The sequence below is a fragment of the Rutidosis leptorrhynchoides genome, chromosome 2 (assembly GCF_046630445.1).
Source record: "Rutidosis leptorrhynchoides isolate AG116_Rl617_1_P2 chromosome 2, CSIRO_AGI_Rlap_v1, whole genome shotgun sequence".
Lineage (NCBI taxonomy): Eukaryota > Viridiplantae > Streptophyta > Magnoliopsida > Asterales > Asteraceae > Rutidosis > Rutidosis leptorrhynchoides.
The window spans coordinates 636230378-636302466 of NC_092334.1; the positions used below are offsets into that span (position 1 = coordinate 636230378).

At 33.0% G+C, this 72089-nt stretch overlaps 3 protein-coding genes across 3 annotated transcripts; 2 read left to right on the forward strand and 1 right to left on the reverse strand.

Annotated features, from left to right (window-relative positions):
* Positions 1 to 21469: 21469 nt before the first annotated feature.
* On the forward strand, positions 21470 to 22201 carry LOC139893673 (cell wall / vacuolar inhibitor of fructosidase 2-like). Its single transcript, XM_071876846.1, has one exon. The coding sequence runs from the start codon at positions 21517 to 21519 to the stop codon at positions 22072 to 22074; it is 558 nt and encodes a 185-aa protein (XP_071732947.1). The 5' UTR covers positions 21470 to 21516; the 3' UTR covers positions 22075 to 22201.
* Positions 22202 to 26401: 4200 nt separating this feature from the next.
* LOC139893674 (malate dehydrogenase [NADP], chloroplastic) lies at positions 26402 to 30583 on the forward strand. Its single transcript, XM_071876847.1, has 14 exons — positions 26402 to 26613; positions 26709 to 26793; positions 27805 to 27891; positions 28126 to 28210; positions 28284 to 28465; positions 28552 to 28622; positions 28722 to 28812; positions 28893 to 28967; positions 29056 to 29157; positions 29232 to 29354; positions 29519 to 29587; positions 29668 to 29736; positions 29826 to 29879; positions 30313 to 30583. The coding sequence occupies exons 1-14, from the start codon at positions 26441 to 26443 to the stop codon at positions 30364 to 30366; spliced, it is 1320 nt and encodes a 439-aa protein (XP_071732948.1). The 5' UTR covers positions 26402 to 26440; the 3' UTR covers positions 30367 to 30583.
* Positions 30584 to 30881: 298 nt separating this feature from the next.
* Positions 30882 to 34370, reverse strand: LOC139893675 (NAC domain-containing protein 78-like). Its single transcript, XM_071876848.1, has 6 exons — positions 34124 to 34370; positions 33458 to 33735; positions 33038 to 33229; positions 32355 to 32810; positions 31865 to 31973; positions 30882 to 31502 (listed from the first exon to the last, which is right to left on the reverse strand). The coding sequence occupies exons 1-6, from the start codon at positions 34302 to 34304 to the stop codon at positions 31111 to 31113; spliced, it is 1608 nt and encodes a 535-aa protein (XP_071732949.1). The 5' UTR covers positions 34305 to 34370; the 3' UTR covers positions 30882 to 31110.
* Between the last annotated feature and the right edge of the window lie 37719 nt (positions 34371 to 72089).

Below are 72089 nucleotides of genomic sequence, written 5' to 3' on the forward strand. Positions count from 1 at the left end.
GTGGGTTTTGAGGTGGTGAGGGTGTCGATTATGATGGTGTTCCGAAGGTTTAGAGGATGACGATCGAAGTGGTGGAAGGTGGTCGATTGATATGAAGATGATGATGGTTTTGGTTCGACGAAGATGGTGACTGATGAAAAATGATGATGGTTGTGGGTTATGGTTGAAACCAATTAAGAGTATGTAACTACTAGTAGTAGGAAATAAGAAAAGTTTATATGGTTGTTTGGTGTTCAGGAGATTGAGGAAACTATATCTATATATACACAAGTTTGACTAGTTGTAATGCAATAAACAAATTTAGAATAAAACTTAGCCATCAACTTTTGCTTTTTCCTTTTCTTTATATCTTCATAAATTCGTCAATCAACAATAGTGATTGATTATTAATAATAATATAAAAATAATTATAAATAAAAACGTGTGATTAGGTTAGCCGTCATTTACTATTTCATTTACGGGCTGAAATTCGTACTCCGTTCATAATCGGTGGCGGATGAAAGTATTCGGAAAAATTCCATATTTTTAAATTAACTATATTTATTTATTTTGGTCATTATGGTATAAAATTCGATCATTAATTTATTAATTAAAAATTACATCAACTGTCCCTCTCATTTCTGGGTAAAATATAAAAAGTGTTAAAATTTAATAAGTAGGTCTTAAATACATTTTTAGTGAGCCTAAAATTTATAGAGCTCACTTTCGTATCACCGTTTATTTTAAAATTACATAAGTTTGAATTTTACTTGCTTTATATCAATCGAAACATCAAACGAGTATTACAATCATTTAATATTTATTTTTAATATACTTTATTTATATATATAGATATATTTTAAATAATAATTATTATAATATTCTATTTTTATTTTTTAATTTTTAATAACAACAACATATAATACTTCAAATTATATTTTGAATTATTATTTATATATACATACACACATATCTATTTACAATTAATTGTTCGTGAATCGTCGAGAGCAGTCGAAGGTCAAATGAATATATGAATCAGTTCAAAAATTTTGAGACTCAACCTAACAGACTTTGCTTATCGTGTCGAAATCATATAAAGATTAAGTTTAAATTTGGTTGAAAATTTCCGGGTCACATTAATTGTTCATGAAATGAATAAATATAAGATTACTATCCGCTCATATTGGTAATGATGAACATGATGATTTCTTGAAAAATGTTGAAGAAAAATCCTTTGATCTTGCCTTGAATCCTTGAAGAATGATGAATGATGATGTTAGGGTTTGTGTTTTGTGCTCGAAAGTTGCAGAGATAAGTGATAAAATTCGTGGATTAGGGTTAGGTTTATATAGAAATCAAATAACTTCTTACCAAAGCAAAAATTTCACAAAATTCGGCCTTCCAAAAACCAACTTGCTAGACAACCGTAAATTACGGCCCACCGTATATAGCCACCGTATTATTACGCCCAAAATCCATCGTGGAGGTACAAAAAGTACAAGGTCGGAATTTACAGCTTATGCTGATTTCCTCATAATTTCTTCGTTTCAACTCTTTTTCGTGCATTTGTCTTCAAACTTTTGTTTGTCATAAAACCTCGTAATTACATTAATATAACCTCAAAACTCTTGTAATCTTCTTTAACCATAGACACGTATTAAATATGAACCGATCAGTCACCCTACTCTCGCCTGATTATGACTCAAATTGTTACTTGATGGATGTTGTTGTCTTATTAAAGACACTCATAAAATTCCACTCGGGTATCAAAAGATTCCAACGTTCCAACGTACATATTACCATCATACCACCAACAGTGTATTTCTATTTTTTTTAAGTTACAATAAGTTTAAGTATTATGCAGTACTTGAATTATATTCTGTGTAACCATTTGATAAAAGTGCAACCCCACCAAAGTAGATAATTATGATAGAGAAATGACGTTAAATGAGCGGTTAGCTGAGTTGTTATTTTCGTCATCTACCGAAGCTGGGAACCAGAGAGAAAGGTGAATGCGGTGAATTTGGATGATAAGATTTAGAAACAAATGGTGGATCATCGAGATCTTAAATATGCGTTCATCTAGATCAATTACCCTTAAAACTAAAGTTGTTGATTGAATGCGTTGTTTTAAGATCATGCAACATATACATGTATAGCATCAAGTCGAAGCTGCTGGTTGAGTTGTTTAATTTGTTACTTTAGCGGTGTTAAAATTATAATGTTTAATTATTAATTAGTTATGTTGTGTGGTTTAGTTTGTCACGCAAAAAAATGTTATATAACATTTCGAGTGAATGCATGAGTATAGTTAATTTAACTAATTTTATGATGTTATATCGCCATCCAAAAAAGTAACCCAAAACATGATATATATGTTGCAATTTTCATTTTTATGACATATTGTTAAAAACATTCGAAAATGGAGGCATTTATATTTATTTATATTTATAATTTGTAATTTCTATTTCTATTTCTATTTCTATTTCTATTTATATTTCTATTTATATTTATAATATATATTACAGCCAAGGGCTGTTATGTCCTTTTGTCTTGACTGTTATGTCCTTTTGTATGTTAATGTTATGCTGATCAATTGTCGTTTTAATTAATATGTTTTTGGTCAAAAAAGGTAGGCAGTAGCAGGCTAGCACCTTCATAAAATTGGGCCAAGGCCCATATTCCAAATTACTAGTTGTATATAAACAGAAAGAGGTCAATGTTGTGTTATTCACCAATTTGTCTAAAGAAATATCGCATTTGTTTTAACATGTTATAAAAATTGTGTACTGTGTCATATTATACAAACGACGTTCACAACCATGTTCTTAGAATATAAAGAAACAAAACACAATAATTATAGCAGAATAATTCATAGCTCATGGGTCCCTTTATTGTAAAATGCACATAAATTTGGTTCACCCGTGAACTCGTTTTGGCACATATCCACCCCTTCACTAGTCTACTCACACTTACCTATACCTATTTTTATTCAGTACTAATCTTGATTATGTTTTGACATCTATTATTGTTGTTAATTTTCGTAACATCCTGTCCTGTCTCAAATCAATTAAAAGAGATATTTAAGCATACAAAAAGTGGCGAGTTAATTAAAGCTATGAGAGATTTTAAGTTCGGATTCGCTTAGTAACATAAATCCTCTAATCGTTACGGAGGTTCACTTGTGATGATTCCAGAAATCTCGTAAAACGAGTTGTTATCCTGAAATTAATCAGCTCACAAAGCGAATCGAAAACATAGGTAAATAAAAAAAGTGGTGAGTTATTAATTTTACTTCCATTAAGATATATTCATAGCGATAGCATGAATTATCTCGACTTCAGGAGTTGGGGAGTATATCATAGCGATAGCATTTTAAGGTAGGGTTGAACTAGTCGACCCAAATCCGACATGATGTTCTAATTAGGATGAAATATTCAAACCAGCCCAAAATCATTTAATACGGACCCGATACATCATATAGCCCGTTTATCTAATCAGGTGAACTTTTTCCGGGTCAATTTCAATCAACAAATTAATTTCGGGTCAAATGGATGATACGTGCTATCTAATCAGTTTGAGTTGTCGGATAGACCCAAATACTCATTGATCGAGTGATCAAGACCCGACCCACAAATATCAGGTTGACAAGTTTACGGGTCAAAATCTCCTCGAGTATTGATTCTTGAGTGTAAAAGTTTGACAAAGACAATACTGTTATAAAATATCTAGATTGTGTTATAAAATATCTAGATTGGATGTTAATTTTATTATTATTATATTTCTTGCATAGTAATATTTTATACTATAAATAGACATGTATGGTAACCATTTAAGGTGCACCATTTCTCTTGAAATATCAATATCAATATTTCTTCTCTCTTTTTCTCTCTTTGTTCTTATAACAATTAAAGGTAGTTATAAGCCTACTGAATTATAACACGTTATCAGCACGAAAAGCTTAGTGTAATTAAAAGATATCTCAAACGATCACGAATCACTAATCAAGGTATGAAATTATTAATAATTTTCAGACTCGAATATATCAAATTTTGGACTACTAACATTTATATTTATGTTATTTAAGTTATATATGGTCGGTTATACCACCTGAATTATATTTCTGTAATCTAACTTTTACTAACTTCACTAACATTTATATTTATGTTATTTAAGTTATATATGGTCGGTTATACCACCTGAATTATATTTTCTGTAATCTAACTCTTATTAACTTCACTAACATTTATATTTATGTTAATAAGACCTCATGATTGTACGCAACACGTCATTTGACAACACGGTACTTTATGTACGCAACACGTCATTTGACAACACGGTACCATGGGTCGAGATTAATTCCGATCAATACGAATACGACGGGGTCTTTATATGTTATCTAACATTTATGATTACTTATGCAATTAATCATTATTTATTTCATGCATACTAATGTTTATTCTTAAATTTATAATTTTAAAAGTTAAAATAAAAAAAATAGTTTGTATTTTTATTAAAAGTAAATCTTAAAAGTTAAAATAAGAAAAAGTAGTTTGTACTTTTATTAAAAGTAAATCTTAAAAGTTAAAATACAAAAAGTAGTTTGTATTTTTATTAAAAGTATATCTTAAAAGTTAAAGTAAGAAAAAAAAAAGGGGATGGTAAAATGGAATAGTTTTTTGTCAAAAATGAAGTATTGAAAATGAAGTGGTCTCCTTCTATAACTAAAAAAAATATATATACTTTTATCAAATGAATTTTTTTGTGGCCGACAATTTCAAACACGAGTCCGTGTTTAGTTTATCAAGAATATCTCTTGCTTTGGTGAAAGGTCACGATCACGATATCAGGTGTTGTGAAAGAATTAAAAAATTGGTCAAGTGGCCTTTTAAAAACTAGAAAAAAAATTTAAACAAAAAGTTTTTTCTATATATTTATAATTTACGGGTAACGTAAAAAAAAAAGGAAGTTTTTTTTAAAAAAAAAAAACAAAGAAAGTGTTTAAATGAGTTTTACAGAAAGGGGGAAAGCAAAGTAAAAAAAAAACTTTTTTCCAAACAAAGGTAAATGAAAGTGGGACTTAATACAAGAAAAAAGTAAACATCTCCTAGACGTAATAAAATCTATCAATGATAAGTATTAGACTTGATGAGCTAAATGTGACAAAAATGTTTCAACATGTCTTATGTTAATTTTCTAAAATAAGTTATTATTATTCCGAGTTTAACACATACATATGTTAATTAAAAACAACCTTTTTGTTCTTATGTAGTGTTGGGTTGCAATTTTGGTTGTATGCCATAATTCCATCCAGTAGAGTGACAATAGAAAACTTTTGATGATAATCAATAAAAAACTTTTTTCCAAACTTGTCAAATGTTTTGTTAAAAACGTGACCGTTGAAAAAAGGAGGTTGAATAATAAAACTTAAAAAACAAATTATTTTTTTAAGAGTGTGCATCAAAATGGCCCGTTTAATAATGGGGAGTAAAAATATAGTCAAATTGTTTCAACGAACAAGGGTTCAATTGGATGTCTCTTAAAAAAAATCCGCGGGTACGGGTGATGGATCCAATGGATCCGCATCCACGACCCGCGGGTGCTATCCCTAATTGTGACAAGTACAAATCAACTAAAAGTCTAAAAAATAAATGCTCTTATAGGGACCAAATGTTCACAATAATTGCCTAAGCTAGATATGAAACAAATAGTTCATAAAAAAAAAAAAAAAGTCGTTGTGCGTTTTCGGGATGATAGCCGAAATACACTTACAAAAGTAGGTCAGCCGTCAATTCTTTATGGCCATATCAACGTAGATCAATAAAATCATTTATGGTTTTGATAAAAGATTAATTAAAAATTAATTGTTTTTTGGTCTTGGATTCTCGGTAACAAAAGCAAAGGTTGTTTTTGGTTGCCACAACAAACAAGACAGAGGTTGTTGACTTTTGTTGTTAAACATGGCACAAGTGAACAATAACAATAGATTATTGTTTTTGAAAAGAATAATGATGCGTTAATTTTATTGTATAAAATAAAATTAAAGAAAATAGTTTTCATTGATGACTATGAACAAACGCAAACAAAGTGTTTGTGGTATTTGGTGATTAAAAAAAAAAAGTGCATCTAAAGCTTCTACTGAAAATAATATGCATCTAAAGCTTCTACTGAAAATTAATGTGCAAGGTACAACATATAACTATATGGTCAAATTCATTTGAGCCTTCGGAGTCACAAGTATATGATGTATATATATATTACTCAATTAACAAAATAGTAAATCTAAATTAATTCATATGAATAGTAAAACGAAATTAATTAATTTACTATTCACATAAAAAAGCGCATATGATAAAAAGCGCATCGCATATGATAAGCGCATATGATAAAAAGCGAATATGATGAAAAGCACAACGCATATGATGAAAATCGCATATGATTAAAAGCGCATATGGTGAAAAACACAGCGCATATGATTAAAAGCGTATATGGTGAAAAGGATATATGATAAAAAAAAACACATATGGTGATTTATAAAAAAAAAAAAAAAAACACATATGGTGATTAATGGAAAGCACATATGGTGATTAATGAAAAGTATATTGTGAAAAAGAATCACAAATGTTTCTTGAAAGAATTCAAGGTAAGATATATGAACCAATTCATCCATCATGTGAACCATTTTGATATTTCATGGTTCTAATAGACGCATCTAGCGGATGGTCTCATATTTGTATGTTATCAAGCCGTAATATGGCATTTGCAAAGTTTCTTGCACAAATTATTAAATTGAGAACACATTATTCTGATTACACCATTAAAAGGATGAGACTTGATAATGCTGGTAAGTTAACATCTCAAGCATTTAATGATCATTATATATCTACAGGGATTGTTGTTGAACATCCAGTTGCTCATGTGCATACACAAAATTGGTTTAGCTGAATCAATAGATAAACGCTTACAGCTAATAACTAGACAATTGATAATGAGTACAAATCTCTCAATATTTATATGTGGACATGTAAATTTACATGCTGCGACATTAATTCGCATTATACCATGTGGAAGTCGTAAATATTTTCACTTAATACTTGATTTTGGCCAAGAGCCAAATATTTTCTACCTTAAAACATTGGTTGTGCAGTGTATGTTCCAATTGTATCACCACAACACAATAAAATGGTTCTTCAAAGAAAGATGATAATATATTTTGGATATAAAACATCTTCAATCATAAGATATATTGAACCCATGATGGGTGATGTTTTTACAGCACGTTTTGCTGATTGTCATTTTAATAAAACATTGTTCCCTAGATTAGGGGGAGAAATAAAAATAAAAAATAAAATGATGCTTCATGATGTGAACATCAATTAAGGTATATTGAACTCGCACAAAAGAATGTGAAACGAAAGTTCAAAAATAATGCATATGCAAGAACTTGCAAATTAATTACTTTATGCATTTACAGATATAAAAAAGTGACTAAATCATATATACCAGCGATAAATGCTCCAGCTCGAACTGAAATTCCAAAAGCTGGCAATAATGTCACTGTTGAGTCTTTGCCACGCATCAAACGTGAAAGATCAATTGGTTCCGAAGATAAAAATCCTCGAAAAAGAAAATCAGCTGATAATGAGGTAAGAGAAAGTGTTCAAGAAGAACCACAAATCAATATTCCTTCTGCAGAGGATATTGATAAATGTAAATACTAAAATTGCGATAAATTATGCAATATTATGGAACCGAAATGAAACTAAAATCTCTATGAGATATTTTCATATAATGTTACAATGACATCATGAATAAAGATGATGATCTGGAACTAAAATCTGTCATTGAATATACAAAATGGACATGATTGAGCTCAATGGAAAGGAGCAATAAGAGCTGAATTAGAATCGCTCGATAAAAGAAAAGTTTTCGGATCAATCGTTATCACTTTTAAAGATGTGAAACGTATGGGATACAAATGAATTTTTATCCGAAAAGAAATGTGCAAATGAAGTTACAAGGCAAAACTAGACTTGTAACTCAATATTTCCCACAAAGACCAGAAATGAATTAGGAGGAAAAATTATCCTCCTGTAATGGATACAATTACTTATTAGATACTTAATCAACCTGGTAGTTATTTAAATGCATCTCATGAATGTTGTTACTACTTATCTGTATGGATCACTTAATAGTGATATATATGAATATACCTAAAGGGTTAAGGTATCATAAGCATCTAATGTAAAACCCAAGGGAATATATTCCATTAAATCACAAAGATTTCTAAGTGGGTTTATACAAACGGGACGTATGTGGTATAACCGATTAAATGACTACTTGATAAAAAAAAAGGGTATAAATATAAACTTATTTTGCACGTATGTTTTATAAAAACAATGTTCGGATATGAGATCGTAGTTGTTTATGTCAATGTTCTTAACATCATATGAACAAATAAAGTATAACGACCCTCATTTTTTCCATTCTATATTTTTCCAATATTAAAAGCCCAAACAATATAATTAAAACTTAATGATTAAACTTTAATCAACAATTGTTAAGTGTTAAGAGTTAGAAAACATATTAATTAACTTTGTACAAAAATTGACAAGTTAATAAAAGATGAAAATAATAAACTGTTAGTCGACACTCACTGCTAATTAAAATTTATGCATTTATGTAATATTATAACTAATAACCTATAAGTAATAAATAAAAAGTGACATTTATATAAATAATAAAATAATTGGGAACTAAATATATACAAGTCATGAATTAGTAAAAAGAAAATAATACTTATCATGTAGTAAATGTAAAAATAATAATAATAATAATAGTAAAAATAATGAGACTAAAAAAATCTTACATCCTTATGTTGACTAAAAATAAAGTGTAAACTAGTACATCCTTATGTTGACTAATTATAAACTAGTACCACCTATTGTTGACTAAAAATTATAAAACAAAATAAAATCATTAATTAGAACATCCTTATGTTGACTAACACTCTAATACTTGCACTATATAAACACCTAGTTTCTCATTCACAAATCACACCAAAATCCTCTCTCAAAAACAATCTCTCCCTCTCCCTCTCTTGTGGTATTCGGATCTTCAAGCTTGTTCTTCGTGTTCTTCAAGAATCTTCAAGGAGTTCTTCAAGATTTTCAAGGCTTTGATCTTCCATCTTCATCGTGTTCATCTTTTCTTTGTTAATTATCTTGAATCTTCAAAGGTATAACATAAACCCTAAACTATTTACATAAACTTTGATCTTTGATAATTCATATTCATATTATAAACTTGTTATTCATAAGTATATACATAAACACACCTAGATTTATATATACATATATACATGTAAAAAAAAATATTTATATATATATATATATATATACATATATATACGAATTATATATACATATACATATTAAAACCTTAAACCCTAATTACACCTAAACTATAATTCTTAAACCCTAATTAATTAAACTCTAAACATTTATGAAACCCTAGGACATTAATTACTAAACCCTAGTTATTAATTACTACTTTAATTAACTAACCCTAATTAATGAAACCCTAATACTACTTATACTAGTACTTAACATGTATACACTATTACTATTACTAGCACCTATAACCTACTAATTATATTGTAGCACAAAAACATTTTGGGATATGTATTAGAGATGTATAGATCTTCAAACTTTCTTGACGAATGGTTTCTACGAGATTCTAGGCAGAGGGTTTGGATTTCCGATTTAAAGGGTCCTATGGCTCAAGCCCCTAGATCTAAATTAGCCATTCGAAGGGAAAGGGGTGATTGGAAGCTTATCTAATACGGCAAGTATCCTAAAATGGAAACACTCATAAAAGTAGAAACTCTCTAGTCATAGAAACTTAGTAAAATAAGAAACTTTCTAAAAATAGAAACTTTATAAAAATAGTAACTTACTAGGAATAGAAACTTAGTAAAACAAACTATACTTAAACACATACTTAAACTTAAAATGGGAAAACACTTAACTACTCTTAAATGTCAATAGGTTGACTTTCCTGCTCACTCGTTCAACTCTCTATTCCGAGGAATAACTCTCTCTACTTACTAAGGTGAATTTCATAGCCCCACTTTTTACTATTTCATTACTGTTTTGAAACTATGGGGTGAGACACATGCTTGCTTTTAAATTTTTAACATGCAATATTTTAATAACTGTTTTACAATATTTATATACGTGAATTCGTAGCCCCACTTTTTACTATTTCATTACTGTTTTGAAACTATGGGGTGAGACACATGCTTGCTTTTAAATTTTTAACATGCAATATTTTAATAACTGTTTTACAATATTTATATACGTGAATTTCATAGCCCCACTTTTTACTATTTCATTACTGTTTTGAAACTATGGGGTGAGACACATGCTTGCTTTTAAATTTTTAACATGCAATATTTTAATAACTGTTTTACAATATTTATATACGTGAATTCATAGCCCCACTTTTTACTATTTCATTACTGTTTTGAAACTATGGGGTGAGACACATGCTTGCTTTTAAATTTTTAACATGCAATATTTTAATAACTGTTTTACAATATTTATATACGTGAATTTCATAGCCCCACTTTTTACTATTTCATTACTGTTTTGAAACTATGGGGTGAGACACATGCTTGCTTTTAAATTTTTAACATGCATTATTTTAATAACAGTTTTACAATATTTATATACGTGAATTTCATAGCCCCACTTTTTACTATTTCATTACTGTTTTGAAACTATGGGGTGAGACACATGCTTGCTTTTAAATTTTTAACATGCAATATTTTAATAACTGTTTTACAATATTTATATACGTGAATTCATAGCCCCACTTTTTACTATTTCATTACTGTTTTGAAACTATGGGGTGAGACACATGCTTGCTTTTAAATTTTTAACATGCAATATTTTAATAACTGTTTTACAATATTTATATACGTGAATTCATAGCCCCACTTTTTACTGTTTCATAACTGTTTTATAACTTTTGGGGTGAGAATACATGCACAACTTTTATAACTATTTTACACGTATTAACTATTAAACTGTGATATGTTGGGCTATGACCAGCAAGCCCCCAACCGATAAGTATAAACAATAACTTGTTACGGGGTAAACTTGAAAGTCTAGTCTAAATATCAGTACTTACACGTATCAACTATTAAACTGTGATATGTTGGGCTATGACCAGCAAGCCCCCAACCGACAAGTATAAACGATAACTTGACACGGGGTAAACTTGAAAGTCTAGTCTAAATATCAGTACCAACTGTTAAAACTATGCTATACCCGGCTATGTCCGACTAAGTCCCTACAGTGATATTTTTAAGTGCTGCGGCATGCTTATTTATTGGGGGTAGGCCTATCGGGAGTAACGTCCCCGATACATTTGACTCAGTCTTTGTATTACTTGATAATGAAATTTAAACCGACAAGGACAGACACAACTTGTCATGGGGCAAACTTGAACGTTTAGTCTAAATATCACGCACTGGCATAACTTTTGGATCTGCGAGATCTACTTTTTGATCCTGCGGGAGATCAACTTTACAACTAAATCTTGTGGTCTAAAAACAACGATAACTACTTTTGTTAAACCTATGAACTTCACTCAACCTTTTTGGTTGACACTTTAGCATGTTTTGTCTCAGGTGCTGTTTGATTCAAGCTTTCTTATCTACTACTTATGTGATGCTACTTGGACTTAGGATCAAGAGATATCGCATTTATTACTTCTGCATATGAACAATTACTTTATCGTTATTTCCATTATTGTAACGACATTTCATTTTCCGCTGCGTACTCAATAAAGTTAAATTTTCTCATTTAGTATTGTTCTCGTATTATAATATGTTGGTTTATTTGATATTAGTAATGTTTCTTCCAGACCCTATTGGGAGGACGTTACAGATTGGTATCAGAGCATAACCAGGCTGTTATAGAGAACCAGGATTGCAATTTTATGTGTGCCTTACTTGCTAGCTAGGGTGCCTTAGCAATCTAGGAAACTATAACCTTTCCTGCCTTACACTTAAAGCACTTAGGATTGCCTTATAATCTTAACAATCATGCTTTACCAAACTTGACTTAAAGATTCTAATCAAAGTCTCTTTCCTAATGTAGGACTACAACTTTTCTTGACCATAGTGCCTTTAATTGTTGCCTTTAACTGTTAAATGCTACACTATACTTTATAAACTTTACTTATCTTAGAATGACGAGCTAATCTAAGAACTCTGCTCACTTTCCTGAGTACTATCCAATTACACCACCGCATCTAAATGCGACACAATGATTTCAGAAATTCTTGACATTCATAAGTCATCTATCATGGTTATGTGTATTACATATGTATTACATGAAATATTATCCATGATTTTGAAACTCTTATAATTGTTACTACTCACACACAAACGTATATAACTCCCTGTTATATCACGTACCTATATGCCTTATGCCTTTATGCATCGGTTTATGAATCGAAAAATGTCATTAGGTTATCACAGTATACGAATTGAAAGTCTTTAATCAAAAGATTATTAGATTACATACTTATCACTTTATGATCTCGACACGTCATACTGCCATTATTAAAGTATAGACACATCATATCTTATTATATCTTATCGTATCTATCCCAATAGATTTTGTCTAACACTTTTCCTAAATTCCCTCCGTAAATTACGGAAATCTTTTTGCTATATACACGTATTCGAGGAGACGAATATATCATCCAGTATTCAACACTAATCTCATATCAAAAACCCTAATTCCAAACACATAATATGGATTCCTCGAACTCTTCGAGCTCCAATGGCAGCGTAACCGGAATGAACCAACCAATCAGCCATCATCTATTTTGGATGAATTGGGGATGGGTTCATAGTAAACTTAATCAATGGAGACAAGAAGAAGGTGATCCCTTCCACCAACCGAATTCACCTCTTGGTGAAGAACCTGAAGCACTTACTGGCGAACCCGTTCGGAACACTATTTTCACCCTCATTTCCAGGATATCCAGTCACGAATATATAATATCTAAAATTTTAGATCTTATTCATCCACTTGTCCGAACCGCCAATCATCCCGGAATAATAGAAGAAGTCAACGAGCTTCGCGCTCGAGTAGTGGCTCTGGAGAATATGGTGCGAAACCTACGAACACCAGCAGCAGCACCAGCAGCATAACCAGTACCACCAGTACCATCAGCATCACCACCAACATCACCACCAACATCACCAGCTTCACCAACGACAACATCCGCATTCCACGCCTCAACATCGCACTCAGTACCTCAAACATCAACATCATACGCCCCATAGATACCAAGGAATATTATTAATAATGAGTTAAGATGTATTGACTCATTCTTCCTGAAGAATTACATATGTATACTTTATATATATGGATTGGAACAATAATAAATATTTTCGTACTAAGCTATTACGTGTGAATCTTAACTAGTATGTACTACATGGTTAATCCATATCACAATATGCTATGATGTACATCTTTTGTTAATAACTTAACAATCGTTAATCATTGCTTCAATACAATAAACTCCATTTCGTAATAAACCAAGTGTATTACTCAAATATATGATTGATTGTATACTTTAATTTTCGATGTACTCGAAACTTTCTAGAAAATATCATTAGTGCCTTATGAATTTCACAAGAATTCCAAGAGCACCAACATCATATACCGAAGTATATCAATAACAATGAACGATGAAGTATTAATTCATAACTTCATTAGCGAAATATTTCACGACAATTATGAAATCTCTAAGGTTTTGGAGATTATTTATTCTCGTTTCAACAGCAAATCAAATGAGTTTAATATTATATTAGCTCATTAAAACCATGATTACATCTGAAGAATACATATATGAACGTATATCTTCTCTTTTGTACAAACTGTTAATTGTAAAAAATATTTTAACGGGTAGGTAAAACCCGAGAGATATTCATATCTCATATAAATATGTTACATTGTACATTCTTCCATTCTGATTCAGCAGTTGTTAACTATACTACTTACATTCACATGATATATGTATATGTTCACCAAAGAAAAACCATTTTCATACAAATTCAGTTACATACTCTGATTTTGACATATCGAAACTTAAGTAAAGCTTTAGCAAGTGTTATCTTCCTAAAGATCACTACATTCATGAATTATATTCATTCGTATTCTATGATGAATTATCAAATCAAACCACCGAACTTACCATTCCTTACTTTTGAAAATCACAACATTTCTTCGTCAACCGTTAGATCCATTGATGGATGCATCTTACGCTTAAACACTTCAAATTTAAAATTCTTGAAAACATCCTTTGAATCTTGACGATCGCAATCAGCGTTTAATCATCTAAAAATGAAATTTCTTGAAACCATTTCGGATTGATAACCGATGATTCAAATATGGCTGCATTAAATGCAGAGGAAACAGAAAAATTGTAGATGGTCTTAAGGGCCAACAGTTTGATAATAAAGAATGGTACGTTGGAAAAGCTCAAAAGAAAATTTGGAACTGAAAAACGGATTGAGCTAACCATGGAGGAGACCAAGGACAAACACAAGGGTCAAACCCTATATTCAAAGAATCCAGGTAATTTTGGATCCGGTGAAATCTTTAGAGAATATCTTGCTCCGAAGTCATGTTAAAAGCTTGCGGAAAATTTTTCTTCATCAACTTTCGAACTTAGAAATTCCAAAATATCATCATAAATATCCTCTATATTTCGAAAGATATCTTCATAACGATTCATGTCCGCAATTAAGTATCTCTTTGCGATATCTTTATAAAGGAAACTGTTTTAGTTTCTATATTCTGTAAAATTCGAGTTTAAATTATAAATGCTTTGAAGAAGTGTTGGGAATTGAAGCATGAGTTAGTATAATATAATGACGTCAGGCCAACGTGATTATATTACAGTAAGTCATGCTAAGTTTTTAATGGAAGATGATGATTCATAGATTTTATAATCATCATTTTCCATGTTACACGACTCTTACATTCTATTTAACCTCTAAATATATCAAGAACATATTTTTCTTGATGATTCGGTCTTTTCCGGATATTCTGGTAATATGACAAATCAAATCGTGCTATTACATTTCCTTTCTACTTTATATATTATGATCATTCGAAACTTCATACCTATGAATTCTGGACCATTACTCGCTTGACTTGAAGTCGGGAAGAAGAAACAAAAGCATAAAGCTCCGACATATAAGGGAAAATATAAAGCCCGATAATGACTCCGAAATTACAAACCGTGTATATCAATGCGTATAGCAATATAAAGACACGGGATAATTAAAAACACTATAACCCCAAGAGCATAGTAGAAGTAAACAGATTCCTCTGGCGGTAAAAGAAAAAGAAGAATGACTGCATAGATGGTCAATATAATAACCAGGATCAGAACTGGATTAAGCATTTTCTTAATCTTTTGGAAGTTTGAATTGAGAAAGAAAGTATAGAAGTGGTGAAGATAATGAAACGAAAGAAGCTAATTTATAGCAAAATTCCAAACACATCAATCGAGGCAAATCACCGCATTTAATCAAACAAATCTCAAAATTTCGTAAATACCGGAGAATCAAATCTTATAGATTACGAAGATTTCCTTTAATTCCTTGAATTCCGGAAATCAATCGTGACTACGTCAAAAGTTAAGGCGAACATTTAATTTTCTCATTTCACTCTTTTATGATAGCTTCATTTATACTCTTCCTATAAACGAATCGTTTTATCCATATTATTCAATAGTGATAAAACTTTATTTTTCAACTTATATTCATCATTAAAATATTCTTGTTGTAAACAATGAAGATCTCTATCAAATTTCATGACTGTGATTTTCACGAACTCCTCTTTGTTTGTCTGCCCTAATATTGTGGCATAAAATGCTCAAGGTTTTAAATGAGCTCAATACTATTCATAACACATTTCATGTATCCAATTTACTGAAATGACTTGTATAACATCATCATTTTGAATGATATTCGCATTAATGATAAAATGCACTTCGTTGAATAACCTATAGAAATCATGGAAGGAGAGGTCAAACAAACGCGTAAAAGCAATATACCTATCGTTAAAGTCCGTTGGAATTCGCGTAGAGGCCCCGAATATACCTGGGAACGCAAAGACCATATGAAACGGAAATATCCCCATCTCTTCTCAACTGCTGATGCAAACGAGGAAACTACCTAAAAACTTCGGGACGAAGTTTTCAATAACGGGGAGGTACTATAACGACCCTCATTTTTTCCATTCTATATTTTTCCAATATTAAAAGCCCAAACAATATAATTAAAACTTAATGATTAAACTTTAATCAACAATTGTTAAGTGTTAAGAGTTAGAAAACATATTAATTAACTTTGTACAAAAATTGACAAGTTAATAAAAGATGAAAATAATAAACTGTTAGTCGACACTCACTGCTAATTAAAATTTATGCATTTATGTAATATTATAACTAATAACCTATAAGTAATAAATAAAAAGTGACATTTATATAAATAATAAAATAATTGGGAACTAAATATATACAAGTCATGAATTAGTAAAAAGAAAATAATACTTATCATGTAGTAAATGTAAAAATAATAATAATAATAATAGTAAAAATAATGAGACTAAAAAAATCTTACATCCTTATGTTGACTAAAAATAAAGTGTAAACTAGTACATCCTTATGTTGACTAATTATAAACTAGTACCACCTATTGTTGACTAAAAATTATAAAACAAAATAAAATCATTAATTAGAACATCCTTATGTTGACTAACACTCTAATACTTGCACTATATAAACACCTAGTTTCTCATTCACAAATCACACCAAAATCCTCTCTCAAAAACAATCTCTCCCTCTCCCTCTCTTGTGGTATTCGGATCTTCAAGCTTGTTCTTCGTGTTCTTCAAGAATCTTCAAGGAGTTCTTCAAGATTTTCAAGGCTTTGATCTTCCATCTTCATCGTGTTCATCTTTTCTTTGTTAATTATCTTGAATCTTCAAAGGTATAACATAAACCCTAAACTATTTACATAAACTTTGATCTTTGATAATTCATATTCATATTATAAACTTGTTATTCATAAGTATATACATAAACACACCTAGATTTATATATACATATATACATGTAAAAAAAAATATTTATATATATATATATATATACATATATATACGAATTATATATACATATACATATTAAAACCTTAAACCCTAATTACACCTAAACTATAATTCTTAAACCCTAATTAATTAAACTCTAAACATTTATGAAACCCTAGGACATTAATTACTAAACCCTAGTTATTAATTACTACTTTAATTAACTAACCCTAATTAATGAAACCCTAATACTACTTATACTAGTACTTAACATGTATACACTATTACTATTACTAGCACCTATAACCTACTAATTATATTGTAGCACAAAAACATTTTGGGATATGTATTAGAGATGTATAGATCTTCAAACTTTCTTGACGAATGGTTTCTACGAGATTCTAGGCAGAGGGTTTGGATTTCCGATTTAAAGGGTCCTATGGCTCAAGCCCCTAGATCTAAATTAGCCATTCGAAGGGAAAGGGGTGATTGGAAGCTTATCTAATACGGCAAGTATCCTAAAATGGAAACACTCATAAAAGTAGAAACTCTCTAGTCATAGAAACTTAGTAAAATAAGAAACTTTCTAAAAATAGAAACTTTATAAAAATAGTAACTTACTAGGAATAGAAACTTAGTAAAACAAACTATACTTAAACACATACTTAAACTTAAAATGGGAAAACACTTAACTACTCTTAAATGTCAATAGGTTGACTTTCCTGCTCACTCGTTCAACTCTCTATTCCGAGGAATAACTCTCTCTACTTACTAAGGTGAATTTCATAGCCCCACTTTTTACTATTTCATTACTGTTTTGAAACTATGGGGTGAGACACATGCTTGCTTTTAAATTTTTAACATGCAATATTTTAATAACTGTTTTACAATATTTATATACGTGAATTCGTAGCCCCACTTTTTACTATTTCATTACTGTTTTGAAACTATGGGGTGAGACACATGCTTGCTTTTAAATTTTTAACATGCAATATTTTAATAACTGTTTTACAATATTTATATACGTGAATTTCATAGCCCCACTTTTTACTATTTCATTACTGTTTTGAAACTATGGGGTGAGACACATGCTTGCTTTTAAATTTTTAACATGCAATATTTTAATAACTGTTTTACAATATTTATATACGTGAATTCATAGCCCCACTTTTTACTATTTCATTACTGTTTTGAAACTATGGGGTGAGACACATGCTTGCTTTTAAATTTTTAACATGCAATATTTTAATAACTGTTTTACAATATTTATATACGTGAATTTCATAGCCCCACTTTTTACTATTTCATTACTGTTTTGAAACTATGGGGTGAGACACATGCTTGCTTTTAAATTTTTAACATGCATTATTTTAATAACAGTTTTACAATATTTATATACGTGAATTTCATAGCCCCACTTTTTACTATTTCATTACTGTTTTGAAACTATGGGGTGAGACACATGCTTGCTTTTAAATTTTTAACATGCAATATTTTAATAACTGTTTTACAATATTTATATACGTGAATTCATAGCCCCACTTTTTACTATTTCATTACTGTTTTGAAACTATGGGGTGAGACACATGCTTGCTTTTAAATTTTTAACATGCAATATTTTAATAACTGTTTTACAATATTTATATACGTGAATTCATAGCCCCACTTTTTACTGTTTCATAACTGTTTTATAACTTTTGGGGTGAGAATACATGCACAACTTTTATAACTATTTTACACGTATTAACTATTAAACTGTGATATGTTGGGCTATGACCAGCAAGCCCCCAACCGATAAGTATAAACAATAACTTGTTACGGGGTAAACTTGAAAGTCTAGTCTAAATATCAGTACTTACACGTATCAACTATTAAACTGTGATATGTTGGGCTATGACCAGCAAGCCCCCAACCGACAAGTATAAACGATAACTTGACACGGGGTAAACTTGAAAGTCTAGTCTAAATATCAGTACCAACTGTTAAAACTATGCTATACCCGGCTATGTCCGACTAAGTCCCTACAGTGATATTTTTAAGTGCTGCGGCATGCTTATTTATTGGGGGTAGGCCTATCGGGAGTAACGTCCCCGATACATTTGACTCAGTCTTTGTATTACTTGATAATGAAATTTAAACCGACAAGGACAGACACAACTTGTCATGGGGCAAACTTGAACGTTTAGTCTAAATATCACGCACTGGCATAACTTTTGGATCTGCGAGATCTACTTTTTGATCCTGCGGGAGATCAACTTTACAACTAAATCTTGTGGTCTAAAAACAACGATAACTACTTTTGTTAAACCTATGAACTTCACTCAACCTTTTTGGTTGACACTTTAGCATGTTTTGTCTCAGGTGCTGTTTGATTCAAGCTTTCTTATCTACTACTTATGTGATGCTACTTGGACTTAGGATCAAGAGATATCGCATTTATTACTTCTGCATATGAACAATTACTTTATCGTTATTTCCATTATTGTAACGACATTTCATTTTCCGCTGCGTACTCAATAAAGTTAAATTTTCTCATTTAGTATTGTTCTCGTATTATAATATGTTGGTTTATTTGATATTAGTAATGTTTCTTCCAGACCCTATTGGGAGGACGTTACATAAAGAGATCTATGAAATCATTCAACTTCTTAAGAATTATTTTGAAATGAAAGATCTTGAAAAAACCAAGTATTACCTTGGATTGCAAATTGAGCATATGCCTAATGGTTTACTTGTACATCAAACAACTTATACCGAAAAGATTTTAAAACATTTTTTTTAAAGACAAACTCATTGTTGTTAGATCACTCAATATTGACACTGATCTATTTCATCCCTGCGAAGATCATGAAAATTTTAACAGATCGGAAGTTCTATATTTTAGTGCAATTGAGGTTCTTATGTATCTTATAGATTATACAAGATCTGACATTTCTTTTGCAGTTAATTTGTTGACAAGGTTCAGCTCAGCCCCTACCAAAAGACATTGGAATGGGATCAAACAAATAGTTTGATACCTTCGGGGAACTACTGATTTATAATTATTTTATTCTAACAACTCGAAACAAGATTTGTTTGGTTATACAGATGCAGATTATTTATCCGATCTACATAAAGCTAAATCTCAAACTGGATATGTATTCCTAAATGGAGGCACCGCAATATCATGACGTTCTCAAAACAAACACTTGTTGCAACATCATCAAATCATGCCGAAGTGATTGCATTACATGAAGCTACTCGGGAATGATTTTAGTTAAGATCAATGATACAAATCATTATTGATTCTTGTGGACTAGAACGCTATAAAAGCGTAACAACTATCTATGAAGATAATACAGCTTACATAATACAAATGAAAGAAGAGTATCAAAAATGACAGAACAAAACATAAATGCTGACGAGGCGCTAAAGCTATAAACGGTCTTAACGGTCATAAGTTTGATGGAAAAGAATGGTATATTGGTAAGGCTCAGAAAAAGACTGAAAGGGAATAGGAACTGAAACAACGGTTTGAACAAACCATGAAGGAGACTGTAGACAAATCACGAGGGCCAAACTTGTACATAAAAGATTTAGATGATACAGTTTCAGATGAAAACCTCAGATTTTTCTCATATACTCAAGATATCGTAAAAGACAACCAGATTAAAATGAGATACGTTCAATCAACAACTCTGCTGATCTTTATACCAAAGCACTGCTAACTGCTATTTTCAGAACACACGTTCATAATATTGGCATGAGGCATGTTCAGAAGATGTAACAACTCAGGCGTTGCCTACTTGAGGGGGAGTCAACTTTATGCTGCACTCTTTTTCCCTTAGCTAAAGTTTTATCCCAATGAGTTTTCTTTAACAAGGTTTTTAACGAGGCAGTACTAGTTATTCTCTAATAAAATTGCCATCCAAGGGGGAGTGTTATAAAATATCTAGATTGTGTTATAAAATATCTAGATTGGATGTTAATTTTATTATTATTATATTTCTTGCATAGTAATATTTTATACTATAAATAGACATGTATGGTAACCATTTAAGGTGCACCATTTCTCTTGAAATATCAATATCAATATTTCTTCTCTCTTTTTCTCTCTTTGTTCTTATAACCATTAAAGGTAGTTATAAGCCTACTGAATTATAACAAATACGAATTTTAGTGGCTTCAATATAACTACATAAATATTCTCAAGACAAGTACCTTACACTTTAAAACTTGTACATTGTCTAGATTCTTACATACAATCCGTCCTATAAAAGTAAATAAAGATTACATGAAAAACTCTCCCACTATTCCACCTTATCTACTTTTAAATCATTTACAAAAAACTAAAAAACCTCTTCTCAAAATGGTTTACTCCAAATTTTCTTATTTTCTATCACTTTTTATTCTCACCATTTCTTGCACTCAAAACCTTAATTTATTCGCCAATGGAGACATCAATTTAATCCAAAAAACATGCAAAACAACTAAATATTACGACCTTTGCATATCTTATCTTCAATCCGATTCAACAAGTACAGAAGCCAACACAAAAGGGCTCGCGATCATAATGGCAAAATTCGCAATAACAAATGCTAGTAACATCAACTCTTACTTATCATCTAACCTTATGGTAAAGAATACTAACGACACTTTAACAAAAAAAGTGTTAAAGCTATGCGCGGATAAGTATTTATCCGCGACTAGCTCATTGCAAAACTCGGTTCAAGATTTGTGTTCCGAGTTGTATGATTATGCTTATATGCATGTCATGGCCTCTTCTGATTACGCGAATGCGTGTCATAATGCATATAAAAGGAACCCGAGTTTGGTTTATCCACCGGAGATGGCGGCTAGAGAAGATGGTTTGAAGCATATTTGTGATGTGGCTATGGGAATTATTGATGGTCTAGTTAGTATATAACATGTTGAATTGATTAGTGGGTAATTTTGTACTGTAATGTACAATGTTCGTATTGGTTTTGATGTTGATGTTGTAATATTGTATGATCATGTGTTTATATGAGTAAGAATTATAAAGTGTTTGAACTTTCAAATAAATGGTGTTTGATTTATGAATTATTTAGTTAAGTGTTAACGAGTTGTTTAGAAGTGCACAAATCTACTACTATCTTTTTTATAAATTTATTAAATTATACTCGGTAACATTAAAATTAGATAAAATTTTATTCCTCGTCCCTGAACTTTACATCAAATTTGACTCCATGTTCTTTTTCTTTTTTTGTGCATTCCTCGTCCCTAATGTATCATGATTCTACATCCCTCGTCCTCCCGTCTAGATTCTGTCAATTTCAACCGTTTGTTTAGTCATGTGCAAAGTATGTGAGGGTAATTTGGTCTTTTTATTTTATTTCTTTTCTTTATTATTTAACTTATCTTTTCACCCTCACCCTCATCCTCATCATCTCATCTTCATCATTCAACTAATTTCACGTCAAATTAAGCACTATTTATTAATTACCATTCTATCACAAAAAATAAACGCATAGAACATGATAGAAAATTCATACCAACTGATTTTATTTGCATTAATTGCAAAAACAAATTTTCATTCAGCTACAGATCACGTCCTTATCAAATTTCAAATCAATTGTAAGCAAAGGGAACCCTAAAACATCTATTAACTAAAAGCTGTCATAATTGACGTATATTATGGAATGAATCACAGACAAAATTGCAAACCTGCTTGGGATCAGATTGTGTTGATTTAGAAGATGGAGTCGAATAAATTAATCATGAGGTATTTCATCAAATAAATTAAAGGTATTTCATCAAATAAATTAAAAATCAAATAAACCCATCTTAATTCTTTCAAACCACTCAAAGATGGTAAAGATCCAGTAAACTGATCACATAATGATTCATCTTCTTCTTTACCTTTTCTATTTGTATCTACATAAAATAAAATAATAGATAAAAATAAAAACTTCAAATTAAGTGACAAAAACTTGCAGAAATATGTGGTTTAATCATACCAACAAATCTCCATTTTCAGTTTTTCCAAAAACATCACCAAGGTCACAAACAAATTCGGTTTTTGTGTCATATTTTTCGGGCCAAAAAATTAAGAAAAACCCTATCAAATGGACAAATTAATCCCTGAAATTTTGAGGAAATGATCAGTAGATGATTGTGAACGTTTCTAGTTTTTCAGATTTGATTAAAACACTTCAGAATCAAAACCCACTAAAAAGTCAAAGAAAGTCAAACCGAATGAAGATGAACTATGGTGATGAACAAGCTACTAGATGAAGATGAATGAACGATGATGATGAGTATTAATTTGGAATTAGAGTTGATTTGGATGAACGATGATGAAGATATCAATGAATGGTGATGAAGATGAAATTAGGGTTGATATGAATTTGGAGAATAATGATAGGCGATGGTGTGGTGATATAGATAGATGTTAGGGATAAAATGACCTTTTTACCCTCACATGATATGGACGTGATAAGAGGTAACGGCTGGTTTTGACAGAAAGTAGACGGGAGGACGAGGGGTGTAGATTTTTGATACATTAGGGACGAGGAATGCACAAAAAAAAAAGGACATGGAGTCAAATTTGATGTAAAGTTCAGGGACGAGGAATGAAATTTTGTCTTAAAATTAATTAACTGGGTAATATAACTAGGTAGATTTATTCACTTTTTTTATAAATTTATAAAAAAAAGAGAGAGATATTACTAGTTCAATAGTCACATTACATATTCAAGATTACATTACTGAATTATATAATGATGTTCATAGAACTAGGGATTTTATATATGCATGAACAAGACGGGATGTGTAACATGTGTATTTATTTGTTTGTGTTAGTTACTCGTGATGCACTAACAAGACGGGATGTGTGAGTAGAATAGTTCAAAAAATGTTTTTTCAAATGTTTTTTTTTTCCTTTCTATTTTCTATATATCGGGTGTATTTGGCGCAACAGCTTATAGGAGCTTATGAGAGCTTATAGGAGCTTGAGCTCATGATATTAATAAGCTCCAAGTAATAAGCTTTGTTTGGTAGACATAAAAGTAGAGATTATGAAAATTATAAGCTCTAGAAAAATAAGCTACTTCTAGTAGCTTATGAAAAACAGTAGAGCTTATGTATTGAAAAATAAACTCCAGCTAGTTTATCAAACACTTATATAAAATAATAAGCTCCAATTACTAGCTTCAAAAATAAGTTCCAGCTCCAATTTTAGCTTTAGTCCATAAACTTCAACTCCAGCTATACGTTCCAGCTCCAGCTAGTTTCATCCAAACACAATGAAGGTGGTCTATAAATCATCTCTTAATAATTTGAGTCAGTTCAAGTTAATTAGTAAAACGTGTTTAATTCTTGGGAATCCGTGTCCCACGTGATACGGTCAAGAAAGTAATACGATCCCTTAAATCACGTGCTACCTAATCCATCAAAATTGTTTCAAGGCCAATGTTAATCTTAGATAAAGTCAATTTATTCGAAAAGTTTTGTTTGCTGATTAGTGCTTGGGAGAGACCAACAAATGGTTTGATCCTTTAACTTGGCCCATGTTTATTAAAGGCCCAAATCCTAATACATATGATCCAGAAGTTATTGTGATTTTAATCAAAAATAACACGGTTATATATAACCTTTATTACACATTTACACCGTAAACATAAGTTTTATTTTATTCCACCGTTACCCTCCTATAAACTCTAAACTATCGTTGTTAAACATATCCTAAAAAGTCTCTGTTTACTGAATATTACGTATATAAAATCTATCACATAAATCGAGTGTCGCAATTGAACTTGGCCGACACAGTGGCTTGTTTGGTGTATAATACAAAAAGTTGTGAGTTGTATTGGGTCAATAGTCCTTTTCTGTAAGCCAATCCATCAACTATTTAAAGTCCACAAACTATTTGTCCATTACCCAAAGAGCAACGTACTGAAATTCCTTTTACTGAAAACTACAGTTCTCATATAACGGACCTCATAAATTTGCATACGATTATTTAAAATGGTAAAAAAAAAAATGTCTGGTTGATGAAATGTTGTAATACCTCTAGTCAGTGTTGTAAAATACCCGATTACTCGTCGATTAATCCCCGATTAATCATTTTTAAGAGAAATCCGTTCCGATTTCAAAAAATCCGTTTAATTAAACAATCAATGTCAATTGATGGGTCAAAATCGAATTTGGTAATTAAAATCGGTCAAAGTAAAAATGGTTAACATTTTAACATGAATTTAATCTAGAAATTTATAGTTTTTGAGAAAAATGAATAATTTTTGACAATTATGTTAAATTTTACTATTTAAATGTATAAAGTACAATCCGATTAATCCCCGATTAATTTTCGAATTACCGATTAATCCTTCTAAAGTCCCGACCGATTAATCTCCGAATAGCGAATTTTGCAACCTTGCCTCTAGTCATGTTTTAACTATACGTTTAATTCTTTGAATCAAACTTAGAATTAACTGTATATAATAAACACCTAACTTGTATCCTTAGAGCACATGTTAAGCGCATTCAATAAAATAAAATTTTCAAAATTAATGTAAATCAAATCAAAATTAATAATTATGTATATATAGAAATGAATTAGTTTAATAAATTTATTTTTATGTCATAAAAAGGAAACTTCAAGTATTAATGATCGTTATCGTTTGTCCTTAAAGCACGAGTTACCCAAACCCATAATATTAATAAATATTTTAATTATCTTAAATTAAACGACTCATCACAATAATTTACTATAACCCATAATACATTTTATGATAACTTAGCTCACCAACGTAAACTTGCTATTCTTTTTATCGTAACTATTAAAAGCATACTACTACAAATTACCACATCTATTATACGAGACACTGCACTAGACACTGAGATAGTGTTTAAGACAATGCCTATAATACCGCTCATGGAGATGTCACCGCTCATGGTGACGCCGTGAAAGAGTTCGCCACGAGCTCTACAAGATGCTTGAATCCAAGTTTTTTAGCATCATAGTCCGTACAATTCTTTTTTAATAAAGAGTTATTAGTTTAACGGTATCTAAGTCCTTCTGGATAATCCCAAAATTATGTCAAAAAAATAAATATATGTTTTATTTAAATTTAATTTAAATAATAATTAATCGAAATGGTAAACTCCCAAAAAAAGGAAAAAGATTTAAGTGGATTGAGTGAAGGTGACAAGTGTCATATGTATAGACCTTAAATATAAATCTATAAATATATCCTTTACCCTTAACTCTAATAAACCCTGTTATACTTCCTCTGTTTCTCCCTCCAAAAATCATGACTAATTCAGCTTCAATGGCGGTTGCTGATTTAGCTATAACCAGACATAGCCACACTACTACTAATTACCTTTCATCTTCACCTAGTTTATCTTACCACCGCCGTCTCACTTTCCGACATCTTCCTCGTACTACCACGACCACCGCAATCCGCTGTTCTGTTACCTCCGAGTAATTAATCATTTTACCTCGAAATAAACTTTTATATCAAAAAAGTGTTATTATTTTTTTGATTATTTTGTGGTTTTTTTTTTTTAATTGTGCAGCAAAATTCAAGCACCAGTTGGAATTGATCCAAATCAAAAAGCAGAGTGTTATGGTGTCTTCTGTCTCACTTATGATCTCAAGGCTGTAAGTTTACTTTTATTTATTTATTTATTTAAACTTATTTGTATTTATACCTTATGCTTTTAGTTACTACTTGCTAAGTTTCCTGTTATGTAGTTTTTATTTTAGAATGAAAATTGCTGCATTTACTCGAAGAGTTTAATAGGTGTTTGGGTATATAGTATGATATTTTGGTGGTTAAAGAGAGGAAAATACGTAATTACAAAAAATTTGTACATCACTTTTTATTTCAGCATAATTTGGTCATGCTATATGGCTTTGTATGAAATAACTCTTAAACAATTGTTTGAATTTAATAATGAATTTAATAATGAGAAATTGATAGGCGATAGCTGATGCACACTGCACCATTATGCAAGCTTGAGTTATGTTTAGTGTAAGTGAGATAATTCGAAGGTTCTAGACGTAAACACTTTTAAACTTTTTGGTTTTTCAGTACCCAAGTTACCTAGTTTTAATATTTACTTCTAAAGGGACTATGGCATAGCAGTATATTAATATGAGTAGCCCATAAGCCTGGTAGAAGGCATGTATATTAATATATGTGTGATGTATAGTGTGTGGGGTATGTTAGATTTACTGATTTAGGAATGTCTTTTAAAAAAAAAAAAAAAATTGTTAAATTGTTAGTTTAAGTGATTGTTTTCGAAACTAAGAGCAAAAAAAAAAAAAAAAAAAAAATGATCTTTGAAACGGGCTTTCTGTGAAACAAATGAAATATTATAAAAGGATACACCTTTAATTTATATCTTCATGGATGTTCATAAAAGGATTTTGTTTGTGCCATGATGCTTCAGAAGGTAACAAATTTCTTGTTGATATTGCTATTAGGAGAACACATTGTAACTGTTTCTCATTCAATACCTCAACATCAGCCTTTATCGACCTTCTCACTTTTCTATACTAGTTATAGTTGTCAAAATTGGTAACTTCGATTAATTTTGAAATGTGAAATACAAAATTGCTTATAACTTGGTATTGGACAAGTTTTAATGTGTAGTTGTACAATAACAGGAAGAAGAAACAAAGTCATGGAAGAAAATGATCAATGTTGCAGTTTCTGGTGCTGCTGGGATGATATCGAACCATTTACTCTTTAAGGTATCAGAATCTTTATTTATTTATTTATTTTTGTAAACCGAATCCCATGCCTTTTGTGCATTAGGCAGACCAGATACTTGAAAAAAGTTTGCGTCTGGATTGAAGAATTTGGCCCATTCTATTTCTACTTTGCTAAGTGAATCATGAACTGTTTAACACTACCAAGAAAATTAAACTTAATATGGAATATGCCTTCTAAAGATTGGAAAATTTCAATCAAACTTGTATATACAGCTTGCATCTGGTGAGGTTTTTGGTCCGGATCAACCTATCGCTCTGAAACTTTTGGGATCTGAACGATCATTTGGAGCTCTCGAAGGTAACAACACATTATTCACTAACAACTATGTCCAAAACATACATAACAAAATTGGTTAATTGTAACAACGCAGGGGTGGCGATGGAACTCGAGGATTCTTTGTTCCCTTTATTGCGAGAAGTTAGCATCGGCATAGATCCATACGAAGTATTTCAAGATATTGAATGGGCTCTTTTGATTGGAGCAAAACCTAGAGGACCTGGAATGGAACGTGCCGACTTGTTAGATATTAACGGACAGATCTTCGCTGAACAGGTTCGTTGAACTCTTTTCGACTTTTGTAAACTTAAAAGATAACGATAGATTTTCGACAGCTATTTAATGTGATGGAGATATGACAGGGTAAAGCTCTTAACGCCGTTGCTTCACGTAACGTTAAAGTCATGGTGGTCGGTAACCCCTGCAATACCAAGTATGCAAAACTAGCTTTTTTACATCTTTCTATCTAAAGTACGAGATTTATATCTATTTTAAGTACGATTATGATAAATTTATTGTACGTTGTTTGCAGTGCCTTGATATGTATGAAAAACGCTCCGAACATACCTGCGAAGAATTTTCATGCTTTAACTAGACTAGACGAGAATAGAGCTAAATGCCAGGTATTAAACTGTTTCAAAAGTAGCTTCGAGTTAGTACTTCGTAACATTTGAATTTATTTATTTATTTTATTATATTGCAGTTGGCTCTCAAAGCAGGGGTGTTCTATGATAAAGTTTCCAATGTCACAATTTGGGGAAACCACTCAACAACTCAGGTTATTACTGAATAATTTAATGGTGTTTTTTTTAATCCGTTTTCGTATTTTTGTTTTCCATTAGTTAAACGTAGTTTGTTTGTATTAGGTTCCGGACTTTTTAAACGCCAAGATACATGGAATCCCTGTACCAGAGGTTATTAGAGATAGGAAATGGTTAGAAGAGGATTTTACACAAATAGTTCAGACGGTAAGTCTGATATAACAACTTTCTTGTAACATTTTTTTTTTTTTTAATTCTAAATTATAAAAAATTGTTTGCAGAGAGGTGGAGTTTTAATTAAAAAATGGGGAAGATCTTCAGCTGCATCAACTGCGGTTTCTATTGTGGATGCGATAAGGTCTCTTGTAACACCTACACCCGAAGGTGATTGGTTTTCAACTGGAGTAAGTTTCTTCTTGCATGATTTGTTCTTAAAAAAGTACATAAGTTGTCGAATCTTGTTATGGAACAAAGTAACCATCAGATTTCTTGTATTTTTCTGCTACGGTAGAGGTGGCAATTAAAACCCGTTTACTTATTTATTGGGTTACAACGGAAAAAAATGCAGGTTTATACAAATGGAAATCCTTATGGAATAGCAGAGGATATTGTTTTCAGCATGCCCTGCAGGTCCAAGGTAAAGAACAAAATCAGTTTGTTTAATCTTCGTCTGATATGTGTGTTCAAGTTTAGTTTAAAAAAGTAATTTTCTGTTAGGGGGACGGTGACTACGAACTTGTCAAAGATGTGATATTTGACGACTACCTTCGTAAGAAAATTAAAAAGGTACTCAAAATTTAGACTTCTATATCTTATTATTATTTTATACATTCTATTCTATGGTTCTAAAATTCGGGGGTGATTATTGTTTCCAGTCTGAGGATGAGTTGCTTGCTGAGAAGAAATGCGTAGCGCACCTGACGGGAGAGGTGAGTACCCCGATATTTGCTAGTATTTAATTAGGATTTAGATCTAGATGTGAAAAATCTGGGTAACTTTTACATTGTCTAAATGGATTGGGTCGGGTTATACTTTTTTTTAATAGACAACATCATATCATATCAAGGTAAATAGTAAAACGATTTAGTTGTTGTTTTGCATTACAATAGACACCTTAGGTAACATTTCATCCCTGTTCGTTTTACATAAAGTTTGAAATTTTAACCCGTTTAGGATGAAATAGAAGAAAAGTTGACCCATTTGAAAGTAGATGGGTCAAAAGCTTCACATCTACTGTAGTTGGTATTATAGAACCGATGAACTTGACCCGATAATTTGTTGTGAAAAAGTAGCAAGATCATGAAACTGTAAGAAATAGTTGTTCATGCTTCTAACGATAAAATAAATTCTTAATTTTATCAGGGGATTGCTGTCTGTGACCTACCAGAAGATACAATGCTTCCCGGAGAAATGTAGAACGCGATAAATTAAGTAACTGGTCGAATATTCGTCATCTATACCATCCCAATATTGAGATCTCCAGGAAACAAAATTAGAATTATGTTACTATTATTGACAAATAATAGTAGTTGCCAATAAATAATGGTCTCTGTGTGCCATTTTTACTAGATTGGGGAATGTATAATTTTGCAACTGTTTTTTCGATCATGTCATATTGGTTGAACACGAGAAACACACGTATGTTATTTTGTTCAGAAGTTGGTAAATGATACAAAGTCATTATTTAGAGCATAAAATAAGCAAATTATTATATAGAACACAAACCAAATCTTCAGAAATAATATTTTCCATATCTAACGCAAACAGGCGCAAACATTATGGCGCAACCAGGCGTTTATAATCCTAAATTAACCAAAGTTGTTGCTTACTTGAATCATGTTTAGTAGTTGTATACTGAAACTAAATACTAAATGTCGCACATAATGACAGTTATAACACAACCAATATAAATACGAACAAACATACATATGTTTGTCTATATACTTGATATATATCCTAAAAGCCAGTTTAATTGTTCTCAACACAATATCACAAGTTTAACATAACAAGTCATAAAGTACTTAGAACGTCACATTCCACCACAATTATTATTCCTTTTTCAAATACCTGCTGAAAAACTGAGTAAATAAACTTATATGGTCAAGAACACAATACTTCTTAGTTTTGTTGCTATATATAGATATAGATAGATTAAATCATTCAACTCATGAATGACCTAGAGCATACCAAAGACCCAATCTTGAAGCTCAAAGACAGCACAAGAATCCACATCAACGCGCAATAGAACCAACTTCGAGACGCTGTTGAAATGGTTTTCACAATTTGATCTGAGGTGGCAGAACTGACTTCCCTTTGACCCAACCCAAAGGAGAGAACGATATTGAGTTGAGTGTGCTTGCCCAACGATAAGTCCACTGCACCGCCATTGAAAGACACGTTCCCGAAATGGATCATACCAGAAGCCACATTGACCGAACTTGAAGGTCGAGAAGCAGAAGCCATGTATTTGGTTGGGAACTCGGATGCATACGCAGGTGGAGCTGGAATATTCCCCAACATGTAGCTCGCTTTTTTGAGAAAAGCGAACTTATCTGTACACCATCAAAGTTATAGGTTTAGTTTGACTTTCACGTTATCAGTTTTCTCGTTTTGGTTTTGAACCTGATCCATTTGACCCGTCTAAAAAATCTGACCCATTTGACCCATTACTCGTTCCCAACCCAAACCATTTAGACCCTTCTGCAAGTCTGACCCTTGACCCATTTAAACCCAAAACCATTTTGACCCGCTACCGAAACCGACCCAACCTAATCTGTTTGACCCATTTGACCCTCAACCCATTAAAACCCAAAACCGTTTTGACCCATTATCCAAACCGACCCAACCTGACCCGTTTCCCAGGTATAAATTTAATATACTCGAGCAAAACTGAAGACATAAAATGACATTTTACCTGTTTCCCGGTCTTGATTTCCTTCCTTTGGAAGGGCAAAAGCGTAATTCTTTCCATCAAATGGCTGTAGGGTTGTGTCGGTCACTTGACGGGTTCCACCGTTCACATTCTATCAGTAACAGAAAGCATATCGTCAGCGCATTGTTGATATCAATTAGAAGTGGCAAAAAGGGTGTTTGGACAACAGTTCATAACCAGGCAAGGTCAGGTTGGGTTGACCATAAATTGTCTCCCATCTTTTTTTATAAACCTTTTTATATTACAAAAATAGTAGTATTACAACATTAATCCAAGTCTTTCTGTAAAAGAAAAAGTTAGGAGGTTGTTTAAGCAGTTGCCCTACTAGTTAAAACATATTCAGCTTAACCTGTTTGCCTTAGAACAAAACCCAAATAGACCCGCTAATAAGCATCTGGGTCAAATTGCCACTTCTGTCATAAAAGCAAGATATGGAAAAAAGATTTAAGAGATTTATAATCTCAATAGTTACAGATGATTCAAGAAGAGTGTTCTTGTTTTCAGTTGGTTGAAAATAGAAGTTGTCAACATCTGGATTTAAGATATATTCGTTGAGCATATCAAGACCAGAATCCGTATGCACATCGTTTTTGAGGTCATCAGCTTGAAAGAATAAGCTTTCATCGTGAAAGAAGTCACTAGTAGCATCAAAATATGGTTCATCAAGCAAATAATCATTGCCAAAATTCATGTCATTGATAGGTTCTTTCATATATCCACAGTTTACGGACTCAGTATCTAACCCCATCTGCACAGGCAACTCAAACGATGTATTAGATCCATCGTTTTGTTCAAATTCACTTGCACCAGCAAAAGATATTAGAGGGTCACTAGTTATGATTGTGGATGCATCAGCAGGGTTCTTGTTAACACTGCAATCGATACTTAGAGGAAGCGGGCCACCTTCTACTGTTGTTGTGTTAAAAATCTGACAGAAAAGGGCAAAAGAAAGATGACAGAGCGCCCTTATATTAAAATATAAGGCTATCAAGAATTCAATAATAACATGTTATAGAAAAGAAATCGTTTATAGCATGATATTACAATTTGACTAATTATAATACCGATAAGAGCTCAATTAATAGAAAACTTATGTAGTAAATGGATCAATTTGAATATACTCGTATACATTAACAAAAAGAAAAGAATACGAACCTCCTCAATTTCATTAGGATCAAGACCAGAATCCACATCATAAGGTAATTCTGACGAACAAACTTCGGGTTTGGGAACAAATATTGTCTCATCATCTTCCCACTCCTCCTCGATAAACGGAGCCCCGTATTTTTCACCATTCTTAGGTCCAGACCCACTTTTTTGAAAGATCCGACACAAGACAAATGAGTCCTGCAAGCCCAAATATCAGTTTAAAAGAAATAAAGAACAGAGCAACATCATTCAAATAAAATCTAAACAAGATAAAAATTAAATTTTGTAGTAACATCCAAGAGTTCATGACATCACATTCCACATTTATTGCAAGTCAGAGTTGTCTTCACATATGAACAGAAGTTTTATCTTGATCTTAAATACATATGAATTCCCACTAAATACATATACTATACTCCGCCTCACCTGCACAATTCCAGCATTTTGAAGATCCTGATCGATTAGCCTGTATTCATGCATAACCCAGTTTGTTCTCGCACCTTTTGGGGCCCGGCCACTATGGTAGACCAACGTTTTCTTCATCCCAACCTGTTCAGACCTATGGTATACAGCTCGGTCCTTTCCTGTAGTCTTCCAATAGCCCTTTTCGGTAGCCCGATTTGTCCGGGATCCATTCCCATATTTCTTATCAAGCACGCTGAAAAAGTACCATTCCAAGTCCCTGGTTCTTAATTTTGACAAACCTGTATCCCAATATCAAGAAAAAAAACATAAACAACATCACATATACTTATCAATTGTATCTACTTCAAAAACCACATAACAGTACAGCTCCTTAACTGATTGATTTCTTATCAAACCCTAATTCCCCTATATTATAGGACAGAAGAAAACTAGCATCATCATTCATCACATATTCGAACATTACATGATATATTATAAATTAATGATTATTAAGAGGCATAAAAATCAATTTCCAAAAACAGGATCCATAAACTACATGATCAACAGCAATAAAGAAAGCTAATTTATAATTCACTATAAAGCCCTAAATAAGAACAGCAAAATTGAAAATAAAATAATAATAATAATAATAATAATAATAATAATAATAATAATAAAATTATTAACCTGGAAGATCCCAGGGCTCAACTTTATAAACATCAACATCAGAAATCGCATCAAATCGAAACGATTTACCGCAAACCTTACGCCTGAGATAGTACCGTACAAGTTCTTCATCAGTCGGATGAAACCTAAATCCAGGAGCGAGTGATGCAGCTGCTGGTGTGGAAACAATCGATAATGCCATAAAAGTATAATAAAGATAGGGTTTCTTGGTTGTAATTATAAAAAGATTGATAATTGAGGTGAAAAAAGTATAGAATTATGGATCGGAGTTAGGGTTTCAATTAGGGTTTCGACATTGAGGGAGGAGTCCCATTGGTAATTTTGAAATTAAAAAATAAAAATTGTGATGGATCGATTGTTATAAGGTAGACGTGTTTGCGGGAAAGAGTTAGGGTTTGGTCAATTTACACGTCACTCGTTTGACTCGTATGGTTCAAACCATATCGAACTCTTTTTAAAACCACTTTTTCGGATTTATCCCAAGTCCAAACTCATCTACCTAGCTAAATTTTATTTATAATTATCTTTTTAACGATTAACGATAATTTTACAAAAATATAGTTCCGATATTGACGGTGATATTTTTAAGTATGGTATATCTTTTAAAATAAAATAAATGATGGCAATTCCCTTCCAATATTATTTTAGAAGTATCTAGATTGTATCGACGAACATACACTATATTTTTGAAATATGTTATACCTGATACATCTAGTAATATTAATTTACTAGTTTTATAAGCCGGTGCGTTGCACGACACTTGTATAAATTATAGTAAACGATAACGTTAGTATTGATACTCATCAAATAAATATAATACAATTATAATAAAAAATCATTTATCACCGATAACATTTGTATCGAAATCATTACTATTAAAATTATTGTATACGATAACGCTAGTAATGCACAAACCTCATATAATGTATGATTATATGAGTATGAGGTATTGAAAACATTAGTATCGTAAACGTTAGTATTGATTATTAAATACAATTACAATACAACAATCAGTTGTTCCCATTCAATGTCGCAAAACTTCTTGAACATATTGTGATACGTTTATAAGCCCATCCGTTCAATATTTAACTATCATATTTTGTATTTAGTATACATATTTTATTGTTTATTTAAATTAAGTAATATACCTAATTTTATTTAAGGTTTATTCATTTATTTTTTGTACATTTCACACACACAGTTGTGTTTTGGAGTATAATTTATGTTTAAATATAGTCTTATGTATTAGGACGCAGATCTTGTTTACTATCTTTTATGTATATATCTGTTAATAGCCTATAATAATATTGTCAGATGTAATATTTAAGTAATTGTATTGTACTTAAAATATGATTAAACAATATTAACTTTTATATTGATATTATTTATTTTTTTAAATTAAATAATTATTTTTATTTATATTTTTGTTAACGTCAAAAACTTCTATTGCTCCTGTTACTTCTATTTTTATATTTATATTATTTTATTTATAAAATTTAATATTTAAAGTAATTGTATTTTATTTAGGATAGACAAAATTTCATTCCTCGTCCCTGAACTTTACATCAACTTTGACTCCTCGTCCTTTTTCTTTTTTTTTGTGCATCCCTCGTCCCTAATGTATCACAATTATACATCCCTCGTCCTGCCGTCTAGTTTCTGTCAATTTTGACCGTTAACTCCTCCACGTGTAGAACATGTGAGGGTATTTTAATCATTGTATCTTTTTCTTCTATTTAACTTTTTTTCTTCCATTGACTTCTCCCTCATTCAACTCAAAACATAAACCCTAATTTCTTAATTCAATAAAAATAACATCACCATTTCTTTTTGCAAATCTGTCATACACATTTCTTCTAAAAAAAAAAAAAAAAAAACGTAATGAGATTCGTGAGATACAAACCTGCCTCACTTGAAGCAAAACTTTTGGAAGAACACCTTTGTGCTCGCATGACAGTTGAGGCAAAGGTTGTTGTACACCTTTGTGACTGGAACGAAAAAGTGAAAAAAAAAATAACAAATAACATCACTAATTAGTAAATCTTCTGCACAAAAGAAAACTTAATTCATATATGGAAAGCAACAAGACCACATATCAAATGTACAGAAAGAAAATATTTGAGATTACATCAAAGCATGTTTGTGATTCAACCCAGCCTGCCCGGCTTTTTGTGACCTGTAGTAAAAGTGACCCGCTTCAATCCCAACCCAATAAGTACCTGCAGCTTTCCTAGATCATTGTTGACTAATGATGAAGATTGTTGTGACGACCCGAAAATTTCCAACCAAAATTAAACTTAATCCTTATATGGTTTCGACATGATAAGCAAGGTCTATTAAATTGAATTACAGAATTTTTGAACTATTTCATGAAAACATTTTGACCTTTGACTATTTCTGACGATTCACGAACAATTGTGTGTAAATAACTATGTAACTACATATATAGATATAAATATAAATATAAGTGTATATGTAATATTTTGAATAAATAAAGTACAATAAATCAGTTGAAATAAAAAAAATGTGAAAAATAATAAATAAAATAAATAAGTTACTATAAATATAAATATATATATATATATATATATATATATATATATATATATATATATATATATATATATATATATATATATATATATATATATATATATATATATATATATATATATATATATATATATATATATATTATGAACCTATACATATAATTTCTATAAATAATTATTATAATATTGTAAGATTTAAATATTAAATGTTCCAAATATGTTATTATATGTATATATATTAACAAGGACATATGTAATATTAATATATTAAATTACAAGTATAAAGATAGTGTTATATCAATATTATTATTATCAACCTCATTTTTTTATTTAATTGTATTATTAATATTATATAATATATAGATAAGAAAATTGAAACATTATTATTACTATGTAATATTATTAAATATTGTTATTAAGAATTATTATTATTATATATTATTGATGTGTCAAGATGTAACCTTTAAAATGTAGACAATATGCTCAATAATTAACACATAATACAGGCAACTAAACCCGATCATGCAGTAACTAGCAAGTAAATTGACCAGTTCGAACCACAGGGAGAAGTTTGTTTTAAGGACTTTATAACGATTAATTATTCTAAAGGGGGGTTTGTGTTTGAAGTTGTATTTTTGTTTAATGAAACAGTAAATAAATATAATGAATAACCAGAATGAGAATGTGGTGTTTACTTCTATGCTTGATAAATGACAGGGATTGTTCTTTTGTAATTAAAACAGTTATTTCATAGTTACAAGTAATTAGTTTATATCAATTTCACAATATCTATAAACTTAAGAGCTATGTTTAATCAACAAGATTCTTTCGTAGTTGAATTCACATAAAACCTAGTTTACTAAGATCACTCTAAGTAAACTACATGATTGTACATCCTAGATATCATTCAATTAACATCATATACTCACATATAGGTGGCTAAATCACTAGGTGTTGAAGTATAAGCTATGGCCTTTGATAAACTCACATAAACCAAGTCATAACTTACATAATTGAACTAGGATACAAGGATGGTTACAACAATGGATCTTTTGAAAGAACATGGTGATTTAGATTGATTAACTAACTAGACCCAACCCGGTTAAACTCACATGAAACCTAAATTACAACAATCACTTGAGGTAATTTCATAACTATGTTGCTTTAGAACTTATTCAATTACAGAATTAAACACATAACAAAATCACTTGAGCTTATGCATCTAATCGTCTAGATTACTAGGTGTATTAAAGTATAGATTGTTTTCTTAGTTAACTCACATTAATAGGTTTACAATCTATAAATTGAAGTAATGAACTAATCAAGCATAACAATGGTTCTTATGGTTGAACTAGAATAATAAATCAATCAAAACATACTTGTAACTATTATAACATCAAAATATAGAACAATTCCAAGCCATAAATCTTACATTGAAGCAAACACACAAGGCTTTTAGCCAATCATAATCATAACAGAACTAATGGAACAGTTAATAAAAATTGAATTCATGTTTAAAAGATATAGACAATAATACCAATAGCGGTGAATGATCCTAGCTTAATCTTGATGTTGAAAGAGTGGAGATTGGCCTTGTAACCTCCCTTGAGCCTTGAAAATCGTATTAAAATTGAGGGAAAATGTAATAGTGAAGGTGTGGTAAAGAATGAAACCAAAGCCTCTCTTAAATAGGCTCAAAAGTTAGGTAAACTGGCCAGAAAATCACTAGATGCGCCGCATCTCCTAAGGATGCGCTACATCCCTTTACAGTTTGTTTAATCCAACTCATTTAGCACTCAGGTACTGTCGGCAGGCACTGGATGCGCCGCATCCCACAACAGATGCGCCGCATCTGGCTCCCAAAATGCGTCTCATGGCTTTCAAACGTTGTATCTGAAACCATCGGCAAAAACACGCATACATATGCGCCTCATCCCTTTTAGGATGCGCCTCATCTGAGTCTGGAAGTGTATTTCTGGGCTGTTTTTGCTATCTGACTTCATTTTAAGCATCGTTTTCGCTGTTGGACTTCATTTATTCAATCACAATGGACTTTTACACGTATACATGAATTACAATACTTAAGTACAACAAATATATACAAATAGATACAGAATTAGATTGCAATAACGATAATAAACATGTATGATTTTGGCGTTATCAAAATCTCCACACTTAAACCTTGTTTGTCCTCAAGCAAGACTTACAAGAAATCGAAATTTACTATAGTGAACACACGCATTTAATTGAGAACACAAAAATGGAAATCACACTCACACGATATAATACACAAGTTTACACTAGTCACACGAAGTACACAAAACACACACTCGGATCACACTCACACTTTTTTATTTATTTCACAATGTAACTCACGCACGCGTTTGAGTATACACACACCTTTTGAGTACTCACGCGAATTGAAATCACACCAAAGTCGAAAGGTGGGTTTTAAAGTCCACATTTCTTGAAAATTTGGATCCTTAAGGAAATTAGGACCTTTGCGAAAAACCTTTGATATTTTGAAAAATATTCATGTTAGTTTTTACACTAATCAAGTTTTCCGGTTTTAACCTCAAAGTCCGGTTGAGGGTAACTGAAAACCGAAGCCTCAGTCGGCGCTTAGCAAGCTACTCGCCCCCATGATTGAAGTATCATGGAACTTGAAACCGGATGTCCTAAAAAATGGTTTTACACAATATAGTTCATAAAATAGCATAAGTTTTAGAAGAAACTATATCGTGTCCAAATATCATCGGTGAACCATGAGTTTGCACACCTCAATTTGTTATGGCATATGTATGTCGACCGCAGTCAAACATAGATGCGGTTGATCTTTACGGAGATCATCCATCTGGGGATTAGATTCATTAGTCTTAAAAGCTAATTTGCATTGTGCCCCCCCCCCCAATTGTACGAGACAGATACATCTCATGGTTAGGATAAGTCTGACCACCAAAAACCCTGTTTGATGCTGAGGTGAGGTGGATTTCCAGCCGATGATAGAGATGACTTTTCAAGATTTTTCATCGACATACAGCTGTTCTGGACTACATCTTCTAACATAGGTTAACAAGTGTGTCATTGGAAAACTTGACTTCCTTCACAATCATTACATAGATGAGCATTGGATTAGATTGTTAGAACAACAAAGTACTTGATGATTCTTTTCATTAAGAATGTGGTATAGCATGATGATTATCTCTTTTATATGACTACTAGTTTTATGATTTTTAACAAAATAAACTCAATCATTTGGTTGTTTCTTAATTTGTTTTGTGATAATAATTTTGGTGTATACACCTAGTTTTAAAATCTACAAATTTTAAACAAAATTTGAATTTATGAAGATAAAAGTTCAAAATTTTTCACCATTTTAAGCCTTTTTAACCAAAATCAAAACCCAAAAGAATTTATAACTTCCTCCCCACACTTGAGTTCATGTATCGCCCTCGTTACATGAAATCAGAAAAATTAAATTCAAGAGGGTTAAATAGTGTATAAGAGAGTTATTACTTTCAAGGTTTAAAACCGAAGTACACGGGATGATGGCGCTGAACTGAATGCCAGCATAAGAACATCATCCTCTTCTTGCAACCACAAAACAATCACCAATCAAGTATGTGCTGAACTTAATGCCAGTCTTTGTAAAAATGCAGCATATAGCACAATGCTCACCTGTATCAAACCAAACCAATCAAGCATTTCATACAAACAATGGGGTGGTACTCCATGTACCGGAAATACCCCACTTATAAAAACCTAAGGAAGTCAAATTAAGCAAATTACATCACAATTCAAATTACCATAATCCTAAACAAACCAAATGAAATAAATTGTTTTCAAACATAACCAACATTGTTCAAATCATCAAAGAAACAAACTTCATCCACGGAAGTCATCAATATAAACCTGCGAACATAAATCAAGGGTTAGAAAAATCCCCAAAATGAGCTGCTTGGTCCAGCTCCACCTTCGTTTTGGTTTGCTGAGTCGTCGTCCTAAAATACTGAAGGGTTGTACCCTTGATCGGTCGCTTGAGCAGGAGGGTTAGGGGGTATGCAGGAGGATAAGGAGGCGGATATGGATCACCCATTCTTACCCATGGGTCATATGCCGACCAAAGAGAGGGAGAGTAGTTAGTGGGATCTGTAGCATATGACATGGTCTGATCATGTATCCAGTTAAGCTGAGCTTGCTGCCCGGCTTGAGTGTACCAAGTCCTATCATTCCCCTCGTCAATGTGCCCCCTCAAATCTTGAAAAACTGTATCATAATGGTCGATTGTTCTCTGAGTTTCTTGAGTTTGATGAATTCGTAATTCTGAAAATTGGGTGTTCATGTATGATTCCCAGTTACCCGGTGGACCCGAACCACTTGCACATGTACCAACTTCATGGTGCACTTGTTCCTCCATAGGAACATCACCTCCTTCCTCCGGGTGAGCAGCAGGCTGTCTATCCACATATCTTCTTAACAACTTATCTGAACCCCTTTGCAAGATTTTTGCCCCAATGTAAAACTGGGTGTCAAATGCATCCATTTCTCTCTTCTTCAAACCATGCAAGTCAATGTTGTAAAATTTTGCAATTAAGGTAACAAAATGCCCCCCGCGGTTTGGGCTAATCTTCTTTTCACCTTTTTCACCCAACAAGAAAGTAAGAATCATTCTAGGAATATGAACATGGGCTTTGTTCCAAATTCGATCCACATACCAAATATCCAGATTTGTGACTTTTTTGCTACTATCTTTTCTGAAATTAATGGTGCTTGAGATAAACCTTTGAATGCACCTCTTTCTGTAGTCATTTATTTTAGTGCATGGATTCTTGCTTGCGCTATAGGCTGCATTGCTCATGTTACTCCATGCAGTTGCATGGTCAAAGTTGGAAACATAGTACTCACAATTGGCGAAGTAATTTGAGAGTATGTTGACGGGCATTCCCTCATAGATACCAAGAGCACGAACAAATTGTAAGAGTGTCATTGTCCGGTCTTGGCCACCTAGTCTGAACCTCATAAAAGAATTATTACCCGAAGAACCAAAACAACACCTCAAGGTGGCTAGAAACTCAATAGTGATCAATGGATAAACATCTTCTTTTAAACTAAATAATTGTTCCCAAGCTCTAACAATACTTCCTTCGTATGAGATTCGAAGAACTGCTCGAATGTTCATTAATTCATTTGCCTCCACTAATGGTGACCAATCAATATATCTCCCGGGATGGATCGCTTTTGCTTTAACTTTCATTGCCTTCTTGCGATAATGAGGATCTTCCAAGATATCATTGATCCATTTATCTTCGGTTCATTGATAAGGAATTTGCATAGCTTGACCGGTGTATTGGTATGCTTCCATGAACTCTTCTTCACTCTCTTGCTCCTCTTCACTTTCTTGTTGAGTTTGTTGAGCGGGTTCCTTTCCTTTTTTCTTCCTAGTTGATGGACCTTCATAAACTTGTTCCTTCCTTTTATCCTACAAACAATCAAAATAGACAAAATAAAACCAAACAAAACAAACTAAATTGATTAGCGTTAGAAATCCAAATCCAAAACCTAACATTAGCCACAATTTATACACCAAAACCATTTAGAATAAGTTTAAACATGTTATATTATACATATCTAATAATCTCTCAAAATACATGCGAAACATAATCCTATCATGGTACGGACTCATTCCATCTTCAACAAACATGTACTAGTATGTCATATGATTAGAGACACTTTTACAAGCATAATCATACCAAACATGTTTAATTTCACCAAAACTTTCAATGCCATAACATATTAGACCATAAGCATTTATCAATAATCATGCCTAACAATATGCTATCTATGGTTTTTATACATTTAAACATTAAAGTCAAGCCAAGCCAACATTTCACCAAAAAGCCTAACGCATACAATGCTTTAACTCTCAAATGTAATCTTTCAAATCAAATAAACACTAAGTTAAGGCATAAATGAGTTTAGCATTAGTAATGTATTGCAACAATTCCACTTAGAACAACAACAAGTCAACGCAAGTCAAAATCCCCAAATTAAGAACCCTAGATTTCAATTTATGCAAGATTATGTGATTCAGCAAGGAGTCATGGCATTTTGCTAGTGTAAACAAGTAGTTAAACATCAAAACATCTCAATTTAAACAAGTAATGGTCAAAAATTCGAAACCCCCAAATTTCATCAAGAACCCTAATTTACAAATTGAAGATTTAAGCATGTAATCATCAAATTAGAGCATGAATAAGGATTAATAGCAACATTACAAACATAATATGACCAACACATGAAGATTCAAACACCCCCACACTTAGAACAAACAAAATCCGAATTGAAGAATGAAGAACATAAAAATCCTGAAGACATGAAGAGTAATCTTACCTTTCCCATGTTAATAGTCGGATTTGTTGTTTAAAAATGGGATTAAAAGGTTGATTTTATGTTTTGAGATGAATGTTTTGAGAGAAAATGGAATGGGGTTCGGTTTGTGTGTGAAATTATGAAAAAATGGAGTTTACAACCATATTTGTGTAAGTTATCGTGCAGACCAGGAGGAAACTACCCCATATGCGGCGCATCAGTCAGTTTTAAAGGGCACCAGAAAAAAACACTCCAGATGCGGCGCATCTGGGGTTAGATGCGGCGCATCTGCCTGTAAAAATGAGGCGCATTGTCTTTATGCGGCGCATCCTTAACCTTCGGGATTTTCATGCCTTTAGATGCGGCGCATCTAACACAGATGCGGCGCATCTGGCCCTGGTTCACAACGATTGCCTTTGGGTTCCGAACTCCATATGGGGAAGGAGCGTTGTTGTTTACCTTTAGTTCAGTTCGTAATGTGTCTAAATCACTTGGCTCGCATTAAAACTCAAAAAATTAAATTAAAACACTAAAATCTATCATACGAGTGGAACTATATACAAAGTGTGAAGTTTATTAGTGAGTCTTTCACGCGATTCCTTACCAAGCTAATTAGCCTTGGGGAATAGGGTGATGTCATCTCGAATCGTGGTGTCAACTCCATCGAAATAGAGTTTCAAGCGATGACCATTCACCTTAAAGGTATTTCCGTTTCCAAACAACTCAACGTAACCCGACGGGAATGCTTGTTTCACTAAATAAGGTCCCGTCCATTAGGACCTCAACTTTCCGGGAGAAAATTTAAACCGTGAGTTAAAAACCAAAACCTTATCACCGGTTTTAAACTCTTTCACTTCCTTCAATCGGGCATCATGCCACCTTTTCATTTTCTCCTTATACGAGCTCTAATTCTCGTACACTTCTAACCTTAACTCCTCCAATTCATGCATTTACATGAATCGGTTTTCTCCGACCTTTTTCATGTCCAAATTACAAAGCTTCAACGCCCAGTATGCTCGATGTTCTACTTCAACCGGTAGATGGCATGCTTTACCATATATATGTTTAAATGGTGTGGTACCGATAGGTGTTTTAAACGCAGTTCAAAAAGCCCACAACGCGTCATCTAACTTGCGTTGCCAAATCTTAGGGTTGTTATCAACCGTCTTCTCAAGTATGCGTTTCAAGGCACGATTTATGTTCTCTACTTGACCACTCGTTTGCGGGTGGTACGGAGTAGAGAAACAATGAGTTACGCCATACTTCTTCAACACCTTTTCAAGAAGGTTGTTGGCAAAATGTGTTCCTCGATCGGATATGAGCGCCTTTGGGATTCCAAAGCGCGAGAAGAGATTTTTCAAGAAGTTCACCACCACCCTAGCATCATTTGTAGGCAAAGCTTTTGCTTTAGCCCACTTGGACACATAGTCAATGGCTACTAAGATGTACTTGCACTTATGAGAACTTGGAAATGGTCCCATGAAATCGATTCCCCAAATATCAAAGACTTCACAAACTTGGATGCCATTTTGAGGCATCTCATCCCTTTTTGATATGTTACCCATTCATTGGCTTGCATCGCAATTTCGAACGAAACTATGGGCATCTTTGAAGATCGTGGGCCAATAAAAGCCCGAGTCAAGAATTTTTCTTGCGGTGTGGTTTGGTCATAAATGACCGCCGGTTGGCCCTTGATGGCAATGCTCAAGAATTTGTTGAGCCTCTTTTCCGTGCACACAATGGCGAATCACTTGATCCGCACCAACACGAAATAGGTCGGGGTGTTCTCAGAAATAAGACTTTAAATCCGGAAAGAATTTCTTCTTTTGTTGATAGGAAAGTCCTTTTTGAAGAATACCTGAAGCAAGATAGTTTGCAAAATGGGCAAACCATGGGATTTCCGATTCCTTGTCAACCCTCATTAGAGATTCGTCAGGAAATGTGTCCTTGATGATTGTATCATCGATTTTATCTAATTCAGGGTTTTCAAGTCGGGATAAATGATCGGCAGCTAGATTCTCAGCTCCTTTCTTGTCACGTATCTCAATGTCAAATTCTTGAAGTAAAAGAACCCAACGTATGAGACGATTCTTTGCATCTAGTTTCGAGAATAAGTACCTAAAGGCCGAATGGTCCGTGTAAACAATGGTTTTGGACAACACCAAATATGACCGAAATTTATCAAACGCATAAACAACCGCCAGGAGCTCCTTTTCCGTGGTGGTATAATTAATCTGAGCTCCTGTTAGAGTTTTGCTCGCATAATAAATTGGACGAAAATGATTATCGGGGCGTTGTCCTAAAACAGCACCTAAGGCATAGTCGCTCTCGTCACACATTAGCTCAAATGGCATACTCCAATCCGGAGATACGATAATGGGAGCTTGTGTGAGTTTTGACTTTAGAATGGAGAATGCGTTCTCGCAATTAGAATCAAAGTCAAATGGAGTATCCTTTTCAAGAAGTTTGGTCAATGGGCGGGCGATTTTAGAAAAATATTTGATAAATCGTCTATAGAATCCCGCGTGACCAAGAAAGCTTTTAATGGCCTTAACATTCGACGGTATAGGTAGCTTAGAAATAACTTCAATTTTAGCTTTATCTACCTTTATTCCCGCACGAGATATCTTGTGGCCAAGTACAATGCCCTCGTTCACCATGAAGTGGCATTTTTCCCAATTTGGGTCCAAGTTTGCTTTCTCACATCGGATAAGCATACGTTCAAGGTTAAAAAGACACGATTCAAAGGAGTCTCCAAACACGGAAAAGTCATCCATGAAGACTTCCATACAATCCTCTACCATATCATCAAAAATTGCCATCATGCACCTTTGAAAGGTTCCGGGTGCATTGCATAAACCAAATGGCATGCGGCGATAGGCAAAGGTACCGAAAGGACAAGTGAATGTGGTCTTTTCTTGGTCGTTGGGATCAATTGGAATTTGGAAGTAACCGGAGAAACCATCTAGAAAGCAATAAAATTCTTTCCCCGCTAATCGTTCGATCATTTGATCAATAAAAGGCAACGGGAACTGATCCTTTCTAGTGGCATCATTGAGACGTATGTAATCAATATAGACTCTCCATCCGGTAAGCGTTCTAGTTGGAACGAGTTCGTTCTTTTCATTTACAATAACGGTTGTACCCCCCTTTTTGGGTACTACTTGTACTGGACTAACCCAAGGACTATCGGAGATGGGATAGATTAACCCGGCGTCAAGAAGCTTGACTACCTCCTTTTTAACAACCTCTTTCATGTTGAGATTTAGCCTACGTTGTCTTTGTACTACTGGTTTGAAGTCATTCTCAAGGAGAATTTTATATGTACAATAAGACGGGTTTATCCCAGGAATGTCGGTCGTTTTTCAGGCTATAGCCTTTTTATGGGTTTTCAAAATAGAGATTAACCTATCCTTCTCATTACCGGAAAGATGTGAAGCAATAATTATCGGTAATTGAGATGTACCTTCAAGATAAGCATACTCCAAGTGTTTGGGTAGCTCCTTAAGCTCTAGTACGGGTGGTTCTTCCAAGGAATTCTTTATATGGAATCTGTCTTTATTTTCGATATCTTCAAATGATTCCTCTTCCTTGGGAATTCCTTCTTCTATGGTCTCATCATCCGTGACCACCTTCATCAACTCATCAAAATCTTCATCAATATTGAAGTATTCACTTTCACTTACCGAGGCAAACCCCGAGGTATCAATTTCAAGTAGCTCCTACAATTCATCCTCAACACAAAGATTTATAACATCAATTTGAAAACAAGAGTCATCGGTGGAAGTGGGTCTTTTCATGGCTTTGTCAATATGACAAATTATTCTCTCGTTTCCCACACCTAGACTTAATTGTTCTTTTTGGACATTAATGATAGCATCTGCGGTGTTAAGGAAAGGACGTCCTAAAATGATAGGAACTTTTGTGTCCTCTTGCATTTCTAAAATAACAAAGTCGACGGGAAAGATAAGTGAGCCAACTTTTACAAGAATATCCTCGGCTATACCTATGGGAGTATCAAATGATTGGTTTGCTAATCGAATACCCATCCGGGTTGGTTTCAAGTCTCCTAAGTCAAGTTTTAAATATAACGAGTAAGGCATTAGGTTAACGCTTGCACCTAGGTCGGCTAGTGCATCGTACACTACCGAATCACCCATCATACATGGTATGATAAAACTACCCGGATCTTCCAATTTTGAAGGTACATTTTGCTTTTTCAAGATGGCCGAACACTCCTCATGGAGGAATGTGGCAAAAACTTCGTGGTATTTACCCTTCGAGGATATGAGATCTTTCAAAAACTTCCCGTAATGGGGCATACCCTTAAGAACCTCCGCGAGTGGCATGTTAATGCTGATTTGCTTGATCATATCCAAAAAATTCTGATATTGGCTCGCGAGTCTGTCTTTCTTAAATGCTTTTGGGTATGGAATAGGTGCCTTGTACACCTTTACTGGTGGTTCTTCACTTTTCTTTGATATGATCACTGGTGGATCATCTTTCTCTTGTTCTTTTTCAACATATTCATCTACATCAACGGGTACCTGCAAAACAGAAGGAGACAAAGGAACTTCCGGGGACTTAGGGGTCTCCGGGTTAATAGTTAAACCACTTCTAGTAGTTATAGCATTTACATGCTCATTCCTTGTTTGATTGTTGTTGGGATTCACTTGAGTATTTGAGGGGAGAGCACCTGGTGGCCTCTCTGCTAATAACTGTGACATCCTTCCGACATCTCTTTCTAAATTCTGAATCGTAGCTTGTTGATTTCGAATTTGCTGAGTTTGAAGTTCCGCATTTTGCTCGTGTTTAACCATAAAATCTCTCAAAAGATCTTCTAAACCGGATTTCTTCTCGGGTTGTGGTTGTACATGTGCTTGTGGTTGTGGTTGTGGTTTATTGAGTTGGAAATTATTTTGGTAATTTTGTGGAGGTTGATTACGGTTGTTTAGGTGATTGTAACCCGGTGGTGCATTTATTTGATTTAGATTTGGAAAATTCCGGTTATTTTGGTAACCTGAATTTCCTCCGTGGTAATTATTGTTTGAACCTGAAGGTCCTCCTATTTGATAACTGTTGATAGGTGGATATTTCCGGTTCATTGCTTCAACCGCCGGAAAGTCGTCAAAATTCATTTCACCTTTTCTCAAGTAACCTAAAAAATTTGCTTGCTCTTCCATTGTCGTTTGGTCACAATCTCTAGTAAGATGGGGACCTTGGCATAATTCACACCCTACCTTGATAGCATGCATTTCTTTTGTCATATTCTCAATTTGCCTTCCTTGATTTGCCAATTGAACTTTTAAAGTAGTGATTTCATCATTGCTTTCAATACTAGAAACCGTGGTTGATCTAGATAACTCCATCTCTTGATGCCAATTATGAGAATGTGCTGCTATATCGGCAATGATTGTGTGAGCTTCTTCGGGCGTTTTTTCATGATTGATCCTCCTGCTGCAACATCAATATCCTTTCGAGTAGCCACATTGACTCCTTTATAGAATATTTGGACTTTTTGGAATGTATTCAACTCGTGTTGAGGACATACCCTAAGCATTTTATTGAATCGGGTCCAAGATTTATAAAGAGTCTCATTAGGCTTTTGCTTGAAGTGATTTATATCACTTTGCAACTTTGCTGCTTTTGAAGCAGGGAAGAATTCTGACAAAAACTTGTCCATCATATCATTCCAATCTTCAATATAACCTTCTGGTAATGAGTCTAGCCAATCTCTTGCATCATCCTTTAATGACCATGGAAAGATTTTTAAACATGCGATATCATCGGTGACATCCTTGATCTTGAATAGCTTGCAAATGCTTACAAACTTACGAAGATGCTCGTTAGCATCCTCATTTGGAGCTCCACCGAATTGGCCTGTATTAGTTACCATGTAGAGAAATTGACCCTTTATTTCAAAGCCGTCAGTCATCGTAGGTTGAATAATTTCGTGGCCTTGACCTGTTCTTGTTGCTTTCATTAATGCATCCATCGTTTGATTTGTAGCAGCCATCTCTTCCTCTTCTTTAATAACTGGCTCTATGATTGGTTGAATAACTGGTTCAGAGTTAGAATTTAATGAAAGTGATTCTAAACCCTGAGCAAGAGATTCTACTTCTTGAGCTCTTAAGCGTTCATGAAGCTCTCTTTCAGGTTCAGGATATGAAGGAATTAAATTAGAGTTGGAAGAACGTAGATTCATGCATCAATACCTATTCTGCAATCACAACACCACAAACAAACCAATTGCAAAAACACAAGCTTACAATAAAAAAGTAACTTTTATAGGAATTGAATTCCTACAAAAGGATCGAATAATTCAAAGTTTATTAAGATCTTTTAACAAAACTGCTCCCCGGCAGCGGCACTAAAAAGTTGATGTGTTAAGATGTAACCTTCAAAATGTAGACAATATGCTCAATAATTAACACATAATACAGGCAACTAAACCCGATCATGCAGTAACTAGCAAGTAAATTGACCAGTTCGAACCACAGGGAGAAGTTTGTTTTAAGGACTTTATAACGATTAATTATTCTAAAGGGGGTTTGTGTTTGAAGTTGTATTTTTGTTTAATGAAACAGTAAATAAATATAATGAATAACCAGAATGAGAATGTGGTGTTTACTTCTATGCTTGATAAATGACAGGGATTGTTCTTTTGTAATTAAAACGATTATTTCATAGTTACAAGTAATTAGTTTATATCAATTTTACAATATCTATAAACTTAAGAGCTATGTTTAATCAACAAGATTCTTTCGTAGTTGAATTCACATAAAACCTAGTTTACTAAGATCACTCTAAGTAAACTACATGATTGTACATCCTAGATATCATTCAATTAACATCCTATACTCAGATATAGGTGGCTAAAGCACTAGGTGTTGAAGTATAAGCTATGGCCTTTGATAAACTCACATAAACCAAGTCATAACTTACATAATTGAACTAGGATACAAGGATGGTTACAATAATGGATCTTTTGAAAGAACATGGTGATTTAGATTGATTAACTAACTAGACCCAACCCAGTTAAACTCACATGAAACCTAAATTACAACAATCACTTGAGGTAATTTCATAACTATGTTGCTTTGGAACTTATTCAATTACCGAATTAAACACATAACAAAATCACTTGAGCTTATGCATCTAATCATCTAGATTACTATGTGTATTGAAGTATAGATTGTTTTCTTAGTTAACTCACATTAATAGGTTTGCAATCTATAAATTGAAGTAATGAACTAAGCAAGCATAACAATGGCTCTTATGGTTGAACTAGAATAATAAATCAATCAAAACATACTTGTAACTATTATAACATCAAAATATAGAACAATCCCAAGCCATAAATCTTACATTGAAGCAAACACACAAGGCTTTTAGCCAATCATAATAATAACAGAACTAATGGAATAGTTAATAAAAATTGAGTTCATGTTTAAAAGATATAGACAATAATACCAATAGTAATGAATGATCCTAGCTTAATCTTGATGTTGAAAGAGTGGAGATTGGCCTTGTAACCTCCCTTGAGCCTTTAAAATCGTATTGAAACTGAGGGAAAATGTAATAGTGAAGGTGTGTCAAAGAATGAAACCAAAGCCTCTCTTAAATAGGCTCAAAAGTTAGGTAAACTGGCCAGAAAATCACTAGATGCGCCTCATCTCCTAAGGATGCGCCGCATCCCTTTACAGTTTGTTTAATCCAGCTCATTTAGCACTCAGGTACTATCGGCAGGCACTGGATGCGCCACATCCCACAACAGATGCGCCGCATCTGGCTCCCAAAATGCGTCTCATGTCTTTAAAACGTCGTATCTGAAACCTTCGGCAAAAACACGCATACAGATGCACCTCATCCCTTTTGGGATGCGCGTCATCTGAGTCTGGAAGTGTATTTCTGGGCTGTTTTTGCTATATGACTTCGTTTAAGCATCGTTTTCGCTGTTGGTCTTCATTTATTCAATCACAATGGACTTTTACACATATACATGAATTACAATACTTAAGTACAACAAATATATACAAATAGATACAGAATTAGATTGAAATAACGACAATAAACACGTATGATTTTGGCGTTATCAATTATTATTATCATTATTATTATTATCATAAAAAAATAATACAATTTATTATTAATATCATTAAAAATATCATTTTTAAATACTGATTATCATTATTATTATTATAAATGATATTATTATTATTAATTATTATTATTGTTTATATAATTATTATTGTTATTAGTACTAATATTATTATTAATATACTTATTTATTTATTAATACAAACTCTATATAAAATCAGATAATTATATATCTGGATTCTGCTTTCCATATTCAACATCGACTGTATGAAATTGATACTCCTTGTCTCCAAACAGTTTCATATCATTATCATCAGTACCAATTAGAGAAAAGTGAATTCGACTTATTTGTATTATACGTAAACGTTCTGCTTCAATTTGTCTGATTGAGAAATCAGGAACCTTACAAATGATATAGATTGATTATTATTACAATATAAATCATTCACTCCTCATATTATCCTTCGATACTGCTAATGGGAAATTAAAGAGAAATTAAAAGAACAAAAGCAATTTCAATTTTTTTTTCTTCTCCCCTGTACGTATCCACTTTTTATCAATAGATCAAATTAGGACCAATCATCAAAATCCATAAATGCAGAGATGATAGGAGTCATTCAATTGTTATATCTGTAAATTTCCAGCCCTTAATTCCTCAAATTGATTATTAATTTGAAGGTCAAAGTTTCGCTCAAAAAGTCAACTGAATTTTAATTATTCAAATTCGAATTTTAAAAGCTGTTTCAGGATCAATTGATAACTCATTAGTGTTATGTTGGCGATTTGAGGAAGGATCCATGAAGAAACTAACATCTAAGACTCTTTAGATTTTAAATTTTAATTTTTGGGTCGAAGATGAAACAGGTTGCTGTTCATGGCATCTGATTTTAAATTTTATTTATTTTTTTGTTGTTGTCTGTTAATCAAAAAGCAACGATGACAAATTGTTTACATTTCAAATACCTATCTTAATTCAAACTTCAAACTAGCAATATTGATTTCGTTTGATTCCTGGTCGATTTTGTTTTGTGAAGAAGATGAGTAAATGGTAAAAAGAAAATACGAGTTATATGATTTTGGCTGAGACAAAAATCAGAAAAACGTAAGTCAGAGGGGTGGTTAAGGGGATTAGTGGATGAGCGGGAGGTTGCGGGTTCGAGCCCTGCTCGGGGCATTTCTTTTTATGAAAGGATTTCATGAGGTAGTTTCATTTCTATTATTAACATCATCATCATCATTATTATTATTATTATTATTATTATTATTATTATTATTATTATTATTATTATTATTATTATTATTATTATTATTATTATTATTATTATTATTATTATTATTATTATTATTATTATATTATTATTATTATTATTGAGATTATAAATTATTATTGTTATGTTATTATTATACTAATTTTAGAAATAAAATTATTATTATCATTAGTGCAATTAGTACCATTATTATTATTATTATTATTATTATTATTATTATTATTATTATTATTATTATTATTATTATTATTATTATTATTATTATTATTATTGTTGTTGTTGTTGTTGTTGTTATTATTATTATTATTAGTGTTACTATTATTATTATCATTAATATTAAAATGATTAACAAAATTATTATTATCACTAATGTTAGAATATGGTTATTAGTATAATTAGTATTATTATTAACACTATTATTAGTATTATAATTATTATTAATATTGTTATCATATTTAGATTTACAAGTATTAGAAACATTAATATCATTAGTATTTTTATAAGTATTGTTATTATCAACAAAAGTAATAGTAATAAAATCATTATTATTGGTAATATGACCATTAGTATGGTTATAATTAAACTTATTATCATTATTATCATTAGTAGTAAAAATTTTATATTCATAGTTATTATTATTAATATTACTACAAATAAATATTTTTATATAAAAATACATTACAAGAATATAAAAATCACATATCACTATAATTTTATTATTAACAATATAATAACTAAGCTATATATATAATATATAAATTAATATATACATATATATATTTTTATATATAAACCCTAATATAAATTATTACTATTAACATGTGTTAATGAAAGATAAACGCTAGTTAAATAAAATAGATAAATCAAATATATCTATATCTATATAACAAATACTTTAACAAGTATAATATTAAAAATAATATAAAAATTTAGTCGTTTACGAGTATATGTTTTAATATATATATTCGTGAATCCAAGGCCAACCCTATACTTGTTCAATGTCGTCATATGTATTTTTACTACAAAATACAGTATGGTGAGTTTCATTTACTCCCTTTTTAAATGCTTTTGCAATATATATTTTTGTGACTGAGAATACACGCGCTACTTTTATAAATGTTTGACGAAATAGACACGAGTAATCAAAACTACATTATATGGCTGGATTATTAAACCGAATATCGCCCCTTCAAGTCTGGTAACCTAAGAATTAGGGAAATGGCCCCTAATTGACGCGAATCCTAAAGATAGATTGATAGGTCAGATCATGTTGAGATTGAGAGAAATGATAAGATAAAGAGAGATTCGGTAGATAGGAATGAGACTCGGTATTAGAGAGAATCGGTACAGTTACATTCCACAGCTTCTAGAACTCAGTTACAATGCAATGGCTATCTAATTAGGACTACTTAGGTTCCTTATATAGCCCTCTTCTAAGGAACCTTCATTTAAGCTTATTTTCACATTAACACTATACAACTTCGGGGTCCTAACAATCTCCCCCTTAGTGTTAAATGTGAACTTTACAACATAATCCTATTTAAAACATCTAAAGGAACTTTGTTCCTCTGAAGTGAACTTTAGATTTGAATCCCTTGAGATTCTCATATCTTCGTATATTCACTCTTGTTTTGAGACGACTTTTTAATCTTGTGAGAATGTATTTGACAATCTCAATGTCTTCAGTTGAATAGAAGTTATTGATCAATCTCCATCTCATGTACTTGAAAGCATACATCAACGTTCCGTCTGAGTATCTTCTAAAATCTGAGACTCTGATGAAGATCTTTGTATAGTGAGAATTGACAAATACAAACCCATATGGACAGTCGCTCACTTCAAGTAAGGACATGTATCTTAGCTCTTCAATCACTTGATTTGGTGGTTTGATTCCGAGCTTTTTGTGTCCAGATTCCAATCCCAACTGAAAATCATGAACTGACATCCATCTCATCGAATCAAGAATAAACCTGTAGACTGCCTTCATTGCAGTAGCATGATAAATCGTTGCAGATTCATTCAAGTTAATCAGATAGTTATAAATGAAAATAATGTCATCCATCTTCAGTTTATCAAAATCCGCTTCTGAGAATTGGTAATCCTCATCATCCATTCTTGTAACTTGAAACAATGGCATCTTCACTCCATAAATTCTATATGCTTGTTGTTCAATGAATGGAGAACGAAGAATACTTTTCTCTTCATCCTCACTCAGTTGGTAATTTGCATCACGTTCAAGAACAATCTCTGCAATTTGAAAAGGAACATTCAAATCGGGAGGAGTCGTGGTATCTTCTTTGCCATTAGAGAAAATCTCCTTTTCGAAGTGTATTCCAAATTCGTCAGTTGGAGATATCAAATTAACAAATTGATGATCATTGAATTCATTGGCGACACTCGATGACCCCTTTAAAATATCTTCAATGTTGTCAAAGTTTTGATTGTCCTCTTGAGTTAACTCTTTCTCTGATTGATCAGCTGAATCCATAATCATTAACATTCCTGAGTCACCCTCTCTCTGACTTTCCGATTCATCTAGAAAACTTTCACACTGAATTTCTTCAATTTCATCACTAGAATCAGATATATCAACAACATCTTTATCCTTCTGTTGACTAGATGTACCAGCTTTATAAGTTGATGTTTGAAAAACACTGGACCGATGACCACCTTGTCTATTCTCCCCCTCATGAAGATTGTCGGGATCGAAATCATCATGATCAGGCATGTGAATTGGTCCAGGTGACTTTCATGGAGATAAAGGATATACTATCCTTGCTTGCTCAAGATAAATCATCATAGTTTCGCGAACTTCATCAAGATCAATTCATTTAGCAAACTCAGCAAGATAGAGCTCCTCCACCTCATTGTCAGAAAGATATTGTAATCCATATCTATTTGAACTTCGAGAAGGTGACCCTGTTGGTGAAACAACAGTGTAACCATGAACAAAAGCAGCATCAGTAGCAACTGTTGAAGGCGATGTCGGTGGAAGTGTTTGAGTTGCCGTGAGGGCAGGTAAGGATGATTGTGCGGTGTTATTCTTATATGTAGGGCTGTACGTACTACTAGTCAGATTTATGTTATCCCCTTCTGATGGAGGTTGGGTAACAACCGGAGTTGTCACCGGTGAAGTTTCTTTCGAAGCATCCGCCTCCATGACTTTGGTCTCATGGGACTCTGACAAAGTAGTAGAACTACCCGTCTATTTAGTTCTCGCAGAGATATTGCTATCCTCGACTCCTGAAATCATTGATATACCATGAGGTAGCACATCTCTTTTAGTTAAAGACTCTTCCTCCAGACCCTGAGATTCAGAATCTGGAAGAGAAGTGGTTTGAACCAATGGATCACTTTCATGAACCAAGGGAACAGTCTGCTGGAAGTCTGATAAATATCCCAAAGGATTGTCATGTTGACTCGTTTCCATGGGACGCGGCAGATCTTCCTCATCAAGATAAGCCGGACCTCGAGACCCTGTTGTACGTTGAGGTACAGGAGGATTTCCAGCCGATACGTAGGGTGCCTTTTCAAGATTTTTCAGCTCCCCTTCGGCCGTTCTGGACTTCAATGATTGAGTTTCCTTAATCGATTGAGTCAACGCAGACTTTACTACAGAGGAAGACTTTACTTCCTTAGATGCTGAAGCATCTTGCTTTGTAGGATTTATTATTAAGTCCTGTTTAGATTGGATGGGCTTAGTGGTCGTTTTACCATCCGTGCGTTTAGATCTCTTGCCTACCGAAGCTTGCGCTTCATTTAGCGTAGGGCTTACTGTTATTCTTGAATGTGATACGGAGATGGGTGAGGGTGACCTAATTGGTTCTAGGTCTTGGTCCGTATCACCACTGGTTAGAGTAACTGTTTGGTGGACGATGGGTGTCGAAGTCCTAGATCTAGTTACTCGTTGGGTTGGTGGAGTCTGAATCATCTCATCAGGCATGTATCGAGTTCTCTTAGGAGAATGTTCAGGAGATGATTCAGATGCTGTTGCTGAAGTGTCACTGCTTACTTCGGGTGTTGTGGAAAGGGTTGGTTCAATCCTAGTTGGACTAGGTTCCCTGATCCTCACGGGTTGAGCTTGGTGTGCTACCCTAGATCGTTTGAGGTTTACCCTAAGTGGAGGATTAGCTGGCCCGGGTGGTTGAACTACAGGTTCCTCTACAACCTCTGGGGCTGGAACCACGGCAGGTTCAACTTGTTCTTGTTGTACCGGGTTCGGAAGAGGTATTCCTACAGCCTGAAAATAAGAACGCATACGAGCGTCTTGGGGTTCAGCTAGCCTCACTAGCCAATTTGGAATTGGCGCAGTGAATTGATTATCAGACACCATAGGGGTGTTCATCTTCAGCTCTCCAAACCTTTTCATCTGTAATCCATGTGTACCTGGTACAAAGATATTTGCATTTCTGCAAGCATTGATAGCATCATGGATAAAGATACATAAAAACCTTTCGCAAGGGATGTACGAACCCCTTGGCTTTTCAACCTGTGCCTGAACCAAATCCCATATAAGTTCTGCATAATCAGGATTCTCTACTCTTGTGAATGAGTAGAAAAGTTTGAGCATCGGCACAGTTAAGCTATCAGATCCACTTCTTGTCATCAACAAGCATCTGTTGATGATTGAGAAGATCACATACCACCTTGAATGCAGATATTTCTTCTGAAACTTAGCTGGTGGAACATTGGTAGCTCCAACATAACCAAGATCAAAGACAGAAGTCATCATTTGCTGAGTAGCAGGAAAAGTAGGAGCATTCTGTACAAGAGGAAGTCTGAATATCCTCCTGAAGTCAGCTTTTGTGAAACTCCCGAATCCTTGTACTCCCCTCAGCCTAAATTCAAATCTGGCTGTTTCGCCCTGTGGATTAGTAGCATTTGGTTGTGTGGCCTCCACAAATCTGATTGATCTGTTAAGAATATCCAAGTCTGTTTCTGGCACACTAACTATGGAGCTCAGAGCAGGCCATAAAGTATGCCTCTCTAGAATTGCAGTCCAATATTTGCAGGGAATATTGGTTTCAGAGTTGATAAAGTGATTATTCGCCATTTAGCTGTAAAGATAAGAAATAGAAGACCACAAGATATTTAACAAAAAGCATATATCTCTATTCTTATTTGCCTTTGAAATCCTTTTTATATTTTTTAAATTTTAAGATTTTTATGATTTTTCAAAAATATAAAAGACTTTTATTCTCAAATATGAACAAATAATTGACAACCATGACATTCATATGATATTCATCTTAGTACAAAATCATCATGCAAAGTTAATTATATAACACTTAGTCAATTTCAGCACAATTCAAGCAGATTCGGTAGTTATGAAAACTTTAGATTCTGTAACCAAATAAGCTTGAGTTTTCATATCAGAAAAATATAGAATAAACATGTTAAGTGTTTGAAGATATAAATTAGAAACTTTCAAGGTACCAAGTTTCAGACTCGGTATCAAGAAGGAAAACCAGATTCGGTATCTTCAATAATTAATAGAAAGTCACTCAAACATGCATATTCTATCATATATCATGTAATTTCACAACCATGATCAATCAACCATTCAATTATAAGCATATTAACATGTTAATTGTATGAACAAATTCGGTATCAGGATAAGAACACATTCGGTAGATACAGAATCCATCAAATAAGCAATTAAACATGTAATTAGGCTCGGTCAAATGATAGATCAGTCAATTTAACTCAGATTAGACAAGATTTCATGTTGATTTTCAAAATCAATTGAGTTTAATCAAAGATTAATTGAACTCGACTCAGACTCGGTATAATCAATAAGATTTCAAAAAATAAAGATCATAATCCAGTTATTTTGAACTTTTCTGGTTGATAAAAATATAATTATCTCAGATCTACAATTATATATCTTAAACATTGATTAAAATGAACAATTACCAAGAATTTGAAGAAACAGAATGACGGACTCTGTAGAATTAGGCAGATTCGGTATAATCAACAGACTCGGTAGGTAATTAATAACAGTAAGAGTAATGTTTGACTTTGACTCTCCTTTTATAGATACCGAAGGTAAAATACCGAATGGGCTTTACAGAATGGGCCTAATATACCGAATTCAGTCCAATTTTTCAAAACATTAACAATTTAACTCCAAATCTTGACAAATTGATTTTTCCTCTTGAAATCCATTTTAATCTTTTCATGAAAAACAATTCTGAGACAATTTTTTTGAAAACTTTGAACTTACCGAATCTGTGCAGTTGGTTGTCAGACTCGGTAAAATGCTAAAAATAGCATTTATTCAGTAAAATTTAAATATTTTTGGATTTTATCCTTTCCAATTTTTATGAATTTTTCAAAATAAGATTTGTACTCAAAAGATCTTTGAATTTTATACAAAGTACAAATCTTCAGTGATACCATTTGTTAACACGGGTTGCATACTGAGATGTATACAAGCCATAGTGAATTATTTCAGATAAAAATAAAGAAAGTTTTAATTCACTTTTTGAAAAAACAATATTTTTGAATAATTTTCTCGTTTTCTCCCTTTTTCTCCCCCTCAAAATGTGATATACAAGAAAGTAAATCAGCATTTTGATTATGTTCCCAAGAAAATGAATTAACTCCCCCTTGAAATAGGATATCAATGAGTTACCTCCCCCTTGCGTAACCATTGAACAAATGTACCTAGGAAGTTATCATTAATCTAAAGGCAGTCCCTTAAAAAAAAATTATCTAAAGCACTGAAACTTAGTTGCTCCCCCTAGAAAGTATCTACTCCCCCTAAACACAAGATCCCAAAAATAAGTCCCAACCGATCTAAGGAATATCAAGCACTATACTCTACCATGCCAATCTCTTTGATCAAGAATTTTAGTCTAAGTTCATCTAAAGGTTTAGTGAACATGTCAGCTAATTGCACTTTAGTAGGCACAAAGTATAATTCTACATCCCCTTTCTCTACATGGTCCTTAATGAAATGATAATGAATATCTATGTGTTTAGTTTTAGAATGCTGAACCGGGTTGCTTGTTATTGCAATAGCACTTTGTGAATCACAATAGATCGGGGTCTGAGAAATCTTAAAGCCATAGTCCAAGAGTTTAGTTTGCATCCACAAAACTTGTGAACAACAGTGAGCTGCAGCAATGTACTCAGACTCAGCTGTTGATAAAGACACACAGTTCTACTTTTTGGATGACCAACCAACTAGCCAATTCCCCAACATCTGAATTGATCCAGATGTGCTTTTTCTATCAACATGGCAACCACCATGATCCGCATCAGTATATGCAGTGAGATTGAAATCGGATCCATGAGGATACCAGATCCCAAGGTTATGTGTACCTTTAAGGTATTGAAAAATCCTAACAACCGCTTCGGAGTGAGATTTCTTTGGGTTGGACTGAAAGTGAGCACAGACAGTTACGGCAAGTGTAATGTCTGGTCGACTTGCAGTCAGATACATTAAAGAACCAACCATGCTTCGATAAAGCGTAATATCAAAGGGTTCCCCATTAGTATCAGCATCCAGTAAAGTTCTCATTGGGGTTGACATTGGTTTTAAAGCAGTCATTTAAAACATTTTAGCATATCATTGATATACTTAGTTTGACTGATAAAAATCCCATTTGGTAATTGTTTTACTTGTAACCCCAAGAAGAAAGTTAATTGGTCAAGCATGCTCATTTCGAATTTGTTGGCCATAAGGTCACCAAATTCTTTACATAAGGCCGGGGACGTGGAACCAAAAATAATATCATCAATGTAAATTTGAACCAAGAGAATGTGACCGTGGTTTTTACGGATGAATAGCGTTGTATCAATCGTTCCATGAGAGAAGCCATTGTCCAGCAAATACTTTGTTAAGGTCTCGTACCATGCACGCGGTGCTTGCTTCAGACCGTATAAAGCTTTCTCCAAGTAGTAGACGTAGTTTAGATGAATGGGATCGACAAAGCCCTCTGGTTGATCAACATAGACTTCCTCTTGAAGATAACCATTCAGAAAAGCAGTTTTGACATCCATTTGAAACACCGTGAACTTCATATGAGAAGCAAATGCGATGAAAAGATGAATTTCCTCAATCCTAGCAACCGGAGCAAACGTTTCATCATAATCAATGCCTTCTTGTTGTCGATATCCTTTGGCCACAAGACGTGCCTTATTTCGAACCACAATTCCATCAGAATCTTTCTTGTTCTTGAAAATCCACTTTACCCCTATTGGTCGTTGACCCGTTGGTCTTGGAACTAATCGCCATACTTTCAATCATTCAAATTGATTGATCTCATCTTGCATTGCAACTACCCAGTATGGATCTAGTAAAGCTTGAGCAACCGTTGTTGGTTCAATCTTACTAAGAAAGGCTGTAAATAGACACATATTCTGAGTAGCCCTTCGAGTTGACACTGGAGCAGATGCGTCACTAATAATAAGATCTATTGGATGACTTTTAGTCCATCAGGTGTGTGAAAGAGGTTGTACATCAGTGGTATCCATTGAAACATCAACCGTTGTTGACGTTGAGCCTTGATCCGCTTGATCTGATGTAACATTATCTAATGGATTCAATAGAGTATCTGAAGAAACAGCTGGAGTTGTATCAACTGATGAATCTTAAATTGGGTCAAGATTATCAGTAACAGGAGGTTGGAGGGAGGATGAAGAAGCAACAGGTGAATCATTTGGTGTTGAATCTTCATCAAAAAGACTTTGAAGAGTCTCCATAGTAGTTGACTGTGATGGTGTAACCGGTACGGCTTGAACATTTGAATCCCGTTGAGGAGTATAAAGACTATCAAATAAGATATCCAGTTCCTCTGAAGTAACCGTAGGAACACCCTTCTTCGATAAAATTGAGTTTTGTGCGGAAGAAGTAGTAGCCAGGTTAGGATCGGGTTTTGAACTGAGTTGTTCAAAAGCCATTCCCGAAAATTCATCGAACTTGATGTTGATTCTCTCTTTAATCATCTTTGTCCGCTTATGATAAACACGATAAGCAACTTTGTTCGAGGAATAACCAAGAAATATGGCCTGATCGCCATGAGGATCAAACTTTACGAGGCTGTCAAAGTCGTTAAGCACATAGCATATACAACCAAAAACACGGAAATATTTGACATTCGGGCGTCTACCATATAATAACTCATATGGAGTTTTATCAAAACGTTTGTTTACAATACAATGATTTTGGGTATAGCATGCAGTTGAAATGGCCTCCCCCCACATTTTTGGAGGTAATTTGGAGTAGGCAAGCATCGTTCGTGCTGCTTCGCACAACGTACGATTACGTCGTTCGACGACTCCATTTTGTGGGGGGGTCCGAGCAGCAGAGAACTGATGTTCAATGCCTTGGTCTTTCAAATAACTATCAAGCGGGTCATTCTTAAATTCCGTCCCATTATCAGTTCTGATGCTTTTAACATGTTTGTTAAAAGAGCGTTGAATCTTTTTAATGAATTCAATGATAATGGCGGGGGTTTCTGACTTAGTTTGCAAAAGAAAAATCCATGTAAACCGGGTATAGTCATCAACAATGACAAGCACATGTTTCTTGCCACCGAGGCTAGAAATACGCATGGGCCCACATAAGTCCATATGCAATAATTGCAAAGACGATAAAGTACTGGGGTTTTGCTTAAGCGGATGATTAGTCCGTTTTAGCTTACCCATCGCATATGATGGACACACATGATGCTTATCATATTGAAAGGTTGGAATACCATCAACTAAATCTTTAGAGACTAGTCGATTGATACCCTTGTAATTCAGGTGTGACATCCGATGATGCTATAACCATGAATTTTCTTTGGTAGAACGAGTGGCCAAACACATAGTTGCATGTGATGGTGCATCATTGAGGTCAATAGTATATAGTGAAGCACAACGTTTACCAACAAGAAGATCATTCCCTTCGGTGGATTGCACCGAGCATTGTCGGCGTTCAAACAGAACTTGGAGATCTCCATTGCAGAATTGGCTTACACAAAATAAACTGCACCCCAAACCCTCAACATATGAAACCCGTTTTATTGTTATGCCATTTTGCACAAAATCTCCGTAACCCGTTATTGTTGCAATCTCATCGTTTCCGAATGTAACCGTTCCTAGGAATTTGTCAATGAAGTTGACAAGCAAGGATTTATCGCCCGTCATATGTCGAGAACAACCGGAATCGATATACCAAACACAGACGTCGAAACCCTGTAAATGTGAATTTCCTAGAGTTTAGGTACCCAAAGTTTTTTGGGTCCTTTGCGGTTAGTACCAACAATAAACTTTGGATTAACAACAAACTTTGGATCAATGATGAAATAATCACGTAAAGCATCATGCAGTTTAGACAATAAAACATCATTTAAAACCACATTACATGAAGCATCATACGCAATATCAATCTTTACATCGTTATCAGAAGTCTTTACACACAATTTATTCCAAGTAGATGTTTTGTTCACAGACGAAAATTGAAAAACATGAGAGGATTTCCTAGGCCGACTAGCAGTTTGCTTTGGTTTGGTTGCTACTTTCTTAGTCGTGGACTTAGGAACCCATACAGATTTGTAATTCAAGTTTGAATTATGACCTGTGACACGAAAAACACCGTTGTTAGTTAGACGTCCAAACTTTTCAGTTGACACATGAGATGACTGATTTTGCAGAATTTCCAATTTGATTGTACGTTCTTTTGCATCATACTCACTTAAATCAGGTTTAGAACTTGTGTGTGTTGTGGACTTAACTGATTTCTTTAAAAGACTCTCTTTTGAAGTTTTTGACATAGGAATCATAGGAATCCTTTCAGTTAACACAGAACCATTTGGAGAATGAACCTTTTTAACAAAATATTGAGTTGTAGAAATAACTTTCGAACCATGATTGCCAAATTGAGAACGTAGAGGATTTTTAAGAATAGTAATGGGTTTTACATCCTTAGATGTTGTTGTTCCCTTCCCCTTCTTAGTAATTCCATCCGTACATTCAAGCATATTGGTTGCAACATTAGACGTTTGCTTAAGTGTGTTAGCCTGTTTCATTTGAATTATCTTTTGTTTTAAGCTTTTAATCTCAAGACATAATTCTTCAGCAGAAACTATCACTTCACCCTCCTTAAAAGCATAAGTACATTCTTTCTTAGATAGTGAAGGCAATTTATCACACAAAGCAAGCATTTGTTCTAATGATTGGCACTTAAGTTGCAAGTCAATATTCTCCTGTTCAAGTTGAGCTACTATACGATTCAAATTACGTACAGCAGACAAATGCAAATAATAATCATGCAAAGGATGAAGTTAACTTTCAAAATCTATCAAAGGTTCAATGTTCGGTGCATCCTGAGGTTCTACTTTTTCATCTAAAGAATTTTGACCTAGAGAATCTGTCTCAAAGAAGACAGTTAGTTCATGTGCTAGGTCTTCACGGAAAACATCATCTGGACATGCAGGTAAAGTTGGTAGAATTGGTTTCACATCAAAAATTGGTTCATCAAACACCTCATCTATTGCAGTAATGCTAGAACTAGGTTTGTTAAACACTTCATTCTCAAGCATTAAAATGTATTTCTCTAGCATGAGTGTTGGGATATAAACCAGTCTACGCTTAGGCACATAATCTTCACGTTGCATGTTCTTTTCAGTTTCAACAAGATTTTTCAAGAAATCAGGATTTGATTTACCTATCGTAGCATTGATTTTTTCATACATTAAGCTAATTTGATGGTATTTTCTAGATTTACGATTTTCAATAATATCATCAAAATCAGCATCAGAAGCATGTACAAAATGCGATGGTAAACCAGCTTGAAAATAATCAGAATGATATAATCCTGGAATCTTTTTGGAAGAATTTTCCAAAATTTTCGGATCTTCATAACCCAACCCCCACTTTTCACTATGAATCGTTTTTGGTCTATTCATGAAAATCGTTTGTTTTGAAAGTTCCATATCCATGATAGCTTTGGATTGCTCTGTTCGATAGAGTTTTTCCTCATATCGAGCAAGTTGTGCTTTCATTTGAAAAGATTATTTTGACAATAAAGAAATTTCAGTGTTCTTTTCAATTATGATGTTTTCCAATTGAACGATTTTCTTGTTTAGTTTTGAAAGTGTGAGTTCATGTTGGTTTTTCAAATCAGAAAGATTTTTTTTCTAAAAATTGAACTTTTTCTGCAAGTCGTTCTGATTTTAAACGATAATCAGTTATTTCAACTTTAATTGGATGAATTGTCTTTTTCAGATCTTCCAACTCAGTTTCTGTAGAGTTGAGTTGGAGAGTCAATTGTTGCATATCCGTTTGAAATTTGGATGAGGAAGGTCTGGTCTCATTCATTTTGATTTTATCTTTTAAAACCTTGTTTTCAGATTTTAAGCCTTTGACTTCTTTTGACATTGAGACCAGATTCTTCATCAAGTCATTTTGCATTTTGATAAAATCAGGTGAGATTTCAGATGATTGTACCTCATCATCATCGGATGTTGAGTCAGAATTCTCCATTGCTTCCTTAGCTTTGATGAGCTTTGTCACCTTGCAAACATTTGCATGTTCCACTTCTGAATCTGAATCGTCAGTCCAGTTAAACCAAGTATCATCAACCGGTTTTAGCTCTCCCCCAGTTTCCACAATCTTAGCCATCAACATTTTCTTCTTGTAGTAAGCTGCGTCCTTCTTCTTAGGCATCTTGCACTCACGAGAGTAATGACCAGCTTTGCCACAATTGAAACAAATTGAATCTTCCTTCTTGGAATCATCAGCACGTTGTTGTTTAGATTGATCAGCTTTCTTGTAGTATGAGGAAGATGATGAGTTTTTGCGTTGATTGCTTGATTTGCCTTTAAACTTGTGTTTGTTCAAGGCTTTTGTGAACAAGGCTACCATCTTGACTAATTCAAGGTGAGAATCATCAACATCAGAAAGATTCAAATCTTCTGAATCAGTTGATTCTTCAACAAGCACTTTTTTGGACAAGCCTTTGGAAGACGTCAACGATTTGCTATTCTTTTTAGCAATTAGGGCAATTGGATCGCCCGGAGAAGACTCTTTCCTTCATTCTTGAAGTTTAGACACTTCAGGTTGGTAATGCATAAGAACTCCAACAAGCTCATGAATAGTCAACTTGTCAATCTCTTTAGTAGATCGAACAATGGTTCCATAAGGAAGCCAATCAGCATTGAGCTTTTTGAGAAACTTCATGTTGACTTTAGCATTTACTTTTATGATCTTGCACCTTTTCAACTCATTGAGAATACCATTGAAACGACGATAGGTATCCTTGAGTGGTTCATCAGTTTCCTGCTTGAAATCTTCATAGAATCCCAGAGCCTTATTCAATTTAGTAACATCTGACATGTCATAACCTTCTTTCTGTCGTTTGATCTCATCCCATATATCTTTTGCTATTGTGTTGCTATCAACATTTTCAAACAATTCATACGGGATAGCTTGCATAACAATATTCTTTGCCCCTATGTCACCCTGAGCTCTCTCACGCTTATCACCAGAAAGTTCATAGACTGGAATTGGCATACCAGTATCCGGATGATAATCAACAACTGGACCATCTCTCAGAGAAGCCCAAATGTAATTTGCTTTCTCACCCTTATAGTCTATGTACTGAGTGATACGGTGAAGCCACTGAGTGTACTTGCCATCAAACAACACAGGAGGACGGGAATCTGATCCAATGATCAAAGTATCTTGAGTAGACATCTTGAAAATGAGGTAGATTCGGTAAAGATTCTGTATTACACAAATCTCAGATGAAAAATCACAACAATCTGATCAGAATGTCAGATTCTGTAACAGATTCGGTACTGTAGCAGATTCGGTAAAGTAGCAAATTCGGTAAAGATTCTGTAAGAATTTGAAGTTCAATCTCAATTCAATCCTTTTGAATTTGATTCTGTAACCTTGCTGCACAAGGAAACACGTTAGTATCACACAAAATATCAAAGATACCGAAAGTATAGGATACCGAATGTCAACTGTAGCAGTTGACAATACCGAGTATAAGTTTAAAACTTAGAAATATGACAGAATCCTTTCTCAAACCACACCAATTAGCTGCGTATGATCAAACCGAATGTGATAGAATCACAATCACACCACAATCTGCAACACTTAAGATGAATTTAAATAATGAAGCAGACTCGGTATAACAGTTACGATACCGAGTGTTGATCAAATCTTCAAAACTTAATGAATTGAAGAAATTGAACCGTTAGAAATGTGATTTAACACCTCACGAACACAACTGAATCCTTAAATCTTCACAAAAATCCAGAATCAAGCTTGAATTAAGCAATACCGAGAGTTTTAGCCACAAACTCTAAAAATTAACTTGATTCTCCATAATTGAAGTTAAAAAGCTGTAATGATGATCGAAACTCTTTCTAAAATACCTAATGCACCTTTGCTGAACTTATCACAAGAATCTGAACGTAAGATTATCAAATTCGATGATACCGAATGTGATTCAAAATATCGAGAGTAATCAGATTCTGTAATCTTCAATCTCTGGATCGATATAGTGATGTAGAAACACTTCCTGGAAGCTCTGATACCAAATGATAGGTCAGATCATGTTGAGATTGAGAGAAATGATAAGATAAAGAGAGATTCGGTAGATAGGAATGAGACTCGGTATTAGAGAGAATCGGTACAATTACATTCTACAGCTTCTAGAACTCAGTTACAATGCAATGGCTATCTAATTAGGACTACTTAGGTTCCTTATATAGCCCTCTTCTAAGGAACCTTCATTTAAGCTTATTTTCACATTAACACTATACAACTTCGGGGTCCTAACATAGATCTATGGACCTTGACAAGTCCCATCCGGGGTACGGATGCTTTAGTACTTCGAGATTATTATTATACAGATGAGAGGTTCTATTTGGGGATATTCTATGCATTAAAGTTAAGTCGGTTATCAAGCGTTCACCATATGAATGATTTTTAATTCGCGGGTTACGCGTGTTATTTTGTACTCGGGTTACGTGTACAATTAAATATATGAAATCTTGTGGTCTATTAAAATGATGGAAATGAATGTTTATGATAAACTAATGAACTCACTAACCTTTTGGTTGACACTTTAAAGCATGTTTATTCTCAGGTATGAAAGAAATCTTCCGCTGTGCATTTGCTCATTTTAGAGATATTACTTGGAGTCAATAATGACATATTTCATAGAACGTTGCATTCAAGTCATTGAGTTCAACAAGATTATTATTAAGTTATTGATAGTTTGGATATATTAGGAAATGGTATGCATGCCGTCAACTTTCGATGTAATGAAAGTTTGTCTTTTAAAAACGAATGCAATGTTTGTAAAATGTATCATATAGAGGTCAAGTACCTCGCGATGTAACCAAATGTAATGTATTCGTCCAGATGGATTAGGACGGGTCGTTAGAGTTGGTATCAGAGCGGTGGTCTTAGCGAACCAGGTCTTGCATTGGTGTGTCTAACTGATAGTTGCTTAGATGCATTAGTGAGTCTGGACTTTGACCGTGCCTGCATGTCAAAAGTTTTGCTTATCATTTCGTGTCAAAAATTACCTACTTATCATCCTTAGGAAATTACCTGCTTATCATTCTTAGTTTAGACACATCTTACTGCATTTAGTGCATCGATAGTGTACAAACAAAATTCATATCTTAGCGAATATGTTACCGTAAACTTTGCCTGATAACTTCCGTAGATTCCTCCGTAACTTATGGAATTTTAGTATTATATATGCACATGTAAATTATGTATTGCAGGATACTAATCTACATCCTATAATCTAATTCATATCGAAAATCCTCCATCTAATCGTACGATATGGATCTCTCAACTAGTTCGAATTCCTCGGATTCCGACAGCTATTCCAACATGGATGTTCACCTAAGCTCCGGAAAGCAGCGTCACCAGAATGAATCAACCAATCAGCCATCCCCAATTCATTAGATGGGTTCGTAGTCTACTTAATCAATGGAGACAAGAAGAAGGCGATCCCTTTCATCCACCACATTACCCTCTTGACGAAGAACCTGAAGCACTTACCGGCGAACATGTTCGAGACACCATTTTCTCTCTCCTTTTCAGGGTATCTCGACACGATTATATTCTATCCAAAATTCTAAACCTTATTCATCCGCTCATCTCAACCGACAATCATCCTGGAGTAATTGAAGAAGTCAACGAGCTTCGCTCTTAAGTAATTAATTTGGAGAATATGGTGCAAAACTTACCAGCTTCAGCAACATCACCAGCACCAATAGTACCACCAACAACCCAAGTTTCAACATCACATGCCTCAACAACGCAATCTATACCTCGAGCATAATCTTCGTTCTACATCTTGTTCTACATCGGTTATCTTCATTCTTCATGATGATTAGGTAATCTCTAATGTTTTAGAGATTATGCATTCTAGATCTAACGGTAAATCAAATGGGTTTAATATTATATCTACTCATTAAATCCATGATTATATCTGAAGAAAATATACATATGTAAGTATATTTTCATAAAGATTGTAATTGAAAATTCTTTCGTACAAACTGTTAATGGTGAAAATATTTTAACGGGTAGGTAATACCCGAGGAATATTTATATTTCACATTAATAAGTTACATTGTACATTCTTCGAATCTGATTCAACAGTTAATTACTATCCTACTTACATCCACAGATATACGCATCCGTTCACAGCAGAATAACCATTTCCATGCAAATTCATATTTGGATTTTGACCTATCAGAATTCAACAAGTGGCATAATGAAGAAAAACATTGGACAAAATAAAAATTTGTTAGAAACAAACAAATTAACTATAAGAAATTCTGTTAAGAAACACGCTAACAAAATCCTAGCTAACTGTTCCTAGCTAACTGTTAATTCCTTATTACATTTATTTATAGCAATTTAATTATCGCAATTTTAATTCTCGCAATTTTATTTATCGTCATTTAATTTATGTTATTTATTTTACGCACTTTAAATATCGGGACACGTATATAATGTTTTGACATATCATATTGACGTCATCTATATATATATATTATTTGGAATAACCATAGACACCCTATATGATGTAATGCTCGAGTTGGCTATACAGGGTTGAGGTTGATTCCAAAATAATATATATACTTTGAGTTGTGATCGAGTCTGAGACATGTATATAACGGGTCACGATACGTATTAATTAATTCGAATATTATATATTAAACTATATATGAATTATTGGACTGTTAACTGTGGACTATCGACTGTGGACTAATAACATTGGACAATTAAAATGAATTAAAATATTGATTATAACATATGAAACTAAACATTTCTTCAAGTTTGCCACTTGATTTCATCTTAAACCTCATTTGTATCTTGACGATTACAATCTGCGTTCAAACTTTTCATGATCCTTGAAAACATCTCAATCGAGAGGATGAACCAACCGCACTTCATCTACGGAAGAAAAGATTTATGCATATAGTTATACACCTAAAAACTCTCGAAAACTGAGTAAATGTTTAACGCGCAACTGTGCTAATTCCTTTAGCGTTATTATTACCGAAAATAACTTTTCAATCTCTTTTCAAATTAGCCAACTTTGTCACAGCTCCAGCAAGTCAACTTCGACTTTTCGTTCGAAACAACCTTATTATAACTTTGATATATATATGTGCTCTTTTATTGTTACCAGAGAACCTTTTATATTCCACCATATTACTAGTAGATGTACCAGCAACTTCGTTGCCTTTGGCTTAAATCTCTCTGAACAAATCACAAGGACTAAATTTATACATAAAGAATCCTAATGATTATGTTCTGATGAAATCTTCAGCGATTATCTTGCTCCTTAATCATTCTAAATCATTGTGAATGAATTTCTTCATCACACTTTGATTCTAGAATTATAAGATATCATGGTATCTTCCATTATAAATATCCTCGATATTTCTGAAGATATCTTGATAACTATTGTTATCCGAAATCATTTATCTCTTCGCGCTATCTGTGTTATATCATAAGAGGAAACTGTTTTAATTTCTATATTCTGTAAACCTTTGAATTTAAAATATGAATGTTTTTGAAGTAGTGTTGGAAACTGATGCATGAGTTAGTATAATATAATGACACTTGATCAACATGATTATATTACAGTAAGTCATGCTGAGTTTTTAATGAAACGTGATGATTCACATACCATAACGTCATCATGTACCATGTTACATGACTCTTACATTCTACTTAATCTCCAAACATATCGAGAACATATCCTCCTGATAGTTCTATCTTTTCTCTTGAATTCTGGTAACTTAACCACTCAAAATCTTGCTATTACGTTCTTTCTTGTTTAGAACATTAAGTTCATTTGAAACTTCATACATAAGAATTCCGAACCATTATTCGCTTGACTTAAAATCGGGAAGAGAAAACAAGAACATGGAGCTCCGAAATATAAAAGGAAATATAAAGCCGATCACAAACACATAAATTACAAACCGTGTATATCAAGGCGTATAGCGATATAAAGACACGGGAGAATGAGAAATACAATAATTCCTAGAGCGAAGTAGAAGAAAACAGATTCCTCCAGTGGTAGTTAAGAGAGGAGAATGATTGTTGCGATAGTCAGAATAAGAACAATAATCAGAACTGGATTAAGCATTTTTACAAGCTTTAGAAGTATGGATTAAGGAAGAAAGTATAGGGATGGTGAGAATAATAAAATGGAAGAGGTAAATTTATAATGGAAATATGTGACAGAGCAATCAAGGCAGATGATCGCATTTAATTAAAGAGATCTTAATTTCCTTAATTACAGAAGAATCAAATTTTATTACGAAGATTTTCTCTAAATTCCTTGAAATCCGAAAATCAACCATGACTACGTCAAAAGTTAAGACGAATCTCTATTTCTTTATTTCAAACTTTTGCGATAGCTTCGCTTATACTCTTCGAGTAATCGAATTATCATATCTATATTACTCAATAATAATAAAACTCTAATTTATCAACTCATATTCGTCATGAAAACATTCTTATTGTTACCAATGACAACCTCGATCAAATTTCGGGGATGAAATTTCTTTAACAGGTAGGTACTGTGACGACCCGGAAATTTCCAACCAAAATTAAACTTAATCCTTATATGGTTTCGACATGATAAGCAAGGTCTATTAAATTGAATTACAGAATTTTTGAACTATTTCATGAAAACATTTTGACCTTTGACTATTCATGACGATTCACGAACAATTGTGTGTAAATAACTATGTAACTACATATATAGATATAAATATAAATATAAGTGTATATGTAATATTTTATTTTGAATAAATAAAGTACAATAAATCAGTTGAAAAAAAATGTAAAAAATAATAAATAGAATAAATAAGTTACTATATATATATATATATATATATATATATATATATATATATATATATATATATATATATATATATATATATATATATATATATATAAATATATATTATGAACCTATACATATAATTTCTATAAATAATTATTATAATATTATAAGATATAAATATTAAATGTTTTAAATATGTTATTATATGTATATATATTAACAAGGACATATGTAATATTAATATATTAAATTACAAGTATAAAGATAGTGTTATATCAATATTATTATTATCAACCTCATTTTTTTTATTTAATTGTATTATTAATATT

Excerpts from the sequence above, each read along its gene's own strand:
- LOC139893674 (XM_071876847.1), top strand. The coding sequence starts at position 26,441 with ATGACTAATTCAGCTTCAATGGCGGTTGCTGATTTAGCTATAACCAGA. Across the intron at positions 27,892-28,125 it reads CGAACCATTTACTCTTTAAG|CTTGCATCTGGTGAGGTTTT; the intron begins GTATCAGAATCT and ends TTGTATATACAG. Across the intron at positions 28,466-28,551 it reads GACAGATCTTCGCTGAACAG|GGTAAAGCTCTTAACGCCGT; the intron begins GTTCGTTGAACT and ends GAGATATGACAG.
- LOC139893675 (XM_071876848.1), bottom strand. The coding sequence starts at position 34,304 with ATGGCATTATCGATTGTTTCCACACCAGCAGCTGCATCACTCGCTCCT. Across the intron at positions 32,811-33,037 it reads ATCCTAATGAAATTGAGGAG|ATTTTTAACACAACAACAGT; the intron begins GTTCGTATTCTT and ends CTTTTCTGTCAG. Across the intron at positions 31,974-32,354 it reads ACACTCTTCTTGAATCATCT|AATGTGAACGGTGGAACCCG; the intron begins GTAACTATTGAG and ends TGTTACTGATAG.
- LOC139893673 (XM_071876846.1), top strand. The coding sequence starts at position 21,517 with ATGGTTTACTCCAAATTTTCTTATTTTCTATCACTTTTTATTCTCACC.